This window comes from Podarcis cretensis, assembly GCF_951804945.1.
Source record: "Podarcis cretensis genome assembly, chromosome: 2".
NCBI classification, from domain to species: Eukaryota; Metazoa; Chordata; class Lepidosauria; order Squamata; family Lacertidae; genus Podarcis; species Podarcis cretensis.
The window spans coordinates 25,382,853-25,454,941 of NC_137171.1; the positions used below are offsets into that span (position 1 = coordinate 25,382,853).

Here is a 72,089-nt window from a genome sequence, read left to right on the forward strand (position 1 = left end):
TATGGGAAAGTAAATATAGCAGTTTGTTAACCTTCAGTATGAGATACTAATGTCATGGGCATCTTGCAGCTGGGGGAAGGGAAGGGGGAAAGAAAGAGGGGGTATTGTTCTATCGTTCCATTGCATAGTGTTAGTATGGGGATTGTGTCAGCATCTCATCAGTAGGTCCCTTATTTATATATTTGTTTATCTTTATTGGCATTGCGTGGGGTTGGGGGGTTCAGAGTTTGGTTGGTGCATTCAGTTGGTTGCAGCGTTGCTGGGAGCAGGTGGCGCTGTAGTCTAAACCACTGAGCCTCTTGGGCTTGCCGATCGGAAGGTCGGCGGTTCGAATCCGAGCTCCCATTGCTCTGTCCCAGTTCCTGCCAACCTAGCAATTCAAAAGCACACCAGTGCAAGTAGATAAATAGGTACCGCTGCGGTGGGAAGGTAAACAGCATTTCCGTGCGCTTTGGTTTCCGTCACGGTGTCCCATTGCACCAGTCATGCTGGCCACATGACCCAGAAAACAGTCTGTGGACAAACGCCGTCTCCCTCGCCCTGAAGCGAGATGAGCGCCGCAACCCCATAGTTGCCTTTGACTGGACTTAACTGTCCAGGGGTCCTTTACCTACATTACCTTTTACCTTTCTTGCAGCTTGTTTGTATAAGTGTGGGGTGGGTGGTTTGTTGGGTTATTTGCCACTTCAACAAGTTATGGGGACCATAGTCTGCTAAAGGAGCTGGGAATTGTTACTCTGTGAATGGCCTTCTAACAACTGTCAGCCAACATGGCCAATGGTTGGGGTGGTTCCATGGTGTGTGAAGCTTGTAAGCTTCAGTGTGCTGAACTGCAAGCTCAAGATGTGATTGAGCTTGCTTTTCCCGCCCTCCCTCCCAGTTCCCCCTCCCCCCGATTGTCATGTCTTTCTCCGAACTGATTTATGTGAGCCACTCTCAGAGCCATTTTGGATAAAGGGTGGGGAACGAATGCTGTAAATAAACAAATACCTGATCTGTTTAACTGAGGATGCCATGGAAGGAACCTGGGAAAGATGCTCTGCGTTGAGAGCATGTGCTGTTCCACTGAACGGCATTTCCATGTTCCATGAAAGCATGTGCTGTTCCCTTCCCTAAAGGAATAAATATACCCTCCAGTTGTGCACACCTGTGAGGCAGAACTAAGGGATTCTCCCAAGTACGTTTTATTGGCCTCAAAAATAAAATAAAACTGGGGCTTTCTCTCTTTCCTCTGCTGCCATGCGGGCCAACAATTTATGTATTGTTTATTCATCAGATTTGTACACTGCTCTTTATGACATGGCGCCCTCTGGACCCTCAAATTTCAGCAGATCGATGAACAATGCTAAAATTGATTGCCCCTGCATCTTGCACTCCGTTCTACATCATGGCTGCAGCACCCCCTGTGACGCTGGCACCCAGTGCGGCCGAACTGGTCACATTACCCTAAAACCACCTCCGATGATATCCACAGAGTAGTTTCCAACATAATATATAAAAGATAATATAGTGGTACCTCAGGTTAAGTACTTAATTCATTCCAGAGGTCCGTTCTTAACCTGAAACTGTTCTTAACCTGAAGCACCACTTTAGCTAATGGGGCCTCCTGCTGCTGCTGCGCCGCCGGAGCACAATTTCTGTTCTCATCCTGAAGCAAAGTTCTTAACCTGAAGCACTATTTCTGGGTTAGCGGAGTCTGTAACCTGAAGCGTATGTAACCTGAAGCGTATGTAACCTGAGGTACCACTGTATGGAATAAAACAACAATAGAATAAAATACGGTCAAAGAACAATACTGTACATTGAGTTAAGAAAGACCCAAAGCAAGGTCATAGCTCAGTGGCAGAACATCTGGTTTGCATGCAGAAGGTCAAAGGTCCAATTCCTAGCATCTCCAGAAATATCCAGCCTGCAACTCTGGTGACCCACTGACAGTCAGTGTAGAGAATATTGAGATGAACCAATGGTCTGATTCAGCATAAAGCAGCTTCCTAGTATCCTGACAGCCCCCTAATAGCAACCAATAACACAAAATATTAGAAATATAAGTGCCTAGAGGCTAGAGAATCAACTATCACCACAAAGCATGATCCAGAAAAGAATTACGGCAAGACGCTTGATCTTCGGCATTTGTTTGTTTGCATGAGATTAATTCAACAAAACTGTGCCTTTATTATTTTGAGTCTGACTCAAGTTGTGACTCCTACTCTCCTGCTGAAATATGGGGCTACGGATTTAAATAATCTGCTGCCACTATTATAAGTGCAAACCACATGCACACAGCTTCGTTCCGATGTAAATTAACTACACAAAAGTTTCTGACTGCTAAAATCAATTTTCCTCCCACCTTCAAACATGAAGATTTACCAAGCATATATTTAATTTATATACTTAACAGAAAACAATGACTCATAAGAAGTCCAGAATAGATCTCATATATATAATATTTGTACCTTATCAACCCATTAATAGATTTTGTAATCCTTGCAGAGTTTTAAAAATTACCTTTTTCGTAACTTGTTTATTTTCCTTGATCAATGTATTTGGAGTCTGCCAACTTATTTTTCATTTTAATTGTGCAAAAAGAGAAAACCAATTCCCACGTGTCTTCTCACATTTTCAAAACATTAACCAGATCTTCTTTTCCCACCTGGTCTCCATATGTGAGAATGGCTAATATTTCAGTCCAGGATGAACGTAGCATCTGACGGAGTTAGTAATTATAATCTGCCAGATCCATGGTATTCAGGTTTGTGACCGTTTCCACTTAACAAGCTATCCTTCCTGAGATTTTCCACTGCAAAATAGGAGGCCGAGGACCAAGCATCTCATCTGACTGGTTACTGTTTTCAAAGAGCAACAACTGTGTGTTGTGCTTAAAAGGTGACCATCTGTAAGAGTCCCTAACCATCATAGGCACGGCATGAACATAGCAGCCAACAAGCCATGCCTTTAAACATGCTTTGGTTCCTTTGGAGCATTTGGCAGAACACGGCACCATTGTTTTCTTTATCAGATGTTTTAAACCAGGCGGTAAAAAATAAATAAAAGACAGGATATTGAATCGTTATACCCTTTAAAATCACAATCACACTTACCTAACTATGGTGTGAACAATCTGTAAAGGAAAGCTAGTCATTACAGTAGTGGGCATGCAGGCCTGGTGACCTTCAGAAAAACCACATTCATCTTGGGCAGTTTTATGCCAGCAAAGTTTAGTGTAAGTTTTGTACAGCAATATAGATTTATATGATGCCGGCGGCTTGAGATCGCCATAGATTCCGGCTCACAAGACAAAGCACGTTGAGGGCAGCATCAAAAAGGCTGCATTGCTACCTTATTTCTGGAAAAGCATGTTTCTTTAAAACAAAACCAGACATTCACTGTTAACTTCCCCTTTTCTGTCTACACTCCATAGACTTTTCCTCTCTTTGCATCATTTCAGGTTCCTCATAATCTTTTTCTGTTAACCCTTCCTGTGGTCTCTCCATTCCACAGCTTTCTTTCTCTTTCCCTATCCTAAAGTTCATACTCAGTTTTCTCTACCCTTAAATCTCTGTAGCCAAATTACCCCATTTCTTTTTCTTTTCTTTTCTTCTCTACCCACTCTTCTCTCTGCAGCCTCGTCTCCATTTTGCCCTTTTCTGATGTATTCCACAACACTCTTTGCACATTATAGGTCCTTCTGCACCCCCATTTCCTATATTTCGGTTTTTCTGTTTCCTACTTGCAGACTCCCCTCAAACATTTTATTGTGGGGTCAAAGCCCCCACAACCCCCTAGGAGTTAGCTCCTATATGGTGGGCTGATCAGTTCAGTTAGCATAGGAGAGAAACTTACACCATTTTATTCATTCATTCATTCATTCATTCATTCCCTGCCCATCTGGCTGAGTTTCCCCAGCCACTCTGGGCGGCTTCCAATCGAATGTTAAAAACAATACAGCATTAAATATTAAAAACTTCCCTAAACAAGGCTGCCGTCAGATGTCTTTTAAAGATAAGACAGCTGCTTATTTCCTTGACATCTGAAGGGAGGGCGTTCCACAGGGCGGGCGCCACTACCGAGAAGGCCCTCTGTCTGGTTCCCTGTAACCTCACTTCTCGCAATGAGGGAACCTCGGCGCTGGATCTCAGTGTCCGGGCTGAACGATCCAGGAAAAGGTATCAGGCACTTTGATGTCTGCACCTCTTATTCTTCTCTGTCCACCCAGGTACACATCTAATTTCCTATCTGCGTTGTGTCATGCCCCACCAGCATTTTCAGCTTTCCCTAACTGGGAACACAACCCCTCATCCGGGATCCCTTATCACGTGGCCAAGTGGAAGCGGGGTCCTGCTGTCAGTGGGATCATATTGAGAACTGAGGATTTCTCAAGGAGCAGGACAGACCCCTTCGCCAGGAAGCAGAGGTAATCTCAGGGTAAAATCAAGACCTATGTTCTAAGCATGGTGCAGGCTGCTTCTGCCTTGAAAACAAATACCATGGAATGCACTGAATGTGTGTTAAAAACCAGTTCTACCAAACTTTTAAATGTGCCCTTATCCTCAAGTGAACGAAAGCTTGGCCTCTGAAGCAGAGCGGTTAATCCGCCCCATTCAGAAGCCATGTCAGTCTCATAGTTTATTTGTGCTGCTCAGTGTTGTGTGGCGACACCAGCGACTGTCTGTAACATTGTTTGGCCTTCAACATTCTTCACCTGGGCAGGAGGTGTGGAATCACACATGATCTCATGCTTCTCTCAACATTCAGAGCGTGCTTATACCTTACCTACTTAGCTGAACATTTCATATTTGTGATCAATTCTGGCCCACAAAGTCTTCTGCCATGATAAAATGGTTCCATCTTTTAAGGAGTGTGTGTGTGAGAGAACATCACTGCAGTCCAACTAGATCAGGGGTCAGCAAACTTTTTCAGCAGGGGACCGGTCCACTGTCCCTCAGACCTCATAGGGGGCTGGACTATATTTTGAAGGGGGGAAAATGAACGAATTCCTATGCCTCACAAATAACCCAGAGATGCATTTTAAAGAAAAGGACACATTCTACTCATGTAAAACTATGCTGATTCCCGGACTGTCCGCGGGCCAGATTTAGAAGGCGATTGGGCCGGATTCGGCCCCCGGGCCTCAGTTTGCCTACCTATGAACTAGATAATACACACATTGCCACGGGGTATGGAAGATGTAACCTACTACTGCAATACATTAAAAACAAGGCAACCGAGTATCTAAAAGGGAGTATCCTTTGCCCCCTCCCCCCTGCCGATGGTACCTACCTGAAATCTAACTATCCAAGATAAAAGTAACTTGAAGAGTGTTTAGGGCAAGTTTGTATATTACATTATCCACTGGAGTGACACTGGTTTCCTGAGAAATGTATTTCATGACATATGCCATTTCCTCCCTTGTGATTGCCTCCTTTTAAAAATATGATCGGTAATGCAATAGCCTCGTTTTCAGACTGAATGTCAGGTGTACAGACCTTTTGTGTTAGCATCTGTCAGAACTCTTCCACAACTGCAATCTCTCCTCATGCTCCCTCAAATATAGATTACTTACTGGACCAAACCAGAAACAGCTGTCCATTTAATCAGGCAAATGAATGGGAGTCACCAGGGGGTTCCTTCTAGACCTGATGCCATCGTCTTCTATTGAGAATGTCCACCAAATGTGATCAGCCAATGCGACGAGCCCGTGGAAATATGACCCACCCTCACTGTCAGATTCTCCAAGCACAAATGTGTGGAATAAAAGATGCACTTACTGATGACCTACAATACCTGAAAAATGAGTGGAGGGGGGGAGGCTAGTGACCTGAATGCAGTGGTACCCCAGGTTACAGATGCTTCAGGTTACAGACTCCGCTAACCCAGAAATAGTACCTTGGGTTAAGAACTTTGCTTCAGGATGAGAACAGAAACTGTGCAACGGCGGTGCGGCGGCAGCGGGAGGCCCCATTAGCTAAAATGGTGCTTCAGGTTAAGAACAGTTTCAGGTTAAGAACGGACCTCTGGAACGAATTAAGTTATTAACCTGAGGTACCACTGTATATACTTCTGCTTCTGTTCACATCAGAATTTCAAAACCAAAGTACAGTGGAACCTCGTGTTATGTACCGTCCTCCTTGCGAATGCTGCAGGTTACAAGCTCCGCTAACCCTTAAGTAGATGCCCCATGTTGCAAACTTTGCCCCGGGATGCGAGCGGAAGTCGTGTGCCGGCAGCGCGGCAGCAGCAGGAGGTGACATTAGCGAAAGCATGCTTCATGTTACGAGTGGTTTCAGGTTACAAATGGACCTCCAGAACTGATTAAGTTCGTAACTGGAAGTACCACTGTATACATTCCACCCAAGATGTATTCTTGATCTTCTATTGTGTGTACTGACCTTTAGCCTTTCTTTCCTGAAGGCCTATTTCTTAAGTCTAAATCATACAGAACCATAGAGTTGGAAGGGACCCTAAAGACCATCTAGTCCAGGGGTGCCCAAACTTTTTTCAAAGAGGGCCAGATTTGATGAAGTGAACATGCATGAGGGCTGACCAAAGTTGCTGACCTTTTTTAAGGATAGAGGTTGTTGAGCTTTTTTCTTTTTTCTCAATTTTACCCCGAAGTTGTTGAGCTCTGGGATCAAAGCTGCAACCTTGGTGTTATCAGCACTACCCCTCTAACCAACTCAGCTATCCTGGTCCTCACTGGACCCTAAAAGAAACAATAATGCACAGAATTAAAACAGCACCATGTCTGTTTATAACAACAAAATGCACAGATGAGAAAAACTGGCTATAGACACATTACATGAGAGGCACACACTGGCTTATGCACACAAAATAATTCTGTGTTTCCAGCTGCAAATTTCTCAGGAGGGGAGAAGAGAGAAATGAGTAGGCATTTCCCCCATTTTCAGAAATACATACTAATAGAAAATCCATATTCAATTAAACATTTAGTGATCTGAGGACATGAGTTAGTGTGGAACTCTAAAATATCCTGCATAAGATGATTCCACCTCTAGTTTGAAGATGGACATAGGGTGACGGAGGCTACAAGGAACAGAATTTGTGCCTTTCATGCTCAGTGTCTTACTACCTGATTGGAATAACTGTGGCCACGGATTTATTTATTTCTGGACAAATTAGCTGGTGACAGGGCCATTTCGGGTGGTGGGTGGGAGAGAAAATAAACGGGTGCTTGAGATGAAGTCACTTTAATAACTTGATTGCACAGCTTGATTGTTTGAACGTGTTTTGTGATATTTTAGGGACAATAGTTACACAACCACAATTTTAACTGTTGCTAATTTGCTGCGTTTTGTTAACAGAGGCTCAGCTTTTCTTTGTCTCCATTCCCAGGGCAAGGCATTCGGCTTTTCACACACGTTCGTCAGCCGTTTTACTCCTCCACAAATACAAGACCCTCCTTGCTTTGTTAATGTCTCATTCACTCACTCTCTGCCTACATCACTTTGCTGCCATTCAGCCTCTCCCCTGAGCTCCCTTCAATTCCCCCCACCAACACTCCCAATTATCTCTCTCTGCAACCCACACAGCATCCCCCACACCATCTTCTCCCAGTTTTTCGCTCCGGTTTCTCCATACCCCCCGCCCCCAGAATCTAACCTCAGGTGCAATTCTCTACCAGCCCCTCATAACTTCTCTTTGCCCCATAGATTTTGCCCCCAATCCCGGCTTTTAAAAGAGCATGTGAGAAGTCCTCGATTGTACTCCCACAGGCACCCTTCCTCCCCAACCATTCCTTTTTTCCTGCGCTCCCCCCAGTCCACTTCCCAAGGGTTGCCACCTTTTCCTTGGCGCCTGCTCTGCACCCTTTTAACAGGACGAAATCCAGCAGGGTGCCATTCTCCCTATTCCTGCGATTGATGGATTTCTGCTTAAACCTCTTGCCAAGGGGAAGGAAAAGGGGGAAAAGGAGTGGCAACCCTGAACTTGCCTTTGATCCTTCACACAACCTCTCCCAACCCCTCACTAGACACACAGCTCTCTTCTCCAGACCACCTGCTTTAAGGTCTCTGTTCCTCTCTGCCACATATTTTGGTGTCAACCCACCTGCAAAAACCCCTCACGTCCAAGCTTTTAAAAAGGCAAGCAAGACCCATCACCACCATCGCCTGTGCGCTGCTCTTTAGGGTGAGCAAGACTCTCACTTCCTGGTTCCTCCAGACGTGTCCCCCCCCCCCAAGTTACTGAAGGATCTCTCTCTCTCTCTCTCTCTCTCTCGCACCGCGCCCTCCTCCCGACCCTGCCGCACTTCCTCAGCGCGGAAAACCACAGAATTGTAGTCAGACGGGACCCCCAAAGGTCCTTTAGTCCAACCCCCCTGCGATGCAGCAATCTCCACTGAAGCATCCATGGTAGAAGTCCCCTCTCGGGCTCTCCCACGTCCCGCCACGCGTCCATCCACCGCCACCGGCCGCTCCACGGCTCCTCCCGCAGGGCCAGAAATGCTTCGAGGGCGCAGCGGGGCCATCCCTCTCCCTACCCTTTTCCCACCCGCCCCATAGTAAGCAAACCGGGGCTGGGACGCGCATGGCCCCCGGGGTCGGTCCTCCTGCAACCCCTTTCCCACCCACCCGCGTTCAGTTCCCTCCGAGCCGCAGCAGGACTCCGGAGCTGCTGGACGAGGAGCTCGGCGCAAGCGGGTGGAAGTCCCGGGAGCAGCTCCGTCGCCTCCGCTCCCCTCTCTCCTACTGCCGGAGCGGAGCCGCGGCCCCGGAGCCCCAGGCGCTCCCGGCCCCGCCCCCCGGCGCTCATTGGTCCGAGGAGGCCCCCGTGGGCGGAGACTGGCGAGCCGGTATTAAAAATCACATGGGCAGCGCTCAAAAGAGAGGCAGTAGCTTATTCCGTTGTATCACTTGCCAGCGGCAGGCTGAGGCTAGGGAGAGCTTGGGGATGGTTTTCCTTTTTTTGCTCACCTCTGGATCTAACACCCTTTTTAACAATATAATTTTTGCCTAGCTTAAAATCCACCGACAGGTAAGGAAGCCTTTCTCTTTCTCTCTCTTTTTTGACCTTCGGGAAGCGGGGTGGCTTGGAACCTCTCAATGGAGAGGAATATTGCGAACTGTTGCTCTTTTGAGTCAGAATGTAACCCTATAGCCCCCACAGATCAATAGGCTTGAGGGTCTTGAAAGAAAGAATTAAGAAATGGTTTGTTGCTTGCTTGCAGCAGGGAGATTTCCCCGGAGGTCCAAAATGGAAACATTTTATAAATTTGCATTCAGGTACCAGATTCAGTAGCTGCTGAAATTGTTGCAGGTAGATTTGTCTGCGATTGCTGGCGGTTCTTCTGTGCTCTTAACTTTCACTGCATCTAGTTGCTTTTGCAATGGGCTGTTTTGGATGGAGTTTAGCAAAAAAATAATAATAAAAAAAATGCTGCCAGCTCTGCTGAGCTCTGGATTATTTTTTGCTATTTCCTTTTTTTGCCTCTGGTTTGCAACTATGCTGTGACTCAGGAATAGGTCACAGCATCAAGACCTCTTAGGTCCTCCTGAAGCTCTGAAACATATTTCAAAAGAGCCTAAAATACCACATGTTGACCTTTTCCTAAGATGCTCCAAAGCAACTTGTGGATTGTTTGTACCCCACCCCTCTTATTTTATTATATATATTTTTTAAAAATCTTGGTATTATTCCATGCCAAAAGCAGGCATCGAAAGAAAAGATCAGCATGTCTTGCGTTTGGGGAGAGATTGCATCACTTCGGCTTGATTCATCAGGGCTCCCCCCCCCCCCCGCCGGCAAAATATAAGAAATAAAGAACAAATCATTTTGGCTCTGCTGTGGCCTGTTACAGACGTTGCCATCTGAAAATAGTTTGTGCTGTAGCAGGAATGTTTAGAGCTTGAAGCAGCTTCTGCAGCTGAAAAAACTATTGTGAGGAAAACCTCTTCCTTATCACTCTTCTACCCCCCCTCCCAATATTTCCGCTTTCCAGATTCTTTCGTTCTCTCACTGTGCATAATTTCTATATTCTGCCCCTTACCTTTTTTTCTGCACTTCTTTCTTTTTCCATCTTAAGCAGCTTGCCAAAGACACCCCCCCCCGTTTGTGATCACTCTGGTCATTTGTTGTTACTTTGTCATCATCTAGAAATATCTTGCCATCTTCTCCACACAAGCAGGATCTGGGATCAAAAGGCTCTCATCTTTCCCCCTTTCCCCTCACACACTTCCTTCTACAAACTTTCTTCTTGTTGTTGGCATTGTTGTTTAAAACCACCCTCATTGTTTTGGTCCTCTGTCGTGGTGAGGTATTGGAGGGGCAGTCCTGTGCATTGTTGTGCCTTAACAATTAAAAATTAAAAATTGAGCTGAGAATATTAATAGACTGCCAGTAAGGGGAAGGCAGAATAGACTCCTGAACCACTTGAAGAGGAGGGCATTGCTCTGATTATTGATTTGAGCTCTAGCTCACAGCCATTCTGTTTACTCAGGGCACAGGAAGGTAGTAGTTAGGTTCACTTAGCAACATGTGCCTTGAACAGCCTCAGCAGAGGTGTGCAGCGACAACTGGGGAATAACTGCTGCTTGCTCATTAACTATTTCTCTCCCCCTGTTTGCTCAACCCTGAGCAGCCTGAGAGTGCTGATTTTTTTTTCTTTTTAAGAATGCTTCTCACCTATTTCATCACTGCAATTTTCAAACAAGCGTGAATGTGTTTAAATTCAGAACGCTGCTTGTGCTCCAGAGCTTCCTCCCAGAAGCAGTTCCTAGACACAGTTTGCTCAGATTCAGAGCCCATTATTTGGGGTGGAAGTGGGGGGAAATCCCCCGACTCTCTCCATCTGTCAACACATACATGCAGAACACATCTACAGAGGCAGTGGGGGAGTAAATGTAATGCGCTGAACTTATTTATGGGGTATGTTCAGGTTGCATGAGGCTAGCTCAATACAGTGGTGCCTCAGGTTACAGACGCTTCAGGTTACGGAATGCTTCAGGTTACAGACTCCGCTAACCCGGAAACAGTGCCTTGGGTTAAGAACTTTGCTCAGAATGAGAACAGAAATCGTGCAGTGGTGGCAGAGGGAGGCCCCCTTAGCTAAAGTGGTACCTCAGGTTAAGAACAGTTTCAGGTTAAGAACGAATTAAGTTCTTAACCCGAGGTACCACTGTATACAGCAGTGGTTTAATAACCTTAGCAGTGGCATTGGAATTTAAGCTTCATTCTGAAAGATGCTGTTCCCAATTCTGTTTAGGGTTTTGGAGGAGCCAGCTCTGGAGTTTCTCTAGCATGTGGGTTCGCAGTCGGCTTACTCCCCTCCCCCCTCTTTTCTTCAAGTAGAGTGTGGGAAGACTGCTGGTAGGCAGGAGAAGTAGCAACAGCTTGGAAGGGGAGAAAAGCCTGCAGACTTTTACCCACCTCTCAGTACTGTGAACTTGTTGTATGGGAACAGAGCAGGTGTTGGTAACATGGGTTTGGTAAATTGTGGCTGGGAGAAGGAAGTGCACCGTCAGAAATGGTGTTGGGCATTCTCTTCAGATAGTGAGTGGTGTCTTCCAAAGGAAGGTGTGTGTGTGTGTGTGTGTGTGTGTGTTGGACAGCTGAAAGGGTGGGAGAGTTCAGAATTTTCTGAGACTACCCTTTTAATGCTGGGGCTATATGCTCATAAAGCATTCCACAGGGCCTGATCCCTGTCCTGTCCAAATTCTACATCTGTGCTGTAGGTCTGCTGCTGCTGATTCAGTTCTGTTGTCTCTGTGGCTCCCACAAAATTCATGTGTGCGTTAGATGCTTGCACCATTCTTCTAAACATCCCCAGAACCTGATCCTGCTTGGATAAATAGCAGGAATTTTGCCATTCACTTTGTGGACATTATATTTCTGCAACCACTAATGTGCCATTGTCAACCTTGTCTGGAGATTCATTGTGAAGGCTAACCTGTCCCTCTGCCTGCTCCCTGTTTGTATCCTAGTTACAGTGGGAGCAGTAGTGGGCAATTTGTGTTGTTAAAAGAGAGGGTGGTTATCCTATAAAGGCTGTAATAAGTGTTGTGTGTGGTATGCCAAAGTTTTGTTGCATGATGAACTTCTAGTCTATAAACACTTGAAAGAGTTATAACCCCAGGCTCTTTGTTTAAGAATTATTTTAGCTAACCTGCACATAAGGGGTTTGCTTCCAGAGGCAGAGTGCCCTTAGTGGTGAAACTCTATTAGCTAATAAGACCATGCAAATGTACAACATATGGAACAATTACTATTGCTGGTAGTGGAAATCTGCCAGTAATAGGTACTTGGTGCTATTTCTAGGGTTCTAATTTAAGCAGGCATTTCATAGGAAGCTGGTATTACGTTGGAGTGATGCTTGGAATTTGATCAAATGGCCAAAGGTCAAGGTAGTTTTCCAAAGTCTCATGTAGACCTTCTTTCAGTCTCTCTCTCTCTCGCCCCTCCCTTAAACTGGCTTGTTTTCCTCCTTTAAATCTGAGAAAAAGATCAGCCCAAACAGCATGCCTACAAATGTAATTTGAACATGGGCATGCAGCATGATGACAATAATAGGATGTGGTTTCTGACATGGAATAATCTGCAGACCAATGAAGCTATCTTTCAGTTAACTGTTTTTGTTTGTGTATAAACAGAAATCTGATTCTTTCTTAAACTGATATTCTAGACTACGTTTATACATCAACAGTAAAATAGTGCAAATTGAACACTGAAAGTAGTTTTGCCTAAGGGGTTAGATATTGGCTGAGCTATTGTTTAAATAAAAAACAAAACATTAGTTGCTTGAAAAATTGAACTTTTGGCTTGCAAACGAATGATCAGACAGGTATAAATTAACTAGAAAACTAGTGCACATTTGAATAACCCTTGATTGTTGAAAGCTGCCAAAATATGAAGCATAATAAGTTTGACTAATTTCAAGAAGATGTCACCCATTACATACTGCATTCAGCACCCAGGGACAGACCTATCCTATATCCAGCCTAGACTTTCCATCTGTAATTATTATGGGAAGATCTGCTTTCTGTTATCTAGGAAAGTACCTAACATATAAGGTTACCTTATGCAGCTGTGACCTGGAGAATTAGACAAAAGTTTATATAGCATCATCTGGAACCATACTTTGAGAGTCACTTGACCTATGAAAATTCTTCTATATTTGAAATGCCATTCTAGACTTTTAAGTGTAGTGTTATTTGATGTTTGTTTGAGTTTGAATGTTTGCTGTGGGATGACCTGTGGTTTTGACCCACTGAGGATGCACGTCAAATTTCGTATGATGCAAAGCAAGTGCTCCTCTTCATTTTAAGAGTAAAATATCAGCAAGACTACTGTTGTGTCACCTGCTGCATTTTAAATTGAACTTATGAGGAGTCACGAAAAGAAATGGAAACATCTCTACAGTTATAGTCCTAACCATTAGGGAGTAAGTCTGCAATCCTAGACCTACTTACCTGATCCCCATTTAATAGGTTTTACTTCTGAGTAAACATAGTTAGGCTTCTGAATCCAGTGACCCATACTTCTGACTGAATATGCTTGAGGTGGTTAAGACTTCATGGCTGCAGCCTTATGCACACGTGCCTTACAGCAAGCCTCTTTTCAAATAAACAAGCAGCATTCTAGGTTAGATTTTTTTTTAAAAAAAAACCCAGCAACAAACAAACACATAGGGACATGAGCCAGTCCTGACTATATGCCAGCTCCTTCACATAGCAAATTCACGAAGTTCCAACCACACTGTTCAGGCAGTTGAGCTGCAGAAATTTGGATGGCAGCAAAATGGATGGATGCAACAAAAGAGATCTAGACAAGGAAGCAGGCTTTGAAATGCATAGGCAGATTAGCATCCGATTGGCTGCCTGGGATAAGAACATGCATCATCATAGACAAGACTAGTTGGGAATGAGTTGAGCAGGATCAGGGCCATTGTTTCACTACTATAGTAAATGCCCTTGTAACTTGCACACATGTTGAATGTTGGTCTGTATATTTTGGTTCAGCCATATTTTGGTTTAGGCCCCAACCTGTGGTTGCTTAATTTATTAGTTAAAACAAAACAAAACAAAACAAAAGCAACATGCTGATCCCCCGCAATAAAGGTGAATCTGGATCTCACTCACAGTTCCATGAGGTTCGTTTCTGTATATTTGCTCTACTACCAAAACACACATCTTGAAACAATCACTATGTCAATGTCCAGCATCAAGCTGCTTTAGTTTCACTAGCAACATATGGCTTTGTGGACTGAATTCTGAAAAAAGGTGAAAACAAAATTCAGTGCTTAGCTTCCAATCAACTTTCATTTAATAAGAGGAGGGATGTCAAATACTGCAAAAGGGTAAACTTGGATTGGATACAAATGCATTATAGAAATATTGAGTTGGAAGGGACCTCAAGGGTCAGATAGGCCCTGCAATGCACACAGTTCCCCATCCAATATTGAAACCATACCGGCAAAACATTCCTTCGTTGCAGGGGGTTGGACTAGATGACCCTCATGGTACCTTCCTATGCTATGATTCTGCATATAAAAACTTGAGCTATTAGATGATGCTTTCTTTTAAGATTAGCTGTGTGATTTCCTGCGGCTATGCTGAGTTGCTACAGAACAAGATGAGGTGCCTCTGGAATGAACGAAGCTGGGAGCGGGATCCGTACAAGATCACGTGGGGGCAGAAAAATAGAAATGCGATCCCAACAGTTGCTGACACAACTTTCTCTCTCTCTTTTATGACAGGCCATGTCTCCTTGTGGCAGATGATTGGCTGCTAAGTTGGCCGCGACGATCGGAAGGTTCCTTGGCACAGTCAAGGTCTGACAGAGGCCCCGGCTTCTCTCTCTTTTTCCTCTGAGTGTGTTCCCTGAGAGCATTCAAAACTGTTTCTCCAAAGGGTTCTGCAGAAACTCAGACTGTTTTCTAAAGCAGAAGCACCACAGTCCACAGCGGAAGCGATGGGCAGCGTGCGAACCAACCGCTACAGCATAGTTTCCTCAGAAGAGGACGGCATGAAGCTGGCCACCATGGCTGTTGCCAATGGCTTTGGGAATGGCAAGAGCAAGGTACACACCAGGCAGCAGTGCCGGAGCCGCTTCGTCAAGAAAGATGGCCACTGCAATGTTCAGTTCATAAACGTGGGAGAGAAAGGACAGCGGTACCTAGCAGACATCTTTACCACCTGCGTAGACATCCGCTGGAGGTGGATGTTGCTGATCTTCTGCCTGGCTTTCATCCTCTCCTGGCTGTTTTTTGGTTGTGTGTTTTGGTTGATTGCCTTATTGCATGGGGACCTCGATAAAAAGGAAGGACTCTGTGTCTCTGAAGTTCGCAGCTTCACTGCGGCCTTCCTTTTCTCCATTGAAACGCAGACGACGATTGGCTACGGCTTTAGGTGCGTCACAGACGAGTGCCCCATCGCAGTCTTTATGGTGGTTTTCCAGTCGATAGTCGGCTGCATCATTGATGCCTTCATCATTGGTGCTGTGATGGCTAAGATGGCCAAGCCGAAGAAGAGGAACGAAACTCTCATCTTCAGCGACAATGCGGTGATAGCTATGAGGGATGGAAAGCTGTGCTTGATGTGGCGGGTTGGGAATCTACGCAAAAGCCACTTGGTGGAAGCTCACGTGAGAGCCCAGCTCCTCAAATCCCGAATCACCACTGAAGGAGAATACATTCCGCTAGACCAAATCGACATCAACGTCGGGTTTGACAGCGGGATAGACCGCATATTTTTGGTGTCACCTATTACAATTGTCCACGAAATAGATGAAGAGAGCCCATTGTATGACTTAAGTAAGCAAGATATGGACAACACAGACTTTGAAATTGTAGTAATATTAGAAGGCATGGTGGAAGCTACTGCCATGACTACCCAGTGCCGTAGCTCCTATCTGGCAAACGAAATCCTCTGGGGCCACCGTTATGAGCCTGTACTGTTTGAAGAGAAGAACTACTACAAAGTGGATTATTCTAGGTTCCACAAAACGTACGAAGTGCCGAACACACCCCTCTGTAGTGCCAGAGACTTAGCGGAAAAGAAATATATCCTCTCTAATGCAAACTCATTTTGCTACGAGAACGAAGTAGCCCTCACGGGCAAAGAGGAAGAAGATAGTGACAATGGAGTGCCCGAGAGCACGAGTACAGACACACAGCCAGAGATGGAGCCCCACAGCCAAGCTGGTGTCCCCCTAGAGCCTAGGCCTTTAAGGCGGGAATCTGAAATATGACTGATGGAAATGTTTTCCGCTCTGGTTAAAATATATCTGTCAATAACGGGCAGGCTACATGCAGGAGTGGCCGCAAACAGTTTTTCAGATGACGGTACTGTCAAACAGAGATAGGCATGCAGGCCAAAAAGTCCTGCTAGGCTGGTTTTCAAAACGCTGTCTTCATGGGAGGTACAGCAAAAGCGTGAATTGGAACATGAAGCACTATGTCTGTGCGTGACTAGAAAGCACATATATGTTGTAGAATAAATTATGTATATATATTTTTTACAAAACTTGAACTTGCAGGCAAGCTTTGGTTGAGTGGTATTGTTTGTCGTCTATTTTTCTCTCTCTGTCTCCCAAAATGCTTCTCTCTTGGGAACAAGAATGTTTTAAATGGCATAACAAAGGCAAGAGACGGCCTTACTATTTTTTTAATGTTGCTGCTAACTACATGAACACAAATTGTAATTATTTTTTGTCGCAGTGTAGTATTTGTTTTTTTCTTTTATATATCCTTTTTTAAAAAAACAACAACAAGAAAAACGCAAAACAAAAACAGAAAAGGGGGAAATTCTCAGTGTTGAACTTGTTAGTTTCAAAGCTCTCTGTCAGTCAAAGTGACTGGTGATGCTAGGGAATCTGAACTTTTGATGAGGCCAGTAGATTGGTGGCTAGAATCAATTTCTCTTCGTACTATCCAGTTACATAAGAAGTTTTATGTAACACAATGCCATGCAGTAGCCTACAGCAAGATATATATTTTTTAATTTGTTTTTGGGAATGGAATGGGAGTCACCCCCCCAAAAAAAAAAATCCAAAATGTGTTTTGATTTCAAAGCTACCTAAGTGAATACCAAAGAGAAAAAATGCACACATTTGCACAGCTTTTTACTTAAACAGAGCAGGTTGCTTTCAGACTATCTTTCTTCCCCAAAGGTCCTTACACATGTAGTATTTTATTTTTTTAAAATGCACCTTATTCTAAAGCAAAAGACTCCTTTTTTTGCCCCATCCTTTTCTGGGCAAATAAACTTCTGATCTTAAAGAGGAGGAGGAGAAGAAACTGAGTGAAAGGGAGCAGACATATGTCATTTCCTGTTTGCAAAACAGCAAGACTGTGGCAGAAAGTCAGCTGGGAAGTTATGCATTCCAGACCAGTTTTTAGAACACAGAACCCTGTTAGAAGTGGAGCAGGATTTTGCAGGGACTGCAATCCTAGAGGCAGCTGGGAAAAAGCCCTACTGAACTCAGTATGTCTTACTTCTGAGTGGACATGTATAGGATTGTATTGTGAGCCATCAAACGGAACCAAGGCCATAGTTATGCTCCATTTGACATTTAATCCAGCTTTGTCACACGTTGGCAAAACCATCGTTTCAGCCATAGAGATAGACTTGACCATACGTAATAGGCTGCCATGAACAAAGCAACAGGCTGCTCCCAGGAGATAGGAAACTGATGTGGAATAATCTGATGCAAGGAGATCAGTGGTTTTGTTTTCGATGGGACAGCTTCTCCTTGCCAGGGTGATGGGGGGGGGAAGTATGCTAAAATTTTTCTAGATTGTTTGTCAGGGGGGTGGGGGTGGGCAGGTGAGTTTGAAGGGAACAATACTGTAAAAGAGTTCCCTTTTTTTGTTTTCCTACGACTTGAGAAAGCCACGATGGGATGATCGACAGACATAGCAATATATCTTCACCGAAATCTTTAAACAGCTATTGCGACCGACTGCTGAACCGTGGCTTTAATGGCATTTGGGGGCCCCTTGCCAAGAATGCTTTAAAAATTCTCCCTGCCTCGTAAGATCAAGTGTACCATTTCAGTGGCACCCATAGGTTATAGATGTACGAGCCCTACCAGCAGGTGGAAGAAGAAGGTGATAACTGAGGGAATAAACCTTAAATTCTTTTACAGTATTGGATCTCCCTGTATGCCATTAAAAAATAGCTTGTTCTGGGTCTAATGCTGTTCCTAATAATCATCTGCGAAGCTTTCTGGGCCACAGTTGCCATGTAAGAAGGAGACAAATTCAGTAATGTGGCATTTCCCAGTTAGAATGAACTTTGCAGAGTTGGTGGGTTCGAAACTGCAGAAATTGGAGGTGGTGTTATATAGGCAGGTTTGTTTGTTTTTCCTCTTAAGTCAGATATTGTTTATGTACCATGTACTGAGGCTAATTCTGAAGAGTGAAAAAAGGAGGTGGGGGGGGCATAGAACTAAATATGCATGGCAACCTGACTGGAGTCTCTGGGTCAGGGAAACAATGAAAGCAATTGAACATGACTCGTGCTGCTATTGTGATATATTTTGCAAAGGAAAATAAAGAGCAAACCAAAGAGTATTTAGTGACATGTCAAACAAAGAAGGGAGGAAACTACTCCAAAATGCACAAAGTCCCCACTTGCAAGACTTGAGACATTAAAGGGAAAGGTGGGTTGAGAAAGTGTTGAATATATTTGTTTTAAAAACAAACACACAGAGAAAGGGATTTTTTTTCTTTTTTAAAAAAATCAAATCTAATATTTCTTTTCTTTTCCTGGTGCAGAGTTGATTTTTCTTTTCCTGAGAAGCAGGGTTTTGTGTTTTCAGAATTTTTTTCTTTTTAACGAAAATGTACATTTTTAAAAAATAAAGTTTATCAAGTATTTTCATATTTAAAGCCAAATGTAAATAGAGAAGTCCATTGAAAAAGAAAAACGATAGGAGAAAAGGCCAAGATGGCATCAGTTAGAACCTATGATGCTACAGGTTAGCATGGTTTTTAGCAAATAATTGCAAGCCTTATGGGATTTCTAATGCTATGAGTTATTTTTTTGTTATTTATTTAGGCATGGATGTTTAACTTGATTGTGTTTGTCCTCACTATGGGCTTTTTTCTTTCCTTTTTACTTGCATTCAGATCGCTACAGACTTGATGAGAGTGGTTAATCTATTGCACTCTTTGTCGGGGGTATGTTTCTCTTCCTCAAATAACCCTTTGTCTTTACCTGTTTGCTTCTGCATGTGAAAAAAAACAAAACGCTAAAACTTTCCTTTATGTATATATCATGGTACCTACTGGCCCTTAATTGTCCTCATGGTGTTCTTTTTAAACAAACCAACAAACAAACAAGCTCAACATGCCTTGGGAGGCTCAGCCTTAGGTTCCATGACCATTGTGAAGCTATTGAACGATTATTTTTGAAGCAGCTGATCACAAGGGACAATTGTGCAAAGTGTTGAGCAAGTATAGATTTGTGGTGCAATCGCTCGCCACTTACACCGATGGGAAATTTCCCCACTGACGTCACTGGAATGTAGACTGCATGCAGACCCGAGTCCTCAAGCCACAAATAAGAGCTTTGAGACAAGCAGTAATTTTCCTTTTCCCTAGAAATACTTGAATGGGGGTGGGGGCTTCTCTTGTATGTAACTAACAGTGCAATCCTGGCCAGGTCTACTACTCAGAAGTAAGTTCCATTGCTTCAACGGGGACTTGCTCCCAAGGAAGTGGGCACACAGTATAGGGTTGCAGCCTTATTATCTCGCTCGTGCAACAAAGGCTATGGGTTGCTGTTGTTTCTCAACTGTGGCCTGGTGTGCAAGGTTTTAAAATGAATAAAAATGTGTGTATTCTTTGGGTACATGGTTCAGTCACAGATTCACCCCCCCCCCTTCATAACTATTCATTCTATTGCTCATGCATTTGGCAAAGACAAAGGGTTCTGAATCTGATATTTTTACTCTCTTATTTTTGCTCTCCTTTTATTTGTTGGGGTGGGGTTGCAAAGTAAAAACCGATAAGTACTGTAATGTTTTCTTTTTCTAAAAAAAACAAAAACAAAAAAACAAAAACCTGGCTGCTGTTGTTGATCATTTTTAAGGTAAGAGAGTGCTGCGCAGTTGCCACCCCACAGGCAACTGGAGAGACCTCTCTCTTCTCGTAAATGGATTTTCTGTCCTGCAGCTGTTTGTAAGGTGAACAAAACCAACAGGCATTTGACAATCGTTCTCCTTTACTTATTTTCCTGTTTGCAGCCTTTTGTATCAAAGTCTTCCTAATGTACTGCACAAATCATGGACTGTACAAAATTTTTATATATATATATTATGTCTTATTTTATTATTTCTTAAAAAAAATAAAAAATAAAAGTATTCTTGCATATTTGACGCTGAATCTCTTTACAAGCAGCAACACAGCAGCTTGATTGCATAAGCATGTTCTGCCTGTCTGAGTGCAATGTGCAGCTAGCTACCCTCTTTTTGGATGTGTCCCAATCGCTGTAGCAGATTCTCAGCCTGTACGAGATTATGCATTCTAAGCCTGTATGGGATAATGATCAGGCCCCATCTCATATCTCATTTATGACAACACGAACAGTGGGAATCTAGATCACACCATTTGAGGCAGGGGGTAGCTTGTGCAACAAAATTAATTTGCTCCTTATTTCTCTAGTAAGTGTCACTGTCAGGTCTTCACAAGTGTGTGTGTGTGTGTGTGTGTACAATGGTACCTCAGGTTACAAACTTAATTTGTTCCGGAGGTCCGTTCTTAACCTGAAACCATTCTTAACCTGAGGTACTACTTTAGCTAATGGGGCCTCCTAATGGGTACCACTGTGTACACACACACACACACACACACACACACACGATAAAACTATGTGGTCTTAGTGTCATCTTTTAAAAAGTGGACTCCTTTATAGTTGAAGCTTCGCTGTGTTTGTGAACAAAAACCTTATTCAGCTTTGCATATTAAATGTTCAGAAGTCTGATTGAAACCTGATGGGTGGTATCCAATTTTTACCATATGCTGAGTAGGGCTATTGAAACTGATAGGCTCAAATTAATCCCACTGATTTCAATGGGTCTACTACTCTGAGTTTCCCTTAGCTGAACACCAACCTATCCTACTAGTGGTCTGCCTCTTCCTCTCCAGTGCAGGGAACATTTTATATAGATAACATTTCAGAGTTGCAACCCTTCTCTCTGCTGATGCTACACTAGTGAAACATTATGCCCTCTCCCATTGGCTACTACCATGAGCTGCAATTCCTCTTCCCAACAGATAGGATGCCGCCTCTTCTTCTAACATGATGCTCTTTCACTCTGAAAACGCCACAACTGGGAGATCATAGAACTGTAGAGTTGGCAGGGACCCTAAGAATTATCTAGTCCAACCTCCTGCAATGCGGAAATATTCACCTGTCCCATATAGCAGAGGTTTTCAACCATTCTGAGTCCATGGCTCTTTTCTTGACCAACTACATTCTTTCTGTGGCACCCCTGTGGGGCTCAGGAGCCCAGTTACGACACCCCTTGCCAGCGGAGGTGGCAGCCTCTCACCCTTTTTCGAACACCCTCCCTTCTGGAGTGTTCCCTCAGCCCTCTTCTCCTCTTTCCTTGGGGGGTCTTCTGGGCAGCTGTTGCCACCACCACTGGTCTCTTAGCTGCCCAAAAGAGAAGTGCCTCCTCACAGGGGCCTGGGACCAATCCTGTCCATTCCCAACAGCAAGGGCTGGCAGACTTGCTTGCTTACTCCAAGGCCGCTTCAGCTCCTGACAACCAGTACCCCCTGAGCAGTCCCATTCACCTGGGGAACATGTAGCTAAGCTGCTTCAACAAACAGCTGTGAAAGCCTTTGGGAGGCAGAGACATGAGAGGGCATCAGAGGAGGGAGGGAAGGAAAGAGGGACAGAGGCCAGTATTGCCCATGGCACCCCTGACCATCATTTAAGGCACCCCAGGGTGCCATGGCACACTGCTTGCAAACCACTGCCATACAAGGATCAAACCAGCAACATTGTCATTATCAACTCCATGCCCCAACCAACTGATGATTCCAGGGCATAGGGCAGTTACCTGTAGGAGCTGTTCACATGCAATCCTATTCAATTCTCACCTGCCCATCCACGCTTTCAATATCTGATATTGAAATCTTGAATCAGACCCAAATACATATGCTGTGTATTTTAACGGATAGGAGAAACCTATTGAAAATGGAATCCACAGCTTTGCCCCCATTCCTGTTCTATGCGGCTTGCACAGTCTAGGTGATATTCCTTCTCTAAGACACTTTGTAAAATGACAGCATCTCTAAGCTGCATTTTCCCCATTAGTAAAAGGGGAAAGAATGCTGTAATGAAGTCATGCTTCCAGGGAACTCTGTTGGTATTACAGGAGCTATTCATGTCACAGCCAGCTGTGCCTTCTCGGGGGAGATTTGAGATGAAGTGAGCTGTGATCAGTGGTGAGCTCTTTCATGCATCTGTTGGCACTTAGCCATTAGCAGCTAGGTTTGCAAACACCATGTCTCCTTTATTCACTGTTCTGAGCTCATGTGGGCATCATCGTTCTTTTATTATATCAGACCCTCCAAGTGCCCCTATTTTCCAGGGACTACCTGATTTGGAGAAGCCATCCCGGTTTCTGATTTGATCCTGGAATGTCCCACTTTTCCTTAGGATATCTCTATTTTCATTGGAGAAATGTCGGAGGGTTTGGAGTTACCTGACCCCCATCTGAAGGCAATCCTGTGCAGTCGTACCTTGGAAGTCGAACGGAATCCATTCCGGAAGTCTGTCCGACTTCCAAAACTGTCAAAAACCAAATCACAGCTTCTGATTGGCTGCAGGAAGCTCCTGCAGCCAATTGGAAGCTGCAGAAGCCCTGTTGGACGTTCGGCTTCCAAAAATAGTTTGCAAACTGGAACAGTCACTTCCAGGTTCGTGGCATTTGGGAGCCAAAACGTTCGAGAACTAATCTGTTCGAAAACCAAGGTACGACTGTATAGGGAAGTTATTTTTTTAAAAAAGTTTTATTATGTTTTTATATATGTTGGAAGCTGCTAAGAATGGCTGGGGCAACCCAGTAAAATGTGTCGGTATAAATAGTAAAATTATCACTATGGAGTGGGATGTCCCTATTTTCATTGGAGAAATGTTGGAGGGTATGTAACCCTAACACTGATGCTTAAATATCTGCAGGTCTCTTTAAGAGAGAGTTTCTCAGTGAAAAAGATCTAAAAAGTGTGTTACATTCCAGACCACATTTTTCATCTCCAGTAATTATTTCCAAATTTGCATCTATAAATCAGCATTTGTATCACTCCCTACCTCACTCCTTGATTTGCTTCAATCTGCTGTCCAGTTGCTAATTGTTGGTGAGTAGCTTCCAGGTCTTCCCTGCTCTCCCCTTTTAGGGTTATTTTTAAACTTAACTTGGACGGGACAGCCTTTCAGCTAGAGAACTATATTGCAACCAACTAGCTACTTACTATTGTTACAAAAGTTGGGTTCCACCCCCACTCTCTGCTGAGCAGTAGCAAGTTCCAGAGGGTTCCAGGCACTCACCTTGGGTCTGTGTTCCTTTGGAGAAATGAGACAGAGTGGAGACTGTTGGAGCTTTAAGAAATATGGCTTATTCACCTATTTACACCTTCAGTCTGCATGGAAGGAGTCCAAATCTCACAGCAGGGTCATTTCAAGAGGGGCTCATTCCCCACAGCACTGCAGCCATGGAGTCCAATGCATCTCTCCCAGCCAGCCTGCAGCCAGCCTGCCCAAAATGGATCCCACTCTTTCTTCTTATTTCTTCTTCCCAGAATAACCTGCCAAAAGCACTGTTTTTCCTGTCACTCCACCCAGTTACCCTGGCAACCTTCAATTAACCCCGGTAAAGGTTCACACCTCAGGGCAAAGGGGAAGGAGAGTTATCTTGTACAGTAGTACCTTGGGTTACAGACGCTTCAGGTTACAGATGCTTCAGGTTACAGACTCTGCTAACCCAGAAATATTACCTCAGGTTAAGAACTTTACTTTAGGATGAGAACAGAAATTGCATGGCGGCGGCACAGCGGTAGTGGGAAGCCCCATTAGCTAAAGTGGTACCTCAGGTTAAGAACAGTTTCAGGCTAAGAACGGACCTCCAGAACAAATTAAGTTCTTAACCCGAGGTACCACTGTATTACCAAATAGGTATAATCAATATCACTGCAAGTGTTATCCAAAGAGAAGTTAGAGATTAATAATACACAACATTTCTCAGATCTTTCAGTACACAATCTTATAAGTTGTGAAAGGAAATAAGAAAAAAATTGAAATTATAGACCTTTCATGGCATGTGGTTCAAAGAAAGAAGTAATGTTTGCAGAAGTGTATGCTATAAGAGTTAAGAAAAGTTAAGACCAGCTATTGCAGGTGTGAGTGTACTCTGCTGTTGTCAGAGTATGGTTGTATCAGCGGAAGGGGCAAAACCTTGTTTGCTATCTGCCTTTTCAATGGTGCTTGTGGCCGAGAAGTTCTTGGTCTGTTGTCCTCCACCCTGTTTTACTAATGGTAATAAAAGTTTTCAGAGATCAAGGAGTCCTTTGCACCATTTCTGGTTCTTCAGTTACATCATTCATCAGCCGAGGTATTGAGTATCACATTTTAAGATTGTTGTGCCAAGTGCCAGAATTATAGAAAATGTTAAGAACAGCATCTCCAAGCAAGGATTTGCTTTCTTGCTAGCTGTTTTCCAAGATACAACCCCTATGGGGATTTTTTATACATAGGTTAATGTAATTAGGAGCACATGACATCTTTAAATGTCTGATTCGAATCATATTCGTTATTAACTGCTCCCTCACAGCAGTCAAGGTTGGTGCCACTGTTGCTCAGGACAAGTACCGGCTCACATACATCCCAAAAGTTGATGGCAGTCACACTAATGGGGGAAATAGGGATATTCCAGGATCAAATCAGAAGCCAGGATGGCTTTCATAATTCTGGGACTGTCCCTGGAAAATAGGGATACTTGGAGAGTATGGAACCATAAAATATTCTTATTCCTGCACGATAATTTGATGGTTTGCAATTGGTTGCATATGCTACCATAATCATAACAGAATGCACTGATGTTCATATTTTGTGTGGGTAAAAGTTGAAGAAAATTTTGCTCCTCACAGATGATGAATGAGGGGTAACTTTGCTCCAAACTACCCCTCAGCAAAATCACTAGTGGATAGTTTTCTTCTAATTCATTTGTGGAAGGTAAAGGTAAAGGTAAAGGTAAAGGTAAAGGACCCCTGGACGGTTACATCCAGTCAAAGGCGACTATGGGGTTGCGGGGCTCATCTCACTTCAGGCCAAAGAAGCCAGCGTTTTTCCACAGACAGCTCTCTGGGTCATGTGACCAACATGACTAAACCACTTCTGGTGCAACGGGACGCCGGGACGGAAACCAGAGATCATGGACATGCTGTTTGCGTTCCCGCCACAGTGGTACCTATTTACATGCACTGGAGTGCTTTCGGACTGCAAGGTTGGCAGGAGCTGGGGCAGAGCAATGGGAGCTCACCCTGTCGCGGGGATTCAGTGGTTTAGACCACAGTGTGCCAGCTCCTTAGGGCCATAGCTAGGGGGTGGTGAGGTGGGCCCCCCGCAAAATCGGCTAAAAAATATGTCCATATAAATATTGATTATTGCCTCATAAGAAATGGTTTTAAATAGAGGGTGAATTGAATGGGTGGAGGGAGGGGGGTTGGAGGAGAAGCAGAAAGAAGAGCTAATTTACCCATGGCTAGGGGGTGCAATCTGGATTGCGCAGATCACCTAACTACGGCTCTGTTGCTCCCTTTATTTGTGAAACAACATAGTAAACAGTGGAAAATGGTGGTAGGCAGTAGATAAGTGTTGATGATTTGCAATGACTACTACTACTAATAATAATAAACATAAACACTACCCCCCCCTCAGGTAGCAAACCCTGAGGTGAGTTCATGTTTCACCAAACTGCAGCTCAAAATGGAGGCCCAATTTGTCCCACAGAACTCTTCTGCCATCCCCTATCTCATTCACACACCCTCTGTCCTCCGCCCTTCCTCCTCAGTCAGTCCTGCTAAGAAAAGGATTAGACCGCAGGGATTAACTGTCACTGTACAGTATTGGGCTGAGGAAAGCAGAGCGCCTCGAGAGGAGATGGCAACACACACGCACACAGCCTTCCCCTTAGCTTTGTGATAGTAAGGAAGAAAGCATGCACCTGTTTCTATTGGCTTCTGGTGCACATTCCCCTAAGATTTGAAGGCAAGAAGGGAACCTCTTGAGGCTAGTATATAAAGGGATATCAGCTAGGAGTGGTGTGTTTAGGTAGGGCAGAGAGCAAGCTGTTGCCTCCCTCAGTGACAGAAAAACTTCTGGTTTCCTTGTGTGTTTGGGCAGGGGAGAGATTTAAAGTTCCAAAGGCTTGCTCTTGCTTTCCAATGCACCCTGTTTCAGATTTCAATAACGTTGGTCAGTGTCTGCCATGACTTTTATTCAAAGCATCTTTGAAGGACCTGAATCGCCATGGATGCCAAGATGCCGTAGCTCCATTGAAAAATAATACCAGGGCAAAATTGTTATGCAATGGGCTAGCTGGCTAAGCAAGCGGGCAGTGTTGCTATGCATGGGTTCTTGGCTTTTTAAACAAAATACATTGAATATTTCACCTCAATGCCCTTTACAATGGTGTTGCATTAGCATTAGTGTAGCTGAATAAACAAAAGCAATCTGTCCCTTTCTCATTCTGATTTTTGCCTTCTGTGATGAGCTTCTCTGTAGGTGGCAATGCATGTGCCCAGTGTTTGCATTTTGATGAGGCGCAACTGTCAGGTTCATGCTCATTTCATGGGGCACATTTACAATTTCCCCGTGAGTTTAGCGTGCCTGTATCTCCCACTCTTGAGAGATCTCCAAGCCAATTTTGGGAGTGAGTGGGTAGGAGAGGGGGGAAAGGCCCATAATACAAGTCTTTGCACATGGGTTGGTTTCCACTGATGGGACCTTTTGAATCCTACCCAGATAGTCTAGCTAGATTGGCTATGAAACAGCAAGAAAACTGTAAGCAAATGAAGGGCTCGATTTTACACGTATTTGACATCATGACGTACCGTAAACATACACAAACACACAAAAACATTTCCAGTTGCAGGACCTCTGTGTTCCCTGGGAAGTGGGATGGCCTCATGAATGCCACCTTCACATGAGATCATAACTGCATATTGATACACAGGTGTTGGCATCTGATTAATGTCGCTACTACTGTATCAACATTATGTATGAATCAACCTGTAACACAGAGCTTCACCACTGATGCCAGAATTCCAGATGTTTTCAACTACAACTTTCATTAGCCATGGCAAACATCTGGAGGGGCACAAGGTTGGCAGTCCAAACTCCAACTCTTCTTTGATCCAGGATTAAGGTGCCCTTTATTATTTGTTCAAATAATATATTATTATCTTGTTAAGGGGGAGGAGGGGATTATTTGAGACGCATCAACTTCATGCAAACCAACCTCTCCTGTTCTCCCCCATTATAAGATGTGTACAGTTAGTCTTGTTCCTTTTAGAAAATCCTAGCAGCAATCACAGCCCCTACAATGCAGGAATCACAGCTAAGAAATCATAGAATCACAGAATTATAGAGCTGGAAGGGACCTCAATGCAGAACAGCCCATGACCACCACAGACCCTTCATAAGCAATGCCTCGTTCCCAGAAGACTCTCGTATATAAACCAATCCATATCCCCAAGGTGCTAATAAATTTTCCTTTATTTTGTTTGTTGGTCTAATTCCAGATATTCCAGACATATTAAAAAAAAAGAAAGCTATAATTTATACCTCGGGGATTTGATAGCACTGCTTTCCTTTCTTTTCCCTAGCTTGACTCCTTATGATGTTGCATAACTATTTCTGCGTTGTAAAAGGAAGAGTTCTACGTGCTCGGATAAGCTGCGTGATGAACTGTGGGGAAAGATGCCGTGGGCATTCCTAAGCAAAGCACTTTTACCTAAAACAGCATGTCTTTCTTGATGTGAAGCCCATAACAGAATAAAGAAACAAGAGAAATGCAAAAAGCATCCTTGGCCTTTCACAGATGAAGTTATCAGTGTGATGGATTAACCAACTCTGGTCTTTAGGGTCCTTTTTTGAATGTGAACACTCTAGCCCTTTTGTTACAGCATCTGCACGTTCGGTGAACGTGTGTTGATGGAACATGGGATTATCTGCATCGCCAAACAACCTATTCATTGAGCAATCATCCGGATTTGCTCACATGAAACATATGCAAAAGTTAATTGCTGCATACATGCAACATTTTAGTCTAGAATCAATGAAGACTTGTTTCTCCTATGTAGTTCACACACAGTCTTGATCCACCTGTGTCTGCAGGCGACACTCATTGAACTATATCACTCTGTTCAACTGTTTTTATTTTATTTTCACACATCTACATCTTGTAGGTTCATAGACTTTATTCTCACACTTTTGCCAGAAGCAGGGTAAAAGGGCACTATCTCACACCCCCTTCCATGTTTTCAATCTATATGTGTACCCAAGGTTTGTTGGGTACCTCTGGGACCATTTATTTACTTAATCTGTATTCTATATTATTTATTTATTCTATATTATTTATTCTATATTTATTTATTCTATATTCAGCCAGAGACTGAATACAAACTTTTCCCATGCAACGCTTATATTCCACCACTGTGTTACAAGCTCAGACCCTCCAAGTGTCCCTATTTTCCAGGGACAGTCCCGGATTTACAGACGCCATCCTCGTTTCTGATTTGATCCCAGAATGTCCTGCTTTTCCTTTGTTGTTGTTTAGTCGTTTAGTCGTGTCCGACTCTTTGTGACCCCATGGACCAGAGCACGCCAGGCACTCCTGTCTTCCACTGCCTCCCACAGTTTGGTCAAACTCATGTTGGTAGCTTCGAGAACACTATCCAACCATCTTGCCCTCTGTCGTCCCCTTCTCCTTGTGCCCTCCATCTTCCCCAACATCAGGGTCTTTTCCAGGGAGTCTTCTCTTCTCATGAGGTGGCCAAAGTATTGGAGCCTCAGCTTCAGGATCTGTCCTTCCAGTGAGCACTCAGGGCTGATTTCCTTAAGAATGGATACGTTTGATCTTCTTGCAGTCCATGGGACTCTCAAGAGTCTCCTCCAGCACCATAATTCAAAAGCATCAATTCTTCAGCAATCAGCCTTCTTTATGGTCCAGCTCTTACTTCCATACATCACTAGTGGGAAAACCATGGCTTTAACTATACGGACCTTTAACTATACGGTGATGTCTCTGCTTTTTAAGATTGCTGTCTAGGTTTGTCATTGCTTTTCTCCCAAGGACGTCCCTATTTTCACTGGAGAAATGTTGGAGGGTATGGAGCTATGTGACACCCTCCCCCCCCAAGCCAAGGAGATAAGTACCGTAACTATGCAACCTTTAGAAGACACCTGAAGGGAAGTTTTTTTTTTAAAAAAAAAAAGTTTAATGTTTTATTATGCTTTTATATATGTTGGAAGCTGCCCAGAGTGGCTGAAGCAACCCAGTTGATGAGTGGGGTATAAATAATAAATTTATTGTAGTTGTTGAATAGGACACCCCTATTTTCATTGGAGAAATATCAGAGGGTATGCAAGCTATCTTGCCTACTGTGGTCTAGGCATTTTGGGTTACTCAAACAAATCGGTTTCTGCTCATTTCAATGAACTGCTGCTGGTGCCTGAGATAAGAGGAGTGTTCTGTATTCCCGCAATCTCTTTCCTTGATTTTCCTCTACCTAAACATATTGGGAACATCCTGCAGTATCTTTCTCAAGCCATGGCGGAAACCCTATTGCTCACATTAGCCTCTTGGCACACGGACCGCTGCAGAACATCCCTTGTGGCGCTTCCTTCCCTTAAGATCAACAGGCTTCAGGGACTGAACAAATACTATCTGAACACCAGGAGTTTGACTTGGCACCAAATGAAACCATAAAAAGTTCTCTTAGCCCCATTGCTTTTGTGGATATTTGAGCTGGCTGTTTAATTCTCCCCTCCATGTGGATGAGCTAATAGGCGCTGGGCCTGGATGTTTTAATTCTTCATCCATACTGCCATACTTTGAGCTGGAAGGGACCATCTAGCCATGCCCCCTGCAATGCAGGAATCTTTCTGCCCAAAGTGGATCTCGAACCCGGGACCCTGAAATTGTCTAATGCTCTAGCCCAACCAAAGTTGATTTTCTTATTCCTAGAGCCTTTTGGATTTTCCCTGGGGACATTTCAATAGCATTTTCAAAATAGCTGAGTGAACTGGAAGGGAAGGCGAAAGCACCCTAAAGAAATGATCAAAATGTGAATATATGTAACAAATGATTTGCTTCTCTTGGGTAGGGTCATCCTAGCTCACCGGAAGAGCATGGGTTTTGCATGCAGAACCCAAGGAAATCTCTGGTATCTGCCAGAAGCATTGGGAAAGGTGCTGAAATACAGCTTGAAGCCTTGGGAAGCCATTGCCAGTCAGTTTAGGTGAGGGTGGATCTGTATAAATCACCTTCCTATTTGCTAAAAATGAAATTGTGGCTGCTTGATGCAACCAGGCAATCCCATTTACAAACACGTGGGTTTTCAGGAATCTAAAAGAACTGAACTATGAAAAGCAAAACCAAAAGCAATACAAACAAACAGATGAATTTATTTCATGGAGCATGAAATAAATCAATCGATTTTTTTATTTTTTTTGTATTGCCGGCACTTGGAAAACAATGCAAGGTGGTGTCTGTTCCATCCCACATACAGAAACCAATCAGACCAGCAACTTTCTGATGGTAAGAGCTGTTTGACAGTGGGACAGACTCCCTCAGGAGCTCCCTCTTTCATGGGAAGTTTTAAAGCAGTGGTTGCATGGCCATAAGTCAGGGATTGTTTAGCTGTGATTTCTTCATTGCAGGGGGTTGGACTAGATGACCCATTGATTTTGTGAGTGAACAGCTGTCTCTCTTGCATCTGTTTTTTGGAATCAGGTGCCTCGGGCTGTTAAAGAGAGACTTTGTAGAAAAATGTTGGGAACATTCTGCTTTTCAGGTTGTTCTGATATAGTTCTATAATTAGTCTGTTCGTGGGCATTAATTTTTTTCCCCTTGCCAGGCAACAGATTTCCCACCCACCCCCAATGAAAAGTATATATTTTATCCTGATAGTGCGAAAAAAGGTCTGTAGATTAGTAGTTTAAATGCTGGGTGTGGAAAGAATATCAGAACAGTGTTGGGAAATATTAATAGAAACATTAAAGAGATAACTGAAAGTAAAAGATCGGTTGTTTTCTTTCTTTTGCTACGGCAAATGAGCTCGTCCCTCAGAGACAGAGCTGCATTTTAATTGCAGGCTGCTGAAGAACAACGCATGCTCTATTCTCTGGGAACCCAACATGAAGAAATACACAAAAAAGAAAGATGATGTGAGAATATGAGTTTGGCATTTCTTTCCTTTTCGTCATTAATTATATGCTATCAGCTGCTATCTGTGGAAAGCCAGCCACATCCTGCAAGTATTCATGAGACTCCACTCTAATGAATGCCTATTAAATACGGAGGCAACAAGCCACTACCTCTTTTCCAGAGCAGCTACCTGCATCTGATGAAGTAGTGGCTCCATGTTTATCAAGTGCAGTTGAATTTCAAAGAAGGAATCTCACAGCAGAATCATATGCTAACAGACTTTCCAAGTTTCCCTATTTTCCAGGCACGGTCCTGGATTTACAGATGGCATCCCAGTTTCTGATTTGATTCCAGAATGTCCCTCTTTCCCTTAGGACACTCCTATTTTCATCAGAGAAATGTTGGAGGGTATGGTAGGATGTCCCTGTTTTCTTTGGAGAAATGTTGGAGGGTATGGAGTTATCCAACCCCTGAGCCATCTGAAAGCAGCCATGTATAGGATTATTTTTTTAAAAAAAAGTTTGATGTTTTAGTATGTTTTTATATATGTTGAAAGCTGCCCAGAGTGGCTGGGGCAATCTAGTCAGATGGGTAGAGTATAAATAGTAAAATTATTATTATTGTTGTTATTGTTATCATCATCATTATTAATACTGTTATGGAATAGGACATCTCTATTTTCATCAGAGAAATGTTGGTAGGTATGTGAGAAGGGAGCGAATAAATTAACTTGATGTGGCTTCAGGATATTTGGAAAACCTTACAGAACCTCCCTGTGATGGCCTGTATGTTAAATGTCAGGCTTGGGCGATTCTCACCTGGTAGCTTCAAGGATCAAGGAAGAAGCAAGAAAGTTCATATTTATGGTTTTATTTAGTATCATGGTGCAAGACAAAGAATCCAGTCCTTAACTTCATTGTGACGTTGCTTACATTGAGCTCCTTCCCTTCTTTCCCCAACAACAGCCCATGGCTCTACAAGGGGGCCCAGGAGTCAAACATCTTTGAGCCCTTTGCTCTTGAATTCTCAGTGAGCAGCAAGTACGCGGAGATGGTGGTGCTTCCATGCTTTCCAAGGATGTCTCTGCTGGCAATTCTCCCCCTCCTTCTCCTAACACCTCCTAACTTGGCAGCTCTGAGTTCTGCTGCAATTGATTCCTGTCTCCCTCTTCTCTTGAAACTGCTTTTTGGAAGGCAATTCCCAGGCCTCCTCCTCCTCAGTCCAGTCCCTGACATTAAGTCATGTAGCACAATACAGAGGTACCTGAGTTTGCTGGGCTACGTAGACAAATTTCCCAGCACAGATTGAACAATTGGCTAGTTGCATCTCTGAGCTCTTGCTCTATACCATGTAAGGTAAAGGTAAAGGTACCCCTGCCCGTACGGGCCAGTCTTGACAGACTCTGGGGTTGTGCGCCCATCTCACTTAAGAGGCCAGGGGCCAGCGCTGTCCGGAGACACTTCCGGGTCACGTGGCCAGCGTGACGAAGCTGCTCTGGCCAGAGCCAGAGCCGCACACGGAAACGCCGTTTACCTTCCCGCTGGTAAGCGGTCCCTATTTATCTACTTGCACCCGGAGGTGCTTTCGAACTGCTAGGTTGGCAGGCGCTGGGACCGAGCAGCAGGAGCGCACCCCGCCGCAGGGATTCGAACCGCCGACCTTTCGATCGGCAAGCCCTAGGCGCTGAGGCTTTAACCCACAGCGCCACCTGCATCCCACTCTATACCATGTACAGTACGACAAATTCAAGCAAAGAAATAAGTGAAATTATATTATTGTCTTCACCCTTTTTCAAAACTCACTTCTTTCTCTCTTTCCTTTTGTTATTTTTAAATCGGTGCCCATGGAAGTAGCAAGACCCTCTTGGAGTGTTAATGCTGTGTATCCTTTCACTGTAGGCTCAGGTTGTGTGTGTGTGTGTGTGTGTGTGTGTGTAAATAAGCCCTATATCATAAAGGGACCACAGTCTCTGCTATGCCTCATTTTCAAAAAGGAAACACTGTTTGGAACCCTTGCAATCTCGCACCGCTCAGAGATTGGGAGTGGTGGCAGCATGCAGCAATATGTACCGGCCATATTTCATCATGCTGATGTCACTATTTGTGTCACTGGTTTCAGTATTCCCTTGGTGGATGCTGACAATCAATGTGAAATACTGGATTTAAGATCCAATGACAGGGTTAGAGCGCTGACTTTATCTGACCTTATCCTTTAGCTGACTGACAGCCCAAGGCCATTTTCCATATCATCTACATTCAGGAGTTTCCATTGACTACACTTACAGAGACTCTTATCACACCAGACCATTGTTACATGCTATTTTACCTTTGAGAAAAATGAAGAAAAAGATTATTTATTTTTTTTAGAATTCCAAAGAAAACATTCTTTTCCTCTGAGGGAAAGGAAAGGTGATGAAATATTGTTCTAGTGATATAGATGAAAGAATAGAGGTTTTTGAAACAAAAAAAGAGAAAAAACCCATCCCTAAAGTTCTATAGAAATCTGTTTTTGAGATTGTCTTGATAACAAATCTGGATTAAACAAATCTTACAAATTAACGCAAAACACATTTTAACTTCTCTGGGTCCTTTACAAGCTAGTATTTGGTATATTTTAGTCATTTAAAGCTTTTATATACTGTGACCTAAAACTGGTTTACCTGTAATAAATGCCAATTATAGCAGAATCTTTCATGGATCACTGCCTTGTCATGGTGAAGAGGCTTGAATAACTCAGAGAAGCTATGAGCTATGCCGTGCATAGGGACGCAGGTGGCGCTGTGGGTAAAAGCCTCAGCGCCTAGGGCTTGCTGATCGAAAGGTCGGCAGTTCGAATCCCTGCAGTGGGGTGCGCTCCCGTCGTTCGGTCCCAGCGCCTGCCAACCTAGCAGTTCGAAAGCACCCCTGGGTGCAAGTAGATAAATAGGGACCGCTTACTAGCGGGAAGGTAAACGGCGTTTCCGTGTACGGCTCTGGCTCTGGCTCTGGCTCTGGCTCTGGCTCTGGCCAGAGCAGCGATGTCACGCTGGCCACGTGACCCGGAAGTGTCTCCGGACAGCGCTGGCCCCTGGCCTCTTAAGTGAGATGGGCGCACAACCCCAGAGTCTGTCAAGACTGGCCCGTACGGGCAGGGGTACCTTTACCTTTACCTTTATGCCGTGCAGGGCCACCCAAGATGGACAGGTCATAGTTGAGAGTTTTGACCAAACGTGATCCACCTGGAGTAGGAACTGGCAAGCCACTCCTGTATCACTGCCAAGAAAACTCCATGGACAAAGACAACAGGCATATAAAAGTTATGACGCTGGAAGATGAGCCCCTCAGGTCAGAAGGTGTCCAACATGCTACTGGGGAAGAGCAGAGGACAAGTACAAGTAGATTCAGAGCTGATGAAGCGGCTGGGCCAAATCTGAAAGGTCGCTGTAATGGTTCTAGGGGTTGCTCGTGCGTAAACCGGCACCACACCTGGCTGGGTTGCCTGAGTGAACCTTTTCTGTCCGGACAGTCACTCGCCCATGGCTGTCTCAATCGCTGGCAGAATCCGTCAGTGGGCGTTTCTTGAACTTCTTCCAGCAAAGAAGCTCTTTGACGCCTAGTCTCCGCCTACTCTCACTGCACGGAAGCCTTCTGCGCAAGGAGGGTGTGGGCAGCGGAGGATCCTTACTCTGCCCGCTGGACCCCGGCGAGGAGTCATGGGACCGCCTCGCCGATTCCCCCATCTGCCCCCCTTCTCCACTGGTGCTACGCTGATTCCCTTCCCCAGAAGATGGGCTGCCTCTCCCCATCCTGGGATGCTCTCTGGAATCCCTCTTGAGCCCGCTCTCTCCCTCTGGCCCTGATGGCAGTTCCCTGACAGTCGCTCAGTTGTGGATATGCCTAGAAGCGAAAGGAAAGTCCAATGCTGTAAAGAAAAATATTGCATAGGAACCTGGAATGTAAGAACCATGAACCTTGGTAAGTTGGATGTGGTCAAAAATGAGATGGCAAGAATAAATATTGACATCCTGGGCATCAGTGAACTAAAATGGAAGGGAATGGGTGAATTCAGTTCGGATGACCATCATATCTACTACTGTGGGCAAGAATCCCGTAAAAGGAATGGAGTGGCCCTCATAGTCAACAAAAGAGTGGTGAAAACTGTACTGGGTTGCAGTCTCAAAAATGACAGAATGATCTCAATACGAATCCAAGGCAGACCTTTTAACATCACAGTAATTCAAATTTATGCACCAACTACCAGTGCTGAAGAAACTGAAATTGACCAATTCTATGAAGACTTACACCACCTTCTAGAAATGACACCAAAGAAGGATGTTCTTCTCATTATAGGGATTGGAATGCTAAAGTAGGGAGTCGAGATAAAAGGAACAACTGGCAAGTTTGGCCTTGGAGTTCATGAAGCAGGGCAAAGGCTAATAGAGAACAAGCTGGTCACCACAAACACTCTTTTCCAACAACACAAGAGACGACTCTACACATGGACATCACCAGACGGGCAGCATTGAAATCAAATTGATTATATTCTCTGCAGCCAAAGATGGAGAAGCTTTACAGTATACAGTCAGCAAAAACAAGACCTGGAGCTGACTGTGGCTCAGATCATCAGCTTCTTATAGCAAAATTCAAGCTTAAACTGAAGAAAGTAGGAAAAACCACTGGGCCAGTAAGACACAATCTAATCAAATCCCTTATGAATACACAGTGGAAGTGCCACTGTATTATGCACTAGGTGCAGTTTCTGGAGAATTTTCAAGGGCAGCCCAGCCTCCAACTCATTACAGTTGTCTATATTTCTGTACTCCTTCATGGATCACTGCCTTGTCATGGTGAAGGGGCTTGAATAACTCAGAGAAGCTGTGAGTTATGCCGTGCAGGGCCACCCAAGACAGACAGGTCATAGTGGAAAGTTTTGACTAAGCATGATCCACCTGGAGCAGGAACCGGCAAGCCACTCCAGTACCCTGCCAAGAAAACTCCATGGCGTGCTCTGGTCCATGAGGTCACAAAGAGTCTAAATGACTAAATGACTAAACAACAACAACAAACAACATATTTCTGTTACTCATGTCATTTGGAGGGGATTTTTTGTGTGTGTACAGTGCAGGAGATTACCCCAGGAGGTGTGGAATGGAAGCAACTTTAGTCAAGAGAACTGACAGCTTATTTAAGGGCATGCTAGCTCATGAGAAATAGAAGGCTTGGCAATGCTTTAGTCAAGCTGAGATCATATACCTTTGCAAAGAAGATAGGAGGTGTGATACTCCCTACTGCCAGCCATGCTGGGTGACCCTGTTCTGGAACATAAGATCAAAACGTCTGGCAAGGTTTTAATCAAGCTGAGATCATACGCCTGGATGAAGACTCATCAGTGGCTCCGAGTCGCCTTCCTGACTTTCCTTGTACCCCGATAAGGATCAAGAATGTGTCACACACCCAATTAATTAAAAAACCAAAACACCTGTTTCACAGGAATTTGCCCCTGACATTATTGACCGATACAGATTTGAATTTCAGTGGAGAAAAAGTTGGGGGGAGAAAAAAGAGCAAATCAGAAGGTAGGAAAATACAGAGACGTAGGTAGGTGGAAAGGATATTGCATCTATTGGCACTCAGTGCATTTTCCATGGCAAGTGTCAACCAACATGTGACCTGATGGATGAATTTATCAATTTCATCTGCTTTTTGTTTCTCTTTCTTTCCCTCAGATCTTAAGTTCAATTTTTCTGATTTTGCATCAATTTGCTTTCTTTTATGATTGCCTGGAAATTCATCTACATTTTCACATGCATTTTACTTCATAACCACATTTTTTGTATGCAATTTTGCCCCAAATACTCACCTTTTCACAAATACTCACCTTTTCATAAGCACGTTTTTCTCATACACCTTTTGGCTTTTTTTACCAATGTCAACATTTCTGTATGCCTTTGATTGTAATACATGCTTTGTTGTAAGTAGCTTTCGGTTAAACAACTGCAGTGTAAAAATAAGAGAACGGTGAATTTTTGAAGGCGCATAGAACCACTGTGCCATACACTGATGCCCCGTTCTAAAATCTTGGATTGTGCCATTCATTTATTGCAGTCCAGAAACCAGATTTTGTTTGAGAAATCCATCAGAATGGAAACAGAAAGCATGACTATTTTCACAGCCTTTGCATTGATTTTTGACCTCCAGCTGCATCAGTAGCTCTTTCTGCCTCAGGGCAACCACAGACAGTTGGTAACTCTATTACAGATTGTAGCCCGGCTGATCTGACTTCCCACAGAATGACTTATGAAATATTTCCTATCATGGAAGAATGAAAACTTGTCTGATGAGAGTGGAATCCAGAATAATCTACTCTAAAGCAGTCAGTAGGCAATATTCCAGTGAGACATTGCCTAATAAAGAATACAGTGGTACCTCGCAAGACGAAATTAATTCGTTCTGCGAGTTTTTTCGTCTTGCGAAGCACGGATTTTGGAAAATCTTCAAAAATCACCAAAGTCTTCAAAAACCTCAAAAAAGGCTACCACACCGCATGCTATGAGTTGCTCCTCGAAGTCAAGTCACAACTGCACCCCCTGAATGCACGGTTTCAAGAAAAAGGAAACAAACTTGCAAGACAAAGGAAACAAACTTGCAAGAGGTTTTCGTCTTGCGAAGCAAGCCCATAGGGAAATCCGTCTTGCAAAGCAACTCAAAAAATGGAAAACTCTTTCGTCTTGCGAGTTTTTGGTCTTACGAGGCATTCGTCTTGCGAGGTACCACTGTAAGTCTCCTTCCTAGCATGTGAACACTTGGGAACTGGAGATATACTATATACAGTGAGAATTACAGCTGGAAAACAGTTGTTATTAAATTACCAAGTGGGCTATGTGAACCCCAAAATAGCATATCTGTGAAAGGCGGGGCTTAGTTTGGCACCAAAACTGCTTCAAAACTGGGTTCTAGAATTCAGAGAAATTCTATTTTTCATTTGATGGACAGAAAAGTGGAAAAAATAGGTAGTTACCCTATATTTACCTCTGGACTTTCCAACTTAGAACAGCTTATGCCATCAACAGAATCAGCCACACAAGCTTTTTCTCCAGTTGAGAATGTATGTCTTCTGCATCTTTTAACATTCCTTGCAAAGATATATAAGGATATCTGCAACCCAAAGTGGCAAAATCCAGGACAAGATTTTATGCTTGATTCTGCTAATGTTATAATTGACCCTTACGCCAAGCCCTTGATGAGGTGTCTGACTTGAACTTGGTTTATGTAGATATTAACAAAGATTGTACAGCTTTCTGTAATACTTCTCCCTCACCTAGTGAGGTAAAAGGCAGAGGAAATAAGGGTTTTCATTAGTTGAGAAGTGGCTGTTTTACAGTTTTGCAAGTGTTTGGACTGTGTGCTCTTTTTCAGAAAAAAAAACCCCCAACACTAAATCAAAACATAAATATACATGGCTGTCATACGCTCAAAATGATAGGCAACTCTTCTGGTGTGCTTTTTAAAAAGATAAAGGTAGAGGTTTCTTCTGGTGTGCTTTATAAGCCCTTTTCTGCAATGTGCGCTAGGATGACAGTCCAAATGTGTCAAAAATAACTTAAAGGGGCCATTAATGCAGCAATAAATATATAAGGCCAATGTATGAGTAATGTTTGACTTCCTTACTTAGCATGTGAAGTTCGGCTTGGAAGTTCCGTTCAAATAAATGAAGATCTAGGTGGAAACGTTTAAGCACTGATTTTCTTCCTTGCCCTTCAGATGCTAACAGAAGTCTTCAGTGTGGGCTACAGTGCAGGAAAATCAATATATTCATTCGATGAGCAATGCCTGCTTCTTACTTAGTACGTGCTTTGTCTGTTCTGGGCGCAAAATGAAAACAGGACTATAGCAATAATCACTGGATGTGGGAAGCATTTAATACCCTCTCTACTCTTTACAGATGACCACTTGCATTGTGATCTAAATCTGAGATGCAGAAAACTCTGCACAATTACATTTCACCCTCGAAACTCAATTACTTCCTGCAGTCATTATTGTCTGTAGACTGTACCTGGTGAAAAGAAAGCGAGGCTGGGGAACAGAGAAAACGTTGCTTTGTTCGAAGAACATGCAGGTTCTATATAGATGCCAAATGCAAGGAACTATATGCATGTCATTTTGTGTGTGTTGTTGAGAGCCATTATTATGTGATTCCAGGTCGATAGTAAAATACAATTCTACAATTGTTAGTGTCTTCTTTACAAGTGCTTAATATCGTTCAAGAGCACCCTAGGTTGTGTAAATACTATTTTAATGCTAATTCTACACACCCATACCTGGCCTACTGTCAATATTACCCAGCCTATGATTCACCCTTTTTGAAAGAAGCCCTCACAACATTCCCACTTAATCTTTTAATATGCCACTGCCTTATTTGTCTAAACAGAGGGAGCCTTGCAAAATGTGATGATCTCTACTGTAGGCATTCACCCAGGGAATTTTGTCTTTGAGAAAGAGGGGACAGAAGCACTCAGGGGAAATGGCCTGGGACAAGCCCTTGAGCATCAAAGATGACTTCAGTCCTGAGGTGCTGCTGCTTGGAGGGCCCCGTGCCATTTCTTGAGGTGGCATAACCATGCAGGGCCCCCACGTGCATGCACACTGCCAAAGAAGCCCCTCACCACTGCACCACCTCTCCACAAAAGGTAGCAAGTCATAAGCTCCTCAGAAGACAGCTATCCATCATTCAGCCTGGACACTGAGGTCCAGCTCCGAGGGTCTTCTGTTGGTTTCCTTACTGTGATAAGTGAAGTTACAGGGAACCAAGCAGAGGGCCTTCTCGGTAGTGGCACCCTCCCTATGGAACGTCCCTTCAGATGTCAAGGAGATAAAGAACTGCACAAGCAGGGCTGGATTTAGGTTTGATGAGGCCCTAAGCTACTGAAGGTAATGGGGCCCTTTATATGTCCAGCTGTCCTTTTCCAACAAAAAATTGTAGCTGTTTTTTGTGTTGAATGTTTGCTAAATGGTAATTTATGGACCTAATAGGTCCATATACAACACAAAACACTGTTGCTGTATGTAGATTTTATTTTATTTGTTTTTTTATCCTATATTTTGGAAATGTACATCCAGTTTTTCTCTTATATTTCTTTGGTGGCCCCAAGAGAGTTTGGCCATAAACTATAGCTTGTTTAGCTTATACGTAAATCTGGCCCGGTACACAACTAACATCTGAAGGCAGCCCTGTATCAGGAAGTTTGTAATGTTTGATGTGTTACTATGTTTTATATATGCTGTAAGCTGCCCAGAGTGGCTGGGGAAACCCAGCCAGATGGGCAGAGTATAAATAAATCATCATCATCATCATCTGCACCTTCCTCCCCTTCTTGGTAACTAACAGCAGCATGTAGCGTTCAGAAGTCACATGCCCCAGCCCTCAGCCCCCAGCTCCAGTTCCTACTGATAACTTCTCATATTTCTATTGTTGTAGCCCATTTTGGGACCTTGTGCTGAAGTGTGAGCAATAGATTAAATTCATCATCACCATGACTGCCTAAAAATATAGAGGACAAGGATGGGAGGGTGGTGCTGCATTGTTGACTTGGCTCCCCAATGCCACACAACATTGCCAGTTCCCCAGAGAGAGAAAGCCAAGGCAAGGCAAGTGGGCACAAGGACAGAGCCAATCTTATGTTTCGGATCTGAAACTGCACTGTCACCACTGCCTTGCCCATGCCACTCTGCCAGCTGCTACTGGGGTCTTCACTGGTTTAAAGGCCCTCCAGATGTTGAACTCCAACTCTCATCAGTCCCAGCCAGCATGGCTAAGGGCGACCAGAACTTTCCCCCCACGACATGGCCAGAGGTTTTCCATTCCTGTTTTTAAGCCTTCCAAGTAGAGATTGATCTCCAGGAGAACCAGGGGCTGCGATTCAGTGGGCAGAGGAATGCTTGGCCAGATAGTTTGGGCATTTTAAGGCTGGATTAGGACTGCAACCCGGAAAGGAAATTGGGAAATGTGCCTTTTCATTCCAAATGCAGATGTAAAGCGTCAGCATTTAATTTTAAAATGGCAGACACTATTTTGGAACCTGACCTATTAAACATTATCACTCCACAGGCACAATGGCACAGATGCAGGATCGCTGATACGTTTAGGGTGTCTTGTTTGATACAGAGCCCCAAGTTCAGGGAAATATAAGTCGCCTCTGATATGTTAGATGCCTGTTTTCAATCCAGCTGACATAGTGTGCCTGTAAATTGAGAAGGACATTCTTAACTTTAATTAATTAAGATGGTAATGATGGTCCAGTGATTCTAAGATGAGGAAGTTGCATCACCTGGATTGTTTGGTCACCTGTATGGAGCATTTGAATCAAGGTGTCAGTTTTGAGGAAGTAAAGGGTTCCCTGATCTCTTTCCGATACCAAAGTCCGGTGCTGGGGATCCTATAGCCCTCCAGATGTCATTGGACTCCAACTTCTGTCATATCCCTCTAGCATGGACAGTGCCTAGGGATGATGGGAGTTACATGTTCAGCAGCATCCAAAAGGATACAGGTTCCTCATCCCTGCTCTAATCCCTGGCCTTTTTATTTGTGACTGTGGAAGGCATGTCCAAAGTTGTCACAATGTTAATACTTGTTGATGCTGTGGAGTTGGAGAAGGTCCAGAAATGGACAACCAAAGTGATCAAGAGGCAGGAGCAATTTTTTTATTTTATATACTGTGATCCTTTTATGTGAACTGCCCTGAGACCTTATATAAGGCAGTATATAAATTCAATCAACCAATCGATAAAAACTCCTCCATGAGGAAAGGGACATTTGGGACTTTTTGGTTTAGAAAACAGGTAGGAGGAGACATGACAGAAGCTATGCATGGCTTGTAGAAAGTGGGCAAAGAGAAGCTTTCCTCCCTCTCTGATAACACTAAAACTCACTAGAACATTTGCTAAAGATGGAATGTTGGAAGATTCAGGGCACTTCTTCATGCTTGAAGGAGCTGGGTATGTTTAGCCTGGAAAAGAGGAGACTGAGCGGAGATATGATAGCCATCTTCAAATATCTCAAGGGCTGTCATATCGAAGATGGAGCAAGCTTGCTTTCTCTTACTCCAGAGGGTAGGACTTGGATCAATGGCTTCAAGTTGTAAGAAAGGAGATTCCGGCTGAACATCAGGAAGAACTTTCTGATAACAAGAGCTGTTTGACAGTAGAACAGACTCCCATGAGAGGTGGTGGACTCTCCTTCCTTGGGGGGTTTTAAGCAGAGGTTGGATGGCCATCTGTCATGGATGCTTTAGCTGAGATTCTTGCATCACAGCGGGTTGGACACTTGGGGTCCCTTTCAATTCTACGATTCTATGCATTTGCTTCCACAGGAGACTGTGATGGCCACCAAAATTCACAGAGTGCATATCAGTGACTATGTTGATGGTCCATGTTAGCTATGTTCTTCCTGCACCTCCAGGAGCAGTATGATTCTGAAAACCAGTGGCTGGGCCTCACAGGATGGGAGGGTGCTCTTGCGATCATGTCCCATTTGCTGGCTTCCCACAGGCATCTGGTTGGCCACTGTCAGAACAGGCTGCTAGACTAGATGGGCCATAGGCCTGATTCAGCAGGGCTCTCCGTATGCTCTTATAATCCCACCACAACTCAATTATTTGTGAATGAGTGTGCTTGCGAAAAGCTTCTGACTGAAGCAGGATGCTTTTATTTATTCTGGAGGAGAGTAGCAGGAACCTCTCTGGATAGCAACACCATTGTGTGAAATAAACACATTGTGTTGTTTATATTTTGCTCAGGGATCACCTGCCTCGTAGACCTTATGCAAAATAAACAGTTGAGACAGATAAAAGGTGGGAAAGGAAGGAGAATCACTGAGAAATGAAGAAACTTCTCAGATTACTCAGTGGTAGGGACCCAGACGGTGGGAGGGGGGGGGTATCCCATGCTTCCTGATTCTAAGCCGTGGTCATGGTAACAATATATGACTTCTAAGCTTGAAGTAACAGGCCTGAGGTTAATTATATTGTTTCTATATCAATGTTCAGAAAGCTATTAAGAATCTCAGCATATTGTATTGCTGGAATTAATCCTGCTCCTAGATTACCACTGGAAAGTCCAGTGTCTCCATCAAATTCCAGAAGATTTTGTTTAGGTCCAAGTCTGACCGAAATAAATATATATGATTTTTTTAAAAAAAAAGTCCGGGATAAATTCTCAGGAGCAAGAAAAGTTAAGGTAGCCTTGCTGGCTGCGATACACAGAGCTGGAAAAACAAACGATAAGTTTAACACTCCCAGAATGGGAGGATAAGATACCACTTGCCAAGCAATCAACAGATAGAGTTGCTGAGAGATGAAACAAATCAGTTGTAATCTCCATTTGTTTTAGGAAAAGTCTGCTAGTTATTTATTTATTCCCCTGACTTCTCTTTCTGAAAAGGGAGACAAGCATCGAAATTCAGGTTGCAATTTAAGCTACTGGTGATGTACAAGGAGAGAGAGAGAGAGAGAGAGAGAGAGAGAGAGAAGGGCCCCTGCTAGTCAATGTTGTTCTCTCTCTCTCTCTCTCTCTCTCTCTCTCTCTCTCTCTCTCTCCTCTCTGTATTCATTTTCTGACATACAGAAATGCAAGGTAAGAACAACACCCCCCATCATCATCTCAAGGAGAACTACACAACTTTTAGAAGATTTCTGAAGGCAGCCCTGTATCAGGAAGTTTTTAATGTTTGATGTTTTACTATGTTTTTATATATGCTGTAAGCTGCCCAGAGTGGCTGGGGAAACCCAGCTAGATGGGTGAAGTAATTGTTATTGTTATTGTTTTATTGTTATGTCAAACAATAGGAAAATATAAACACCATCCCAAAGTGTCCTTCCAAAGAAGTTCATGTCTCCCAGGCAGGTGAAAACATGTTCTTCTGTTGCAGCATATGAAATAAAGCATGACCAAATAGTATAAAACTTGTTTGCTTCCTGTTCGTTCCTCCTGACATATAGTTCATGAGTCATTTTCTCCATTGGAGTTAATTGCCGTATTTGCACACTCCATTCTGCAGCAATCATAGATAGCCAGTGCTTGGCTACGGTCAGTCTATACTGTAGACAACATTGAGCCAGACAAACCAATTTCTTGACTCGGCGTAAGACAGCTTCCAAAGTTCCTGTATTTTTCCTTAGGTTTTAGGTGTCTTGCATGACTGGAAAGGAGCTTTTGCTTTCGCGAGGCAGCTGAGGCATATTTTTCTGGTTCTGCTCCAGCGTTGTTTAGATCCCTACCACTTTAATTTCTGATGGAGGATTTATTCTATGAATTGATGGGAGAGAATGCAAGTGGAATTACCTTCATCAGACAATGAAAAAGAAAAGAAGGATTATGTCTGTGTACAAGACGTGACTATAAAGCTCTGAGGTTCAGAATACTGTGAGGATGATTCTTGATTCTACAACATTATTATGGCACACACACACACACACACACAAAATTAAATCTCTGTTATCACACTGGTTAGAAGCATCCTACGATTCACGTGTTTGTCTCCAGAGAGCAGGATTGATACTCATAATTAGGCATGAAAATAAAGGGCTTGTCAAGAACAATATTTCTTTATAATGAAAAGAAAGATACTGCTGTTTAAAACCACAGGAATTTCCCCCTTTTTAAGGGGTTTTAAGCCAGGCAAAAATTGGACTGTTTGAGCTCTATATAGCATGCAGATGGATGAGAATGCTGGTTGAGTAACAAATGTAACTTTCTATATGGAAAAAAAAAAAGAATAAAATATGATTACAAAAAAGACAGAGAGAAAGAAAGAGAAGATGCTGGTTGCTGGTGAAATGGGAGTTTCACAAATGGCCTTAGCTGAGATCATAAAATCAGCAATTAAATGCATAATAATTATAGGTAAAGGTAAAGGACCCCTGGACAGTTAAGTCCAGTCAAAGGCGACTATGGGGTTGCGGCGCTCATCTCGCTTTCAGGCCAACGGAGCCGGCGTTTGTCCACAGCTTTCTGGGTCATGTGGCCAGCATGACTAAACTGCTTCTGGCGTAGCGGAATACCATGACAAAAACCAGAATGCACAGAAACACTATTTACCTTCCTGCTGCAGTACCTACTTACCTACTTGCACTGGTGTGCTTTTGAACTGCTAGGTTGACAGGAGCTGAGACAGAGCAACGGGAGCTCACCCCGTTGCGGGGATTTGAACCACTGACCTTCCTATTGGCAAGCCCAAGAGGCTCAGTGGTTTAGACCACAGCACCACCCGTGTCCCTTATGATGATTATTATAATAATTATAATACTGTACAATTGTATGTACAGTCCTACCTTGGGTTGCGATTGCTGGGGGCTGCGCGTTTTCGGGTTATGGACGCGCCGAAACCCAGAAGTACTGGAATGGGTTACTTCCGGGTTTTGGTGCTCGTGCATGAGCAGAAACACTAAATTGCACTTTGCGCATCTGCAGAAGCACGTCATGCGTGTGCACAGACTCAGCACTGCGGGTTGCGAACCTGCCTCCTGCACGGATCACATTCGCAACCCGAGGTTCCACTGTACACACGTACACACACACACACACACACAACTGGCTGTGAACTAGGGCCAAGCTAGCACTGTCATAGGAATAATGTGTATGGTTGCAGACATCAGAAAGTAGTAGCATTTGGCATGACCTTTTAAATTATTTCTGTAGTGCCTGTGTAACATTTGCAGAGCACGGTGCCAGTACAAGTCCCAGCTATATGACTCTGGCCTGCTCATATGCATATCAAATTTTTCATTCACTTCAATGTCCAGGGACTTCTCTGCAGCTGCATATATGAAATGCTTTGTACTGAAACAAGTGAGGAAACCTCTGCTTGGAAGCGTCGCAAGTTCTGCGAGAAGGCAAATTTGCTGCTTTTAAAAATCCCTGTGCCTTGGTGTATGTGTAGTTGTGGTTATTAAAATGGGGAAATAATTGAAGTCTCAAGAGTACTAGGTCAAAGGCCCTGGTCTGTTAGGTCAGTGTTTTCCTAATGAGAGGTGAATGCCTTGGCAAATCATGGTGGATGACAAGGGAAGGCATACCGCATTTTTTGCTCAATAAGACTCACTTTTTCCTTCCCAAAAAGTAAGTGGAAATGTGTGTGTGTGTTATGGAGCGAATACAGGCTGTGCAGCTATCCCTGAAGCCAGAACAGCAAGAGGGATCACTGTGCAGTGATCCCTTTTGCTCTGGCTTCTGAGATTCAGAATATTATTTTTTCTTGTTTTCCCCTCCAAAAACTAGGTGCGTCTTATGGTCTGGTGTGTCTTATAGAGCGAAAAAATACGGTAATGAAGCTTATTTGGCTACATGGGACAGACAAATATATCAAACCAGGTTGGATCCTGGCTACGATATGAAATTGTGTAACTCATCAGTGGGGCAAAAACCTGACAGTCAATAAATCTTATGAAACTTTAAAGTGGGGATTGGCTGAACCGATTGAGACTGGTCATCATCATCTGATCAGATAAAAAACTAGGGATAACGGGCCATTTCAAGTGGAAAAAATAGCTCCCATAATTGTGGGGGTTTTTTTGGGGGGGGGAGGTGGAGGGGAGAATATATCTAATATGGAGTAGACAAGTTCTTGCAAACATTTGTTTCATAGTGACATGACAAACCAAATTCCCCCTCTGCTTTGTTTGTATGGTTAGTCTAAATAGACATAGGATGGATTAAAGGCTTGTGGGCAGCTGCCAAAACCTTACGTCACGCTGTGCTAAGTGTTCGTGGATGTCTGCTAGGAGGGATTCCATTCCAACAAATGCTATACAAATATCTAATGAGGGACATAATCGCCTCCAGTTTCCAAAGTGACATGTAATAGGAATGTGATGTTCTTTGTTGACCTCACACAGAAGTCTAATTATGGCACTGTCTCTCATGAAATACTTTAAGACCTAAAATTTAGGGATGATTCAAATTATCACATTTTGCTCTTCTTTTCTTCTCCATGTGTGGCGGCACCAATACTTTGGAACTCCCTGCCTATTGATATTAAGGCAGGAGCCTTTGCTGTCTTCTTTCCGGCGCCTGCTGAAGACGTTCTTATTTAGACAAGCCTGCCCAGATGTTTAGAGAGCTTGCAAGCATTTTGCTTTAGCCTATTCTGTTGTGGTTTTAACTTTTCACATGAATTTGATTATGGCTGTAATATTTTCAGTGATTGTTTTATTCTTTTTCTTTTCTATAAACCGATGTGAGATTATTAATTTTTTTGCTATACTCAAGCGGTATATAAATGTTACAAAACAAATTAAAAAAAGAGGGTGGGGAGAGTTTGTCACCAGAGATTAAACACTACATCCCCTTGCTGTTTTCTGAAGAGTTTCTGATTTTGCAGACCACTACAATATATATATGGTTCATTTTGTATATCATAAATCCCTGCATATTTTACATAAACTAAACCATTTGGTATTCCATTATTACATCTACCCAAACTTGTTTACACTGTTGAATTTATCTTAATGCTGTCAACGTTTTCAAGTGTACACAATTTCCCTCCATATATTCAATAAACATTTCCCAGTCTTCTTTAAACGTATGTTCTTCTTGTTCTCTTATTCTATATGTTAAATCCACAGGCTTAGCATATTCCATCAAACAAATTAATATTTTAGAGCAGTGGTTTCCAATAGGTGGTCTGTGGATTCCAGAAGCCTCATGTAACGCACCTAGGGGGTCCTTGACACATACTCGTCAACTGTTCAGGGCATCCTGTTTTGGGGCGCTGTGCTCTCACAGCCAGACGTATATCTCACATGAGATCGCTGCACCCAAATATGCACATTTTGGGGCATCATGCTCTTTCGTGGGTCACGTGACTCATATGGGAGTGCAGCCCAGAAGACACGCATCCTGGTTTCGAACATGGAAATGTTGGAGGGTATGGTGGCACCATTCACATAAGAAAAACTACAGCAGAAATAACCACCTTTTCAAAAGTAGGGGGCCTGTGGCTTGGCTTTCGAAAAACAGGGGAACATTTTGCATGCTCAGTCAAAATCTGGATGCATGTTGGCACTGAGCAAGTTATAATGAACACAGTGACATATTTTTTTTCTCCCAACTTGTGGTGACTGAATAAAGTGTGAACTCAGCTAGGAAATCACCAGGGGCAGCCTGTTGCATTTTGCCACCCAGGGCAAAATGGGAAGATGCCCTGCCCCCTACAGAAGGGTCACTTACTGGGGTTGCGGGGCAGTGGCGACTTCTGGTTTCTGGCAAGATCTTGCTGGAACCTGAAAGCCACTTCTTCTCTTTGCTTCTGTGGTGGTGGCCCATGGTGGCACCTCTCGGATTATGCTGCCTCAGTCTGCCTCAAGGATTGTGACCTCAGATTTTCCATCTCTCTATTTCACCTATGCTCTCCATGCACCAAGTGAACAGCAGTGGCAATGTTACAACCTGGCTGAGGATGGTGTTAACTAAACCCAGGCCTGGAGATGTAGAGGACCTGGAGCCAGGAGTGTGATAGACACTGCTGTGTTAAATAGGCCAGACCAGGAGGCCAGCTTCTTAGCATCTGTACGAGTCCAGGCCACTCCATGGGCTTCCTACTCCCTGACAGCTGATTGCCAGTTGAAGCTGGACTCCCCTACTTCCTTCTGTGTTTGTAAAAACGTTTCAAGAGTTGAGCAAGCTCTACGTCTGAACCTCAAACCATGATGTTCCCTGGTTCGAGCCCCGGAGTTTCCGACAAATAGAACCATAACAATATTTTTTAAAAGAATTGTAATTAAATTTATGTGCTCTTAGGGGCTATATTAAGATACTTGTAATTAAAACCACAGGACTACTGGAGTCTCTCTGATGACCACTTACAACTTTCCAGATGTCTTTGGTGCATGAATAAATTGCAGCTGGACCATAAGAACTTGCAGGGGACCCAACAAGAAGGGACGTTTATCCTTCAGATCCCATCATCTGTGGCAGGTGAGATAAGCTAAGGAGTGGAAGCCAGAATTGTGAATTTTCTGCCTTTAGAAATAATGCACAACCTCCAATAAGTTCTGATAGGGGCCTGGGATTTATGGTGTGTGTGTGTGTGTGTGTGTGTGTGTGTGTGTGAGAGAGAGAGAGAGAGAGAGAGAGAGAGAGAGAGAGAATACTAGTATTCTCCTGCCATTCCATTGTTGTTTCATCCCATTGCCCCCTCTATCTCTCTCTTTCTGCCACTTTCTCCCTGCTTGATGCCCAGAATGCTGCTGCAGTATTTTTCCAAATGCCAGAGATGCTTTGTTGTTGTTTAGTCATTTAGTCGTGTCTGACTCTTCGTGACCCCATGGACCAAAGCACGCCAGGCACTCCTGTCTTCCACTGCCTCCCACAGTCAAACTCATGTTAGTAGCTTCGAGAACACTGTCCAACCATCTCGTCCTCTGTCGTCCCCTTCTCCTTGTGCCCTCAATCTTTCCCAACATCAGGGTCTTTTCCAGGGAGTCTTCTCTTCTCATGAGGTGGCCAAAGTATCGGAGCCACCAGAGATACTAGGAAGTGCAATTTTCCCATGCATCTGATGAAGTAGAGACCATAGAATCAAACAGTTGGGAGAGACCCTGAGGGATCATCTAGTACAAACCCTCGCAATGCAGCTGTCCCATATGGGGATCGGACATGCAACCCTGGCATTATCAGCACCATGCTCTAACCAACTGAGCTACGCACAATTGCATTTCCCAGCATCCATGGCTACAGAAGCTTTGCAAGTACCAGCAAGGGAAGAAGAAAAGACAGAAAAACCTCAATACTGCATTTATAGCCAGGTGAATGGGTCAGGGCCGGGTTCTTCTCCCCACTTAAATAATAATAATAATAATAATAATAATAATAATAATAATAATAATAATTTATACCCCGCCCTCACCGGCCAAGACTGGGCTCAGGGCAGTTACACTGAATATAAATACAATAAATACATTAAAAACCAAACCAAACCAAACCAAAAACAAAACCAAACAAACAAAAGCAAAAAGCAAAAAACAACAACAGTTGATTTAAATATAAGTTACAATACAGTTTAAAATGCAGCTTAAAATGCAGTCTTGTTTTAGTGGTAGCCCATAGATTAAAGCCATAAGGGGAGAAAATGTCAAATATTCACCGGGGCCAACTATTCATGCTGGTCCTACATGGGCCAGCAAAAAGAGCTGAGGGAAAATTTATATACAAAAATTTGTGACAGAAATGGCCCAATTCAAGATAAGTCATTGTAGTCATCGTCATTGTTGTTGTTGTTGTTGTCGTCGTCATCATCATCATCCTTTATTATTTCTACCCCGCCCACCTGGCTGGGTTTCCCCAGCCACTCTGGGCGGCTTCCAACAAGACGTTAAAAATACATTAAAACATCAGTCATTCAAAACTTCCCTAAACAGGGCTGCCTTCAGATGTCTTCTAAAAGTCAGATAGTTGTTTATCTCCTTGACATCTGATGGGAGGGTGTTCAACAGGGTGGGCGCCACTACTGAGAAGGCCCTCTGCCTGGTTCCCTGTAACCTCACTTCTTATGGTGAGGGAACTGACAGAAGGTCCTCGGTGCTGGACCTCATGTTTTATGAGTGTGACAAGTTCATATTCTGAAGCAAGCATTTTCAGTTTGGTGATTTCATTGGTTCTTTTTTCTCAGTACTTGCCATTATATTATTGCATTTTGGTTCAGGTACTACCCATTAACGTACGGAAGGGTTGAGTATGTGATCAAACAGATTGCAATCCAGTGCACAGTTAGTCATGGCTTACTCTCATTCATTGCAGCAGACTGGATCGCAGCCACAATGTTTCAGTTAATAGGCCCTCCAATCATTTTAAGCTGGTTTGTGCAAAAGCAGCACTCAGTGGGCTTGCACTATGGGTACTAGTACGCAAGTTTGCATTACTGTCCATGGTTTGTGTGCATTGAGGAAACCAGCAGAGAATGGCTTCAAAAGCTCTTCTGGATAACTGATGAGTTTGTAAGTGCGAACTACTTCTGCTGCCATAACGGAACACCTTATCGATTGACTGAAATACATACATGCATACATGATGGAACACAATGTTTTGCAGGTGAGATCAGTGTAGAAAAACAAGCCTTCCTCTTCTGACTTTGGGAAATTGGTGTACCATTCTAGAAAACAAGCCATTTTTTTCTAAGAAAAGGAAAACACACCTTGAAACAGCAAGCACCATTTCCTCCCACTTAATTTCCTCCCCCCCCCTTTCTAGTGAGTGTTGCTTCTAACAGCTGCCTGCAAAGTTGAGGATGGCACACGGCATAGACCTCATCTAAATGCACCATCAGAGAGATGCAGTCTGCATAGAAACATCTAATTTTTTCTTTCCTACACCCCCTTCCCTTTCCCTTTTAACATACCCAAAACCGTAGATGAAAAAAGCCTTCTGCTTGGCCACATTATGTGTGCCTCTTCTCTGCCTCTCTCTGGGAATATTTGTCTTTCACTTGTTAAAAAGAAGATCTGTGGCCTTAGAGGAAAAGATATATGAACAAATTAACCCCTTGGGGATCCCATTTGCTGCCTTCGGTCACACTGTGTGCTTTAGAATCCAAGTACTTTGTACATCAGGCAAGGCTGGCCACAGATGCAATGCATTCTGTAAGGAAAGGATCTTGTATTGGTCACATTCCACCACATTTCTGATTATAAAGAAGTCTAGCATTTCTGAATGTACACTAGAAACATGAATCTCCAAAATGTACACACAGAATAAATGTCCTAGTCAGCTATTAGTAAGGTGGTTTATGGCTTGTAAGATGTTTTATGCATTGTTGCACTGCTATACAGTGGTACCTCGGGTTACATACGCTTCAGGTTACATACGCTTCAGGTTACAGTTTCTGCTAACCTCGGGTTAAGAACTTTGCTTCAGGATGAGAACAGAAATCGTGCTCTGGCGGCGGCGCGGTGGCAGCAGGAGGCCCTATTAGCTAAAGTGGTGCTTCAGGTTAAGAACAGTTTCAGGTTAAGAACAGACCTCCAGAACGAATTAAGTACCCCGAGGTACCACTGTAATCTGGAAGACCCGTTTATTTCATTGAATTTAGATTACACTAAGAGAGGGGTGGCCATTTGCACAAATTAGATCAAAGTGCTTGAATTTAAACCTATGGCCTTAGTATAGGAAACAGTCAGGGTCCCCATCTTCTTACTATCTGGACTGATGTGTGATGAAGTTCCCGCCCCCTCCCACAGATGGAATAAATAAAGACACAGGACACCAGAATTTAGGTTAATGGGCGAAAAATGGCCACAACTTTATTGATTACAGGTAAGAGCGGTATTGGCTTTAGGCATTGGCCCTATCAGACTAACCGGTATAACCAGGAAGGGTTAAGCACCAACAGGGGAAGCCCCCGAGATGCACATCCCTAGGCGCTCCCCGAGGCGTTACTGCTCGGGAGCGCGCTTTAGGCCCTAGCTTCCATAGGTTTCAGACGAGGTGACGCCCCCCGGAGTCCTTTAACGAACTACCCTTCAACATTTGGGGGAGGTGATGGCGTTCCTCCCCCAACTCATTTGCATAATAATATCCCTGCCAATGCAGCCAGCCTCGCGGGGGTGTGAATGGGGCGTGAGCCCACAACCCCCCCTCCGTATGTCGGGAGTGGCTTTGTACACATAAAACACACACCTTCATTGGGACGTCAGTTTTTAAGATGTAAATCCAGATATTCTGGCAGAGAGCCAGCACCATGTAGTGTGTTGGAGTGTTGGGCAATGTCCAGAGTGACCAGGATTCAAATCACGATTGCCATGAAGCTCAATGTGACCTTGAACCATTCCCTACTTTTCAGCCTTCCGTACCTCGCAGAGAGGTTCAGCAATGGAACCACCATAAATTGAACAGCATGGGAGGAGCCCTGATGGATTCCAGAGTTTCCCAAACGTGGCTCTCCAGCTGTTTTTCGACTACAACTCCCATCATCTCTAGCTAGCAGAATGTCAGGGAATGAAGAGGAGGGCTGGGAATTGCCCCCTAAACCCCCTCAGCCCCTTTCGGAAGAGGAGTGGGAGTGGGAAGATTCTCCTTCCTCTTTCTTCAGCAATTTCAAGAGGAGAAGGAAACAGGGTTAATTTACAGCTGCAGGAAGAACTGCCAAGTTAGGAGATAGTGGAAGAGAGGGGAGAAGTTGGAGAGCAGCCAGCAGACACTTTGTTAGAGAGTCTGAGAACTCCTCCTTCTCCAAGGACTCGTTGATCACTTAGAATTCAAGAACAACGGACGTTGCAGAGTTTGAACCCTGTGGCGTCCCGTAGATTCCCAGTTTGTTGTTGAAGAAGAAGAAGAAGAAGAAGAGGAGGAGTTTGGATTTGATATCCCGCTTTATCACTACCCGAAGGAGTCTCAAAGCGGCTAACATTCTCCTTTCCCTTCCTCCCCCACAACAAACACTCTGTGATGTGAGTGGGGCTGAGAGACTTCAAAAAAGTGTGACTGGCTCATGGTCACCCAGCAGCTCATGTGGAGGAGCGGAGACACTAACCCGGTTCCCCAGATTATGAGACTACCGCTCTTAACCACTACACCACACTGGTTCTTCCTTCTCTCTGTTGGAGAAGGAAAGGGAGGGGCTCAGAGTGAGCAACGTCCTAATGGCGTCCAGAACCAGATTCTTTGTTCTGCTCCACAGTTACTGAATAAAACCATACATACAAACTTCCTTGTTCCTTCTTTGATCTTGGAGGCTGCTGAGGGAGGACAGAATCCCTCAAGTATGACACAGGGCCATCCCTAGCTAGCAGGAATTAGACCAAAGGTCTCTCTTGGCCAGCATTCTCACAATGGTGAGCCAGATGTCTATGGGAAGCCCTCAAGGAGGACCTGAGTGCAATATTACTCACCCAGCTCCTGCTCCCTCAGGAACCAGAATTTGGAGATGTAGTTCCTAAGAACATAAGAACAGCCCTGCTGGATCAGCCCAGGGACCCATCTAGTCCAGCATTCTGTTCTCACAGTGGCCAACCAGTTGCCTATCGGAAGTCTCTGACACTGGAGGCAATGCAATATATTTCCCCCACAGATTTGTTATGTCTTTTTTCTTTCCTCATATGGAATGGAATCATCACCATTTGCACCCTGTGTGTCCAATGCAGCCACCCCTGGGACAGGAACTGCCCATTTACATTATTTTATCATATGCCTACCTTTCTGCCTTTTCTTTGCCCATCACAGATGTGGCAGAAAAACTTGTACTCTTGTCATACTCATGATATATTGTAGGATCCCACCATGCTGGAAGAAATTAAGGCAAATGCCAGCAGAAAGATGGAAAGCCTTCTGGCAGATAACTGACATAACTGCAACCTGTTGCATCTGTTGGAAACAGAGGGAATTTCTGAAATGCGGCAGTGTCCCATTAAACTTTAATTAGTTTAATGCAAAGTAAATGTCCGGTGCGCTTCCATCGTCTCAAGTCCCATTACAGCAGAGCATTTCGCGCAGCAGTTTAAGAAGGGCAGGAGAGGCAGTATTTCTTTTCAAAGAGGAGTCTTGGAGCAAGCGGTTTTGGAACTCAAAGAAAGGTTTATTTACAAAAACAAAAAAACCCGGCGACGAACCACACATATCAGCAAATACGCCCAAAAGGGGAGAAGGGAGGAGCAAACACACAGGAGACTATTTATACAAACTCATGTTCCTGGAAGCCTAATGACTTCCAGCTGCTCAGTGATTAGAGCGTTTCTGCTACCTTTTAACCCTTTGATAGCAACACCCCCTCTCGCTCGTAACACTGAGCTGTACCAACCTTAATTCAAATTTAAACCTGAACAGAAACATTTATGAGATTGCGGACTCAAAGCTTTCGTAAAACCGTCTGCGAGATTTTCTTTGCTTGGACAATACTTTAGTTCAATTAAACCTTGTTTTACACTTTGGCATACATTTTGATAACGGATATCCAAGTGTTTTGTGTGTGCCTTGAATTGACCTGATTTAGCTAGTTTAATACAAGGTTGATTGTCTTCCCACACTCTGATAGGTAGGGAACATTCTCCAAACAATTCTTGTACCAGTTGCTTATAAAATTCCAGTTCTCTACATACATCTGATAATGCATTAAACTCAGATTCAGTTGAACTTAAAGCTATAAGTGACTGCTTTCTTGATCTCCAACCAATTAGTGCATTTCCAAATTTTATCGCCATTCCTGACACTGATTTTCTATCTGGTCCAGCATCTGCCCAACTACTGTCGGCCCAACATTCAAGTTGTGTGCTGCCCTCTGCTGATAGTTTTAAGCGAAACCTTTTGGTAGTTTGGAGATACCTTAAAACTCTTTTTACTCCTTGCCAAGCATGCATTGATGGTTTTTCAGCTTGTCTACACAGCATGTTGACAGCATATGTTATATCGGGCCGAGTCCACTGTGCAATGTGGAGTAGACTGCCTATCGCTGACTGGTAAACCCCGGGATTAGAGAACTCTGCCTGTTGCCCGGCTTGAGCATCCTTTATGTAACTTAACTCCATTGGGGTTTTAACACCAGCACAGTTGTCCATTTTAAACCTTTCCAGCAACTGCTGGATCTTAGCTTCTTGGCTAAGCCAATAGTTCCCATTTTCATCTTGCTGAATTTTAATTCCTAGATAAACAGATACATTGCCTAGTGATTTTATCTGAAACCTTTCTCCAAGCTTTGTGGCAAATTGTTGTGCAAGTTTATCGTCCTTTCCACTGTATAATAAATCGTCAACAAATATCAAGACTGCTTCTTGTTCACATCCCGAGCCTTTTAGATAAAGACACGCATCTGCTGCGCTCTTTCTGAAGCCCATGCTCTCTAGAGCATCGTTTAAGCAGGAATTCCAATTACGGGCAGACTGTTTCAACCCATAAATGGATTTGTGTAGGCGCCAGACCTGGTTTGGCTTGTCTCCTTCAAAACCCGGTGGTGGTGTCATATAGACTTCCTCCTGTAAGTCTGCATTTAAATAAGCCACATTGACATCAAAATGAAACAGCTTATTTCCCTTCTTAGCTGAAGAGGCTAAAAGCATTCTTAGTGACTCCGATCTTGAAGTAGGGGCATAGATTTGAGAACAGTGAACACCTTTGCGCTGCGAAAACCCTTTTGCAACTAGTCGGGCTTTATATTGCAACTCTTCAGTAGTTGTGGGCTTTAAACGATATACCCATCGACAACCTACAGCTTGTTGCCCTTTCGGAAGCTCTGTACTTGTAAACACACCGAGAGACTTCATTGAAGCCATCTCTTTTTCCATTGCTTCCTGCCACTTTACGGCTTCTGAGCTTGGAAGCTGTTGTACTTCCATATAGCTATCTGGCTCACACTGTGCCATATTTACGTATACACTTGTCACCTTAAACCGCTCTGGTGGCTTGCCCTTTGTGGCACGGTTTGACCTGCGCAATTGTTCCTCTTGTGCCCCCTCTGACCGTTGGCTGTCAGAATCTGTCTCAGACTTTATATCTGGATGTGCCTCTAGGGATAAAGACCTCCGTTTAGATACCTCCCTTGGGCTTGGTGTTGCAGGTGACCTGCTTCGCTTTTGCTGTCTGCTAGGCCTACTGGGTGGCGATGTTGGAACACTCCTAGATTTTGGCTTTTCTACCTTAGGAGAAGAACCTTGTGCCTGGTCAGAATCTGCATCTGAACCATGTGCACCATCCCCTTCTGGCTCACTACTCTCTGGACTTTCATTCTCAGCATAAATGCCTATATCATCTCTCAAAATGTCAGGGTTAGCATGTAAGTGAGTCCATCCGGACTGCTCACAAAATTCAGCGCTCCTACTGAGGACCACTCTTGTAGTATCCCCATTTGGGTCCACGAATCTCCAAGATTTGGCGTGTGGTTCGTACCCACAAAAGATGAGTTTCCTAGCCCTTGGACTTCCCTTTTTCCTTAACGCCTTTGGGATAAGTACATAGGCTTGACATCCAAACACCCGAAAGTAATTAATTTTGGGCTTCTTCCCATATAAAGCAAAATATGGGGTAGTGGCAATTACCGAATTATATACTCGGTTCAGAATATGAGTAGCCGCCTGCCAGGCTTCCGCCCAGTAACTTTGAGGGAGATTAGCATCAAACAACATAGAGTTTGCCAACTCTTGCAGAACCCTGTTCTTACGTTCGGCCACGCCTCCTTCTTGGGGGGAATAAGGTGTAGACAGACGATGCTTAATTCCCTTTTTCTTAAAGAAATTCTGCAACACAGACCCGGTAAATTCTGACCCTCTGTCTGTCTGAAAAGCAAGTACTTTAGTACCGAATTCAAGTTCTACTGCATGAACCCAATTTTTAACTGTTTCTGCAGTATCTGCTTTTGTTTTGAGAGGAAAAAACCATGTAACCTTCGTTTTGTCATCCGAGAGACACAGTGCATACCTCGAACCTCCCATGCTAGCAACAGGCATTGGGCCACATAGGTCCATATGCACAAGTTGGAATACTTTGTCAGATTTCCTATCTGAACTGGGATAGCTGCATCTATGAACCTTCGCCCTTTTGCATGCAGTACAATCCAAATACTTAGTACATTTGTTCATTTTGCACCCTTCTGATAATTCAGGTTGCTTTTTAACATACTGAAAATTAATATGTCCCAGACGGCGGTGCCATAAATGGACACAAGAATTATGGGTAGGCGTGTTCACACAACCAGCATGAACCTGTTCAACTTCATCTGGACTTGTCTCAAAATAATATAACCCATCTCTGCATTCCACCTGCAAAAGAGATACGTTATTCTTTGAAATAGTGCAAACCCCATTTTCAAACACAGTTTTAAACCCAACTCTATCAAGTTCTGACACAGACAAAATACACCCCTTCAATCCCTTTAGCACGTAGGCATCAATTTCTGTTTGCAAACAATTCAAGAACACTGTGCCTACGGTCTCTAAGGAACGTTTAGTTGAATCTGCCATTGTCACAACTTTAAGGGTTTGCAAATGTCTGCAATTCTGCAAACGGACACTAGATGGCGCCACCAGGTGGTGAGATGCACCACTGTCAATCAACCAGCGTAGATTGCTGCCTTGGCCACGCCCTTGCATCAACGCCATTGCTGAAGCCATGTGCTGTGTGCTGTGGGAGTAGCCACGACCTCCTCCTCTTCTTCGACGTCCCCTGGAACTCCTTGTCTGGTAACTAGGGGTAACGGCCTTGGTGCTGTCTTGACCAGGTTCACGTGTGCAATTCCTGATTAGATGGGAAGGGGAACCACAGCGAAAACAGTGTCTAGCTGTAAAAGCATTTACTGTGTTCTCAAACTCAGCATCCCCACTCTTAGGCACAGCATAACTCCCCTTTGAAGACAAACCTCTTTCTCTTTGCCTTTTATCCTGTTCATCTGCAAGCCGAGATGAAATGTATTCAAGGGTTAATTCAGTTGAAGGCATAGCCTCCAAAGTTAGAGCTAGAGTCTCATAGCTTTTATCAAGAGAAGACAACAATATATATGACTGCTGCTCCATAGAGAAAGGAATGCCCAGCTGTCTTAGTTGATTAAAGGCAGACACCATTTTGGCAATATGTTCTTTCACACACGCTCCCAGTTGGAGACGTAAATCAAACAAACATCTTGTAGCATGGATCTTGGCCCCCGCAGTGTTTCTGGAATTTAACCGCTGCAGAACCGTCCAGACCTCATGCGTGTTCTTTAACTCAGAAACATAAGGCATTTGCTCTGGTCCCACTGCCAAAACTAGTAGACCTTGGGCTTTCCTGTCGCGTTTCTGTGAAGCTACTGCTGCTGCTTTGTCTTCTGCAGACGCGTCTGCAGCTGCCTGTAAAGGCGGTGCTTCAGTGCAACTCCACAACTCTTTTGCTTGCAACCAAACCCTTACTCTAGCCTTCCAATCTTGCCAATTTTTCCCATTGAGTCGCGTAAATGGGACAGAAAAACTTTCCTGGGACTCTGCCATCCTCCCTGGGGCTTAGGAACGATACTCACACACCTGTAGACCGTCTCCCAGCTGCTGAGGTGGCTCCTTGAGGAATAAGACGTCTTCCAGCGAGTACAAACTGCTCAGTGCCTGTTTAAAACTTTTCTAGGCACGTTGCAGGACTCAAGCTGCTTTGAAGGCTTTCGTTGTCGGCAACCGCTTCTTACTTCGCTCCAGTCCTTGCATAAATCACTCTGAACTGCACTCCTTATCTCCTTCTTAACGTACAAACAGCCATAACCTGTCCCATTAAACTTTAATTAGTTTAATGCAAAGTAAATGTCCGGTGCGCTTCCATCGTCTCAAGTCCCATTACAGCAGAGCATTTCGCGCAGCAGTTTAAGAAGGGCAGGAGAGGCAGTATTTCTTTTCAAAGAGGAGTCTTGGAGCAAGCGGTTTTGGAACTCAAAGAAAGGTTTATTTACAAAAACAAAAAAACCCGGCGACGAACCACACATATCAGCAAATACGCCCAAAAGGGGAGAAGGGAGGAGCAAACACACAGGAGACTATTTATACAAACTCATGTTCCTGGAAGCCTAATGACTTCCAGCTGCTCAGTGATTAGAGCGTTTCTGCTACCTTTTAACCCTTTGATAGCAACAGGCAGTTTTCTTTTTAATCAGAGGCCTTTTATTCTTAGCAGGAGAAAACGGTTTTCTTTGCACCTCTGAAGAAGACCAAGTAATTATAGAACTGGATGATGATAGAGTTTTGGATATGTTAGAAGTAAATAAATCTGGATCTCACCTCTAACCAGCAGCCCTCGGTTGTTGTTTTTCTCAAGCAACTGATCTGAAAATTTGACAAACGTGAGATGGGAGCTGGCGGAATGTTATGTTTATATCGATATCCCTGAGGAAACTAGGTCAGTTGCCATCCTTTTTAAAAAATGCAAGCTGTTAGCCATCATTTACTGTTGGTCTGCAAGGTTACACTGGTTCATTGATTTGCAGAGATATTTATTTATTTAGGGTGCGAAATAACAAATCAATATCTAAAATATTCAAACGAGAAGGGAAAATGCTGGAATGTGCCACACCGAGCTGCCCATTTAAGGAGGCCAGGAGGGAAGACAGTCCCAGGTGGCTATTCATCCGGAGAACTTTTCATCAACTCTTAGGTCCCTGTGGAATACAAACAGTTAAACAAATAGATACACAGGGTGTGCTTTCTAAAGTGGTGAATCGTGTCTCTATGTGTCTGCACAGGTGACCATCTTGTCCTGTTATCACTAATGTTCTTCTTGTGATGAAAAGAAGAAGTCCCAACTCTTAAACTGCGCTGCTCTTTTGGCTATTCAGACAGTGCTAGAATGTATGCAAGAGCATAAGTGTCACCTCTAATGCAGGCCTGAAAATGGTTCATATTCTAGGGAGACTCAGATGAAACCTGAAGGGTAGGTCTCCTCTTAGTTTGACTTTCACAGTCCTCCTCTTTGGCTTACCCAGAGCAGGCCCTACCACTGGGCAGATGGAGATGCTTGCCTCAGGCAGCAGATGCAAAGTGGCATTGGCAGTCCCTAGCTATTCTCATCTCATCTGAGGATAGAACTGTATGTGCCACATTGCCTGCCCCTCATCCCCTAAATTAGCCTCCTGCCCTCAGGTATGCTGCTCTGTTGCTACTAGTATTGAAATAAAATGCACCTGCTAGTCTTGTCATCACATGTTTGACCACATCCAGCTTACCATGGTTCATGGATCTTACATTACAGGTTCCTATGCAATATTTTTCTTTACAGCATTGGGCTTTCCTTTCACTTCCAGGCACATCCACATCTGAGTGTCCTTTTGGCTTTGTCCCACCCACTTCATCAGCTCTGGATCTACTTGTACTTGTCCTCCGCTCTTCCTCAGTAGCATGTTGGACGCCTTCTGACCTGAGGGGCTCATCTTCCAGTGTCATAACTTTTATATGCCTGTTGTCTTTGTCCATGGAGTTTTCTTGGCAGGGATACTGGAGTGTCTTGCCGGTTCTTTTTCCATGATCACTGCAGATGGTGACAGCATGAAATTAAAAGACGCCTGCTTCTTGGGAGAAAAGTGATGATAAACCTAGACAGCATCTTAAAAAGCAGAGACACCACCTTGCCAACAATATAGTTAAATATAGTTAAAGCAAAATAGTTAAAGCTATGGTGTTCCCAGTAGTGATGTATGGAAGTGAGAGCTGGACCATAAAGAAGGCTGAGTGCCAAAGAATTGATGTTTTTAATTATGGAGCTGGAGGAGACTCTTGAGAGTCCCATGGACTGCAAGACGATCAAACCTATCCATTCTTAAGGAAATCAGCACTGAGTGCCAGTGTGGTGTAGTGGTTAAGAGCGGTAGTCTTGTAATCTGGGGAACCGGGTTCGAGTCTCCGCTCCTCCACATGCAGCTGCTGGGTGACCTTGGGCTAGTCACACTTCTTTGAAGTCTCTCAGCCCCACTTACCTCACAGAGTGTTTGTTGTGGGGGAGGAAGGGAAAGGAGAATGTTAGCCGCTTTGAGACTCCTGAAGGGGAGTGAAAGGCGGGATATCAAATCCAAACTCTTCTTCTTCTTCTTCTTCTTCTTCACTGGAAGGACAGATCCTGAAGATGAGGATCTAATACTTTGGCCACCTCATGAGAAGATAAGACTCCCTGGAAAAGAACCTGATGTTGGGAAAGATGGAGGGCACAGGAAGAAGGGGACGACAGAGGACGAGATGGTTGGATAGTGTTCTTGAAGCTACCAGCATGAATTTGATGAAACTGTGGGAGGCAGTGGAAGACAGGAGTGCCTGGTGTGCTCTGGTCCATGGGGTCACGAAGAGTCGGACATGACTAAACGACTAAACAACAAGCCCTGTCATGGAATTGTGGGGTGGCGTCTCAATTTTGTCCTTTGCCTTAGGCAGAAAAGTGTCTCGGGTTGGGAATGGGAATTATATTTAGATCTATATTCATTTATTTATTGTAGGGGGAGATGAGTGATAAGCTCCCCAAATTAAACACTTGAATGTCTAAGTAATTCTCTCCCTTTGACACCAACCTATTCAGAACAAATGCCACTACGGTAAGAAAATTTAGCATGCTCCCAATAATTCCTTCAAGCCCTGTACGAATGTTATTTATTTTTTTGAAGCGAAGCCGGCAGTGCGCCAACCTCTTGGTGAGATGCAGTAATCCAATAAGTGTATAATTTTCATTTGCACACTCACAAATTAAACTCCAGCTGCTACCCACCGTTAACCTGATCAGCTCGGAGAGGCATCATTAGTGGAAAACAATGGTGTGTTCCATTCTTGCAAACAACACAGAGCTACGAGGGAGAATAGGAAAGTGGGGCGAGGGAGCCAACCTCTGTCCCTTTTGTGTTGGAAAGGTGAAACCTGTGGTATTAAATAGCCAGGTTAATATAGGTCAGTCACAGTTGGAAAGAAAGGAGATACACGCTTCATTTGTGTTATCTTTTGTGCAGGCAAGATATGAACCGATTAAGCATGAAAAAAACCACACACCACACATGGAACTTATTTTACCCAATACAAACGACTATTTCCTTATCGTTCTAAATTAATATGTCAACACTCAATATTAAAATGTTTAAATGAATGAAACGTGATGTAAAATTCATATTTGTTAAACGAGAAGAAGCCAGATGCTTTGAACACCCACTAAGATGTCATGAATAATCCAGTAAATGTGAATTATTTCTGGACCAGGATCCCTCACTTGAGAGATCTGACATAACCACACTAATGTGGCACCAATTTTTTATTTTCACTGCAAATGTCCCTGCACTAAGGGGGGCAGGGAAGAGATGTTTGCAATATCTCTGCCTTTCTCATTTCCGTGCTTTTCCTGGTTTCCTATCTGCTCGTGTTTGGACATGATTTTTATTTCATTCTAAAGGATGTTCTAAAAGGGACGTGGGTGGCACTGTGGGTTAAACCATAGAGCCTAGGACTTGCCAATCAGAAGGTTGGTGGTTCGAATCTCTGTGATGGGATAAGCTCCCGTTGCTCAGTCCCTGCTCCTGCCAACCTAGGAGTTTGAAAGCACGTCAAAGTGCAAGTAGATAAATAGGTACTGCTCTGGTGGGAACGTAAACAGCATTTCCGTGCGCTGCACTGGTTCGCCAGAAGTGGCTTAGTCATGCTGGGCACATGACCCGGAAGCTGTACGCCGTCTCTCTCGGCCAATAAAACGAGATGAGCGCTGCAACCCCAGAGTCGGCCACGACTGGACCTAATGGTCAGGGGTCCCTTTACCATTAAAGGATTTGCTAGTCAGGGATGGGGAATATTTCTGGTCATCTGTATCATTTTTTTGCATGATTTTACCCATTCCAATTTGCTTCTACTTTAGTCTTGTTATAGTTAAACTTTGGAAGCTTAGTGCAGTGGTTTTCAGCCAGTGTGCCATGACACCCTGGGGTGCCTTGAATGATGGTCAGGGGTGCCGCGGGCAACATTGTCCTCTGTCCCTCTTTCTTCCCCTTTCTCTCTGATGTCCTCTCTTGTCTTTGCCTCCCAAAGGCTTGCACACCTGTTTGTTGCAGCAGCCCCGACTGCAACCTCCCCAGATGAATGGTGCCTCAGTGAGGCGCTTCTCTTTGGGCTGGGGTGGGGACAGCTCAGAGATCAGGGGCAGCAGCTGCCTGGAGGACTCCCAAGTACAGTGGTACCGCGGGTTAAGCACTTAATTCATTATGATGGTCTGTTCTTAACCTGAAACTGTTCTTAATCTGAAGCACCACTTTAGCTAATGGGGCCTCCTGCTGCCGCTGCACCGCCGATGCGCCATTTCTGTTCTCATTCTGAAGCAAAGTTCTTAACCCGAGGTACTGTTTCTGGGTTAGCGGAGTCTGTAACCTGAAGCGTCTGTAACCCCAGGTACCACTGTAGAGGGAATACGAGAAGTGCCTGAGGGAACACTCCACAAGGGAGGGTGTTTGAAAAAGGGTGAGGGGCTGCTAGCTTTGCAGGCAAGGGGTGACATAACTGAGCTCCTGAGCCCTACAGGGGTGCCGCAGAAAGAATATAGTTGATCAAGGGAGCCGTGGAGTCAAAAAGGTTGAAAACCTCTGGCTTAGTGATATCAGAAACTTGCGGTGCAATACTTTGCAACAGAAGAAAGCCCTGCTATATCCGAGCACAGGAAAGTTTGCATAAGATGCAGCCTTAGTGGAAGGAAATGGATTTTTGACCGGGAAGAGTTTTCATTTTGGATGGAACCAAGTGCAAAATGAGAAATCGATTGTGTTCTCAGAAGGAGGTGTGCTTGAACAACATCATTCTGATAGACCTTTTCGCAGCTTTTAAATGCAACAGAGACACTGAAAATCCATAAGTGCACTGGGAGTTTGCTGTGTTCCCAAAATAGAGCTATATGCTGTTTAATGCAAAGTAGTTCCCCTCCACTGGGCAGATGGGAAGAAAAGATTTGACAATGGGCCCACTGCTTTATGAGGTACCTTGGACCATTGAGGCCTACTGCTATGTCACACAAATGTGAAGGCATTTTGATCGAGGCTACATTATTTCCAGTCCCTTTGTTTGTCATCACTGACCTCTTTCAATGCCACAGTAGTTGAGCCATCCATGGCTACTCCCAAAATCTCTTTGACATTACTAGAAAACACCCTATAATTCCTAAGGCTGGAAGTCAGGAGGGTTTGCCCTAAGACGCTCCACTTTACATTTACAGCGGACCTCATTTGCCAGGTTGTTTTCCACCCAAACCCCCAAATCCTTTTGGAACTCTTTGCTATCTGCTTGGGTATTTATCAACCCAAAAAGCATGACTACCTAACTGCTCACTTTCTTTATGCTCTAATGCTAATGCAGATCCTTGGGGATCCCTGGTGCTTACTTCCCTGTCCATGTAACCCTGACCGCTGCTTCCTGTTCTTTATTCAGGTACCAGTCCACAAGAGGTCCTGTCCTCTTATCCCATGGGCCCTGAGTTTACTCCAAATACATTTGGTAATGACTTTGTCCCACTTTTATTTTGTGCATTAATAAAGACACAGTTGATTTGCAGGAAGACCTCTGGCGATGGAAGAATTTAAAGATTGCATAAAGAAAGCAAAACATTTTATTTCCTTTGCACTTTGGGTTTCCTTACTGTGGCCTATTTTCTCAAGCAGAAAACAAAACAAAACCCGAGCCATGCATTTAGTCAGTGGTCGGTCACTAACAACCTGACAAAGGGATTGTAATGCATGCTGTCAAAGTGACTGTATCGCACAGAATGGATTAACTAAGTCATCAATTAATTAATTATAAAGGAAAGTTACTCTTGTAACACAAATCTGTTCAACGGCTCTTGTTACCCAAAGAAAACATGTACTAAACCAGCTAAAGAAACAGATCTGTCATCACTTCTGGCAAAGGTGGACTTTGTTATTCTTAATTAACTTTTCCACCTGCACCTTGTATTTGGAGGAGCAAGACCTAAGAAGTTAATATTTTCCAAAGTGCCCAAAACGTCTAAGAAATGTAGGATTCCCTTGAAACTGGGGCAGGAGTGTCTTTAACTTTCATATTCACCAAATCAGCAACTTCAGCGTGTAACGAGGACGACATTGCTGTCATTTGGCTGCCCCCCTGTGCCTTATAAATCATCTGTCTAGGTAAGACCACTGCTTCCATATCATCAAACACCTGTAATTTATTCATTCACTGCAATAATAGGCACAATACATCTCTAGCCTCCTCTGCCTTCTGGCCATCTCTCTGTATGCTTTGTTTTATAACTGTTAAGATAGGTAAATGGCAAGGACTGGCAAACTCCCTAGGAAACAATCATCTGGGTCAACCCTAGCATGACGATAAGTTTTTCAGTGCCTTTGAGGATACTGTGTTCTGCTCTAGGGTGTGAGAAACCTGAAATCTCAGTTGAAAGGAGTAGCTGCCATCACGACACTGATAATAATATGAAATCACAATTCCAAATTTAACTTTGTAGCCACTCATAATTGCCTTATCAAACTACAGCAGCCGTGCCAGGCATGTCGGAAAAGGTCTTCCAGTTTTTTGTGTGAATGGTATTAATAATGCACAAAATGCACACCACCCTGGATTCAACCTCCTCTGTTCTTTCTTTGTACAGTGGTACCTTGGTTTGAGAACAGCTTAGTTTATGAACAACTTGGATTAAGAACGCTGCAAACCTGGAAGCAGATGTTTTGGTTTGTGAACTTTGCCTTGGAAGCAGAACATGTTCCACTTCCTGTTGAGTGTGTTCCATTTGTAAATTGAGTCCCCCCGCTGCTATGGGAAAGCAGACCTTGGTTTAAAAATGGACTTCCAGAATGGATTAAGTTCATAAACCAAGGTACCACTGTATCTGCAAGGTTGCAAAAGAGAGAGAGCGCCTCTGTATTCTCACTAATTCTCTTCCTTGTGGGTCATGCATGCAAAATCCGTTACTTCAAAGTCAATGCAAAAGAGTCAGGTGCAGATGTCATTCTTTTAATTAGTTCAGTGCTACAATATGTCTTCTGATTTTTCTGCCCATTAAGCATTGCTTGCCTCCTGGTCAGCTGCACCTCCAATTCTGAAAAAAAGACCGATGGGAGGAGTTTCCTTATGACATATTTCCATGATGGTTTCTAGAATGAAAGAAAAGACACTCATAAACACTCCAAAAATAAGACGAACACAACCAAAACCCTGTAGCCCACCTGAGAATTTCACTGAGATTTCCTCTCCCTTTTAATAATTTTCAAATGCAGTTTCTTTTCTGCTTAACTGATGGGAGAATGCACAGAAAAGCACACACACGCACAAACACAGCAGTAATTTTGGCACAGTACTAGTTTGAATATTCAAGGAGTTTATAATATAATTTTGACTGTGTGATAGACAGCAGAGGGAGGAGCGATGAGAGAAGGAAAGGATGAAGTTAGCTGACAAAAAACATGAATAGGGAACAATGAAAAATTAAAATAAAATCAATTTTAATGTGGCATAATCCTGGCACTACGTTGCATTGAATTGGGCAATATTTTTATAGCCCCCCGAAAGCACACAGCAGTATATAAGTGCAAATATTAGCAGTGACTGCAACTACTGTCATTAATAAAGCAACTCATAATCCTGTCTTGCTGTTCAGCAGCTTCAGGCGGATGAAGTTATAATGGGAATAAAACTTTAATAGAATCAATTGACTCGTAAAACAGCAGGCTGCTTGTTTGCTTCTTAAAAATACTTACATAAATGGAGCCAGCATTTACTCTAATGAGACTTTCCCAAAGAGTTATCAGCAAGCCACCCAAGCTTACGTATTAAGCATTATATTTATAGCCCAGTCTTATAATCTGTCACTCAAGTGCTAAAGCATCTGGGAATAATCTCCAAGGCCTGCCTCTTTGGTGCAGGGGCATAACTGGTGCCTTGTTCCAGAACTGGGAAGTATCAGCTATGGGCGTCTGAGAAAAGCGAATGGGGAGAGGACATAAGGTGGCTTAGTTTGTGGAGGTCCTTGAGGAGCAGCCCCGCACCCTATTTGTCCCTGAGCATCACATACCCACCTACCATGTTTCATTCCACCTTATGTAACAAGTGTGACTCTTTTGCTCTCTCCCTTCAAATGCCAACCACAAATTGCTAGTTTATAATCAGATTGTAGTGGCAGTTTAAGGTGGGAAGATGGAACTGGTCGGACAAGGAAACTGTTAAACTCAATGCTTTTCTTTTGCTAGAGGGACGCTGGTGGCGCTGTGGTGTAAACCACTGAGCCTTGGGCTTGCCGATCGGAAGGTCGGTGGTTTGAATCCCCGCAACGGGGTGAGCTCCCGTTGCTCGGTCCCTGCTCCTGCCAACCTAGCAGTTCGAAAGCACGTCAAAGTGCAAGTAGATAAATAGGTACTACTCCAGCGGGAAGGTAAACGGCGTTTCCATGTGCTGCTCTGGTTTCGCCAGAAGCGGTTTAGTCAGGCTGGCCACACGACCCGGAAAAAACTGTCTGCAGACAAATGCTGGCTCCCTCGGCCTGTAAAGCGAAATGAGCACCGCAACCCCAGAGTCGTTTGCGCCTGGACTTAACTGTCAGGGGTCCTTTACCTTTTCCCCCTTTCTTTTGCTATCCAACAGATCTGCAAATATGTGACCACCTTAACTTTGTGCCGTAGAAAGTCCCTCTCTCCCCCCCCCCCCCCGAAAGTGAGGAAACGTCTAGTTTTCAAACTTGCACTGAAATGTCAGATTTTGTAGGCAGGTATTGCAAAAGGTCTGAAACATTGAAATTTCAGTTGTCACTCTCCCCCTAACTGCTATAGCCCTATTAGCTTCTATGGGTACAATTTGACAGAAAGTCCCATAAATATCAAGTTTCACTGTTTTTAGCAGGATTAGGATTATGTTCCGTGAGTTCCATTAGCCTTTTCCTTTCACTGCCTTTCCGCCCCCAGTTCTGCAAAAATCCCAACACTGCAACAAAAAGCAATTCAATCCCTTTCACTTATTTGAATATCATACTTTAATTATGCGGTGTAGAGTTTTTGGTAATTCCCCTTGTTGCACTTTAATTCCTTTTCTATAGTACTGACCAAGCAACATTCTTGTATCTGCAGGTAAAAAGTCCCCACATCCTCTTTCCTAGTGTTTGGCTGCGCAACCATGAGTCAGCATAAAATTCAGGAAATTTTTCTGTGATGTAATCCTTTCCTATTCCTGCTATTGCTAGATTGTAATTTGGTCTTCAAATGTATCACCTCAGATGGATTTCTCAGATGCACAAATATCCAATGTTCTCTCTTTTTTAATGTTTTAAAATTATATTGCAATTTCATGTTTTATTGTTCTTGGTTGCAGTGGGTGTTTTGTGCACAAAGACAGGGCAAGTGTTGAAATAATAAATGATAAGTAAATATAATACAGGTGACTGCTTTAAAAGATGTCTCCAAAGAGTGCTAAGGATGGAGGATTCCATATCTAGGTACTGGCTCAGTGCCCCTTATTGGCTTTGAGTATGTATCTAAATGCTATTACAATTGGCCAAATGCAGAATTCTGTTCTGAGCACATTGTGCTCTTTGAACGGAGCTATTTTCCTTAGCCGAGTCTATGGGCTTTCACTTGTTAACAATATTTCTCATGTCTGTGCAGCATCAACATTCTGCTTCTAGTGAGTGAAGTGTGAGATGCTTTACATGAATTCCAGTGGAGCCGGCATTCAAGATCACATGTTGCTTATATTTCACATTTATATAACCTAGTCATGAGACTGATCTCATCTCATGGCCACTTGTTCTCAAGCAAGAGGAGATGACAAGCTTGGAGATGTACATGTACGCAGCTTTTATTTTGGAGTTTCTGATGATACAGCCAGACTGATATTGAGTTGCCAGCAGGATCCTTGGAGGATCAATCTTCACACAGCCAATGCTAGGATGCGCGGTTATATACTCTGCAACATTTCTATGATGAAAATAGGGTCATTCTATTCCATAATAATAATAATAATAATCTTACTAGGTTGTTCCAACCACTCTAGGTGGCTTTCGACATATATAAAAACATAATAAAACAGTAAACATTGAAAATCTTCTCTATAAAGGGCTACCTTCAGATGTCTTCTAAAGTTTGTATAGGTACTTATCTCCTTGGCTCAGGGGTCGCTTAACTTCATATCCTCCAACCTTTGTTTGGTGAAAACAGGGACGTCCTAAGGAAAAGCGGGACATTCCAGGATCAAATTAGAAACTGGGACAGCTTCTGTAAATCCGGGATTGTCCCTGGAAAATAGGGACATTTGGAGGGTCTGTGATTGTGGTGTAGTGGTTAAGAGCGGTGGACTTGTAATCTGGGGAACCGGGTTCGTGTCTCCGCTCCTCCACATGAGCTGCTGGGTGACCTTGGGCCAGTCACACTTCTTTGAAGTCTCTCAGCCTCACTCACCTCACAGAGTGTTTGTTGTAGGGGAGGAAGGGAAAGGAGAATGTTAGCCACTTTGAGACTCCTCAGGGTAGTGATAAAGCAGGATATCAAATCCAAACTCCTCCTCCTCCTCCTCCTCTTCCTCTTCTTCTTCTTCTTCTCAGACAGTTCACCCACCATAACACAGAATGGAACTGGATGGTAAAGAGGCAAGCTGAAAGTTTGATCCTCCGCACTGTAGGCTGTATGTACAGTGACATGCTGAGTAAGATTTGTATTTAAATGATTTACTGCAGACGTGGCTAACTTTTTCTGGACACAGTGATGGCCAGACACCTTTCTGAGGGTCACATAGCAGCAGTGGGTGCAGCCATTGTATAGGCACACATGCACTCACATGTACACACACACGTACTGCACAATCAGCACACATAATCAGATATGCTAGGGCTGCCATACGTCTGGAATTTCCTGCACATAGCCAAGATTCGGCCCTTGTAAACAGCATCCGGGTGGAAATTGCTGAAATGTCTGGGGAAATCCAGAGGTATGTGTAGGTGTAGATTTTGGCGAATTTCCTTAAAAATAGCTGAAAAATAAAGAATAAACAAAAGCAGCTCAGCAACTTTTGTATCCGGATTTTTCACTTTTTGAAATATGGCAACCCTAAGGTATGTAGGCACACTCACACATGCAGTCACACTCTCTCTCACACACAAGCACATGCAGATGAGTCATTCTAGGCAAAGAAAAAGGCAGCGTTTCTCCCTACTCAACCGCAGGTTTGGGGCGTGCGGAAATGCTGCCTTTTCTTCTTAAATAATAAAGATAAAGGTAAAAGTACCCCTGATCATTAGGTCCAGTCGCAGACGACTCTGGGGTTGCAGCGCTCATCTCACTCTGTAGACTGCGGGAGCTGGTATTTGTCCGCAGACAGCTTCCGGGCATGTGGCCAGCATGACTAAGCCACTTCTGGCGAACCAGAGCAGTGCACGGAAACGCTGTTTACCTTCCTGCTGGAGTGGTACCTATTTATCTACTTGCATTTTGACGTGCTTTCAAACTGCTAGGTGGGCAGGAGCTGGGACTGAACAACAGGGGCTCACCCCATTGTGGGGATTCGAACTGCCAACCTTCTGATGAGCAAGCTCTGTGGTTTAGACCACAGCTCCACCCGCGTCCCATTATCTTAAAGAATAGGCAGGCTATATCTCCAGTCTTAGCACCAGTGGTGCTTCGTGCAAAAAGATAAAGGACTCTGTCTGCTTCTTAGAGATCACTAAAGAGCAGACAGAGTGCTTTATCTCCCGATGAGATTGAATGAAAAGAGTGGGACTTCCAAGTCCATTGGTAATCCTCTAAGCATCTAACTGTAGGGTTATTTTATACTGATTTAACTATTAATGTGCCGTTACTGATGGGGTCTCTCATATTTCAGCAGGGAGATCATTCCACAACGGTCGTGGCACCAATGAAACAGCCCACCTCTATATTGCAAATCTAACCGGCCGTGGCAAAATCTAACCGGGCCGTGGCAAATCTAACCGGCTTCCATTAGTTGATCTTAATATCTCACCAGACAACGGTACCCAGAGAATATTATTATTATTATTATTATTATTGAATTTATATACTGCCCTGTACCTGGGGGTCTCAGGGCGGTTCACAGAATAAAATCAAGATATAAAACCGCCAAAATACCTAATATAAATAAAAACAACAACCTAATAGCCCCCCCCACAAAAAACACATTTTAAAAGGGCATAGGATGTAAATCAGATCAACCAAAGGCCTCGTTAAAAAGGAACATTTTTGCCTGGTGCCTAAAGATGTATAATGCAGGTACCAAGCAAACTTCCCTGGGGAGAGCATTCCACAGAATGGGAGCAACTGCAGATAATAATAGAGTTGTA

At 43.8% G+C, this 72,089-nt stretch overlaps 1 protein-coding gene and 1 long non-coding RNA gene across 2 annotated transcripts; one reads left to right on the forward strand and one right to left on the reverse strand.

Moving 5' to 3' along the window:
- Nucleotides 1–5,712: 5,712 nt before the first annotated feature.
- Nucleotides 5,713–8,725, reverse strand: LOC307210162. The gene is made up of 3 exons (XR_013835890.1): nucleotides 8,589–8,725; nucleotides 6,555–6,700; nucleotides 5,713–5,781 (listed from the first exon to the last, which is right to left on the reverse strand). It is a non-coding gene; the product is annotated as an uncharacterized lncRNA (long non-coding RNA).
- A 111-nt stretch (nucleotides 8,726–8,836) lies between these two features.
- KCNJ2 (potassium inwardly rectifying channel subfamily J member 2) lies at nucleotides 8,837–20,329 on the forward strand. The gene is made up of 2 exons (XM_079965576.1): nucleotides 8,837–8,991; nucleotides 14,708–20,329. The coding sequence occupies exon 2, from the start codon at nucleotides 14,923–14,925 to the stop codon at nucleotides 16,198–16,200; it is 1,278 nt and encodes a 425-aa protein (XP_079821702.1). The 5' UTR covers nucleotides 8,837–8,991; nucleotides 14,708–14,922; the 3' UTR covers nucleotides 16,201–20,329.
- The last annotated feature ends 51,760 nt before the right edge of the window (nucleotides 20,330–72,089 follow it).

Bases quoted from the DNA above. Each gene is read 5' to 3' on its own strand.
- KCNJ2 (XM_079965576.1), top strand. From the start codon at position 14,923: ATGGGCAGCGTGCGAACCAACCGCTACAGCATAGTTTCCTCAGAAGAG.